We start from the raw sequence: 72,089 nt of genomic DNA, 5'->3' as shown, positions 1-72,089 counted from the left end.
TCATTTACTTCCTTCCTCTTTAGATAGTCACTCATCCCATTTTGACCTCTGTGACATTTTGAGAAGCTTTGCTGCCTACACATAGAGCAGGGGGAGTAGCCAATTTTTGCATAAGTCGTTTGGGTAGAAATGCACCCGTGCCCTTTACGAAGCAGGATAAATCAATGCACTTCCAGTTCTAAGAAAGGACGGGAAAGAAATGCTCCAATAATCGCTGGAAGCTCTGCAGTTTACAGTAATACTAAGTAATTGACACAAAAAGGCCTCTGATAGATCCTGTGGGTTGCTTAGCACACTCTTCCACAATACTAATAAGTACCTATGAAAACTCCAAAAGTGGAAATATGCTTAATTGCTTAAGTGACTTAGGTGTGGGCTGAAGGGAATTTAATATTTGTCATCTATTCCCCTGGCAACAGCTGCTGTTTAAAGTGCTACTTTATTAGCCTCTGATTGCTAATGATTATTTTCCAAGCATCTGTAAGCTTTATTCTTATGTTTAGTCTTTCTCTGCGAGGCCTCTGTTGATTTGGATAATTCCTACTTTCTGTCAGCGGTTTGTGGCTGCATTCATTTGATGGAATGGGAGCTGGGAGAGCGAGGGACAACTCACCTGACAAACATCTTTTGCTAAGCTTCTGTGCCCAGGGATCATTTGTTTGGACTGAACATCATGTATAAAAGGGATAGGTGGGAGGAAAGAAAGGGAAGAAAAAGATTAGGTAGCAAAATAACACAAAATAAATCTTCTCCGCAAGTTTGCCATTAATGAAGGCAAATAGAATATCTGTAACAAGGAGTGAGAAATGTTTTCAAATCCTCTTTTAATTTGTCTCCTTGGCTTCCCAAGGTCATTTTGATGTGCTTATTTTGCAACACAATTAATAATACAAATACCTATCTGAAAAATTGCTCCGGTGAAAATGGCTTTACCTGCCTCGCTGCATCAACAGACAGACACCAAGAAAACAAATGGCAAGGTGTTGTGACTTCATGTGGGTCCATGGCTTCATTCCTTGTACTGTGTAACTCATTTCAGATGATAACTGAGAGAGAATGCATGCATAGACCCAGAGGGGTCAGAATGCTGGATGCAGGCTCCCCCCTGTAATAAGTCATCTAAAGCTGTTGCATTCCTGATCAGTAGGCCGCCATTGTTGATCCCCTGGACATCATGCCACCCTTGAGGTCTTCTGCTGGCACTCTCAAAGCCTCTCAGCATCTCCCTGTCACTGCCTCCTTGGTCATGAGGTGGTGACTGTTTGCACTTTTCATGAGAGAAAAAGGTGACTGGAGCTAAAGCAGGAAGTTAGAAGAGTGGTGATCTTTTCCACTTCATTCAGCTCTATGTGCTTTCCAAGGCTCATGTTAATACTACTGGATCTGACCTTTACACAGATCCCTTGGAAAAGGGCGTGTGTTCCTTCTCTCACACTATGGGGGCTGATCCAGGAGAGGGGGCAGGATGTGACCCCAAGGGGTGGTGCCTGTACCTCAAGAATCCAAATGGGTCCTTGAGCCTAAAAGGGTCAGTAACCCTGATACATGGTTTGTTCACAGTTTGCAATGAATACAGAGATTGAGGAAAGAGACATGGCCAGAAGCATAGCTGTCAACCATCCCTTATTTGGCGGGAAAGTCCCTTATCCCAGTGCTGTGTCCTGCTGCTGTCCCTTATTGTTGATGTCCCTTAAATTTCCCGGGTTTCAAAGGAAGCAGCTCCTCTCCCTCCCTCCCTGCCGGCCAAGAACGACTGGGGGGTGGAGCTTGTATGCCTTTGGCCAGGGCACAGCCTGACTCCCTCCTTCGGCAATCTTCGCGGAGCTCTGGCCCAATGGTTGCCGTTGGTTTGATTTGAATTAATTTTATAATGAATGATTTTAGAGTGTTGTGTTGTACTGTTGTACTGTTTTATTGTTGTTAGCCGCCCTGAGCCCGGCTTCGGCTGGGGAGGGTGGGAAATTTTTATTATTATTATTATTATTATTATTATTATTATTATTATGCCAATCAAATCGGCCGCGTTGCCTGGGACTCGCCTTTGCTCAGCGCTTCCCAGCGGAGAGGTGACAGTGGTTTTCCTTGCTGCATCCCCTTTGCCGGGTTGCTGCGCTGTGGGAACCACCGCTTGAGGCTTCGTTTGGGTGCTGGCTGGGCTTTCTGCCTTTGGCCTGGAGGGGCTCAGAAGCTGAACATACCTGTGCTTGGAAAATCCCTTATTTTGGCTGCTAATCCCTTATTTTTGAGGCTGCTGGTCCCTTATTTTCAAATCTGTAAGTTGACAGCTATGGCCAGAAGCCAAATACTCTGCATCCAGAGGAACAGGGAAAGTGACAAAAATTAGTCACCGTGAAGAAAGTAGGAGCATCTCCAACCAGCAAGAGCAATTGCGTTATGAATTGGCAGCAAGAACTTGGACAGTGCCAGCTGAAGATTAATAAAAGATAGTTAGCTGCAGTTGTGGCTAAAGTAACAAGACCAGTCCCTAGGAGGAAAGCAGCAGCATCTTCAATCAAATCAGCAAAAGCAATTGAGTCATGGCTTAGCAACATGAACTGGGACAGTACCAGCTTTCTCTTTAGGGTGGTGGAGCGATGGTATCCCACTTGATATTTTTCAACCTCACATTCAGCAACGTTTCCAGCTGCATAGTCTAGAATCATATCTCTTGGAAAGGCCTGCCATTCTTGTACGGAAAGGAAGGAATAGCTCATTTGGAAGGCAGTGTTTTATTTAGAAACCAGGAAAATCCATGGAAATGGCCCACCACCAACTTATTATTACTAGCTCACTAGGTTTCTCCTTGCTGGTTTTTACAGCAAGGCAGCAAATGTCCATGGTGGTACAGCGGTTCAAGTTTGAAAACACTTTGCTGGAAAAAGACAAATAAAAAAATAATGCTTTATGTCAAAATTTACAATCCAAAATTAGGCATGTGCAAGAAAGTCCTGATCTAGGGGTGTGTACACACACACACAAAACACACACACACACACACACACACAGTGTATGGTTTGATATTTTACTGTTGTAAACTGCCCTGATATTTCTTTCTGAATAGCGGTACATGCATATTTTTACAAATAACTAAGTGGTTATTAGATTTTAAATGTGATTGTCTGAGCCCCTGACAGTGATGTTTTTTATTATATGGTTTTATGTTTTACACTTGTAAACTGCTCTGGTTTTTTCTTAATGAACAGTGGTATATAAATATTTTTATAAGTAAATAAATGAATAAAGGTAGCTCTAGTTCCCAGCCAGGGAAAGGCTCTTTTTATACATCTGAGAGTGAGTTTGAAGGCACAGAGAAGAACAGTCCTAGTAAATGCATGATATAGGACAATCAGGTTTTAGGTAGCATGTGGAAGCCCTTGGGGCATGCCATCTGTCACACACTGAGCATCTTGTAAAGCAACATTAGCAGTGTGAAATAATAGGCTGAGACAACTAGGCAACCACCAGCAGGAAAAAGTCACTTAAGTCAGTTCCAGGTGGTTTTATTTTCCTGCTGGTCGGTGAGGTTAAACACAGGGACAACACAGATCTGACTTCCCCTCTTTACACTCTAAACATCCACAGCTGGCAAATAGGTGCTATGTGCTAGACAGCAAAGTTGTATCCTCTTCTTCTGCATTTCCTTTTGGAGGCATTGCCTGGGGGCATGTTGTGGATCTTTGGCAGATCTTCCATTTCAGTGCTTGAGCATGCAAGACATAACGTTCACAGCACATTTGAAAGCTTCTGAAATGTCACTTTCAGAGTGCAGCTCTTAAAAACAAAGATCTGGTCTACCAGCTACCCAAACAGGTCTCTGTGTGAATGTATATAGTTAATACAAATCATGTAAAACACACACATATGCAACATAAATATATATTTCAAAACGTGGCATTGACTTAACCATTGTGGGGGGAGAGTATTTCCTGAAATCCTATCAAACAGCTTCCTTGGTAAATCAGGCTTCTGAAGGCACCGTATTTTTCACTCTATAAGATGCACTTTTCCCCTCCTAAAAAGTAAGAGGAAATGTGTGTGCGTCTTATGGAGCGAATGCAGGCGCGTGGCTCTGCTCAGCACTCCCTTTAAAGAGCCGTGTGGAGCATGTGTGCGGCTCTTGGGGGCTTTTCCCCAAGGAGGGAGATGGGCTGCCTAACACGCAGTGATCCTGCTTGCTGTCCTGGCTCCTGCCTTCATCCCACTGCCCGGGAGAGGCTGTGCATGGCTATCCCATAAGCCAGGACATCAAGAGGCTATCCCAGAAGCCAGATCCCTCTTGCTGTTCTGGCTTCTGGGATTCAGAATATTTTTTTTCTTGTTTTCCTCCTCCGAAAACTAGGTACGTCCTATGGTCTGGTGCGTCTTATAGAGCGAAAAATATGGTAAGTGCCCTTTTCTCATAGCTGAAACTCTGGAAAGAAAATGGTGGTCTCAATCGCTTCAGTGGAGGTGACCTTTAAAATATGCTGGCCTAAAATCATACACAGCTTTATAACTTAAATTGAATCACTCCTGAAAACAATCAGGAAGCTGCCTTATACCAAGTCAGATCATTAGACCATTTAGGTTACACTGTCAGCAGTTCTTTGGGCAGAATCTGTTAGCCCCCTGTCATTTCAGTTGCCCCCAACACCAGTTGGGTTACAGAATAATACTTTGCATTTGCAATAGGTTTGGCCATTCAAAGTGTATCACATCAATTTTGTTATTAACCCATCCAACACTCAGTCCTACATAAGCCACAGACCCAATAATACTATCTAGTAAGTTACAGATTTCTGTGTGTTGGTGGATCAAAACCCACACTCTCCGTCACTATGATTCACTGTCACAGCAACAGTGCTGCCTCTGAGTTTGAGATATAGTCATGCACATAAAAATGCAAACGAAGAAAAACATAACGACATGGTCAGCAAACTCCCATTTCGGAAACAGTAGGGTGAGAAAGTGCATGGAAACACTATGGGTTATTAACCTTTAACAGTGTTTCAGCAAGACCAGGAAAAAAAAACAACGGTGTTCGATAAAACACAATCTAAAAATAAAAGGGAGGGAGAGGAAAGAAATCAGTAAGAACTTCAGAAACTTACAAGATGTTGAGTAAGTGTACTCTCTTCTCAGTTAAGCCACTGGGAGATAGAATGCGAAGTTCATATATCTAGTCAGATTTTAAAAATAAAATAAAAATCATTCAACCACATCTTTAGATTCTCATGCTACAGGGAATAGCCTGAGATCAACAGGGAACTAGCCTCCAAGACTGAACTATGCAGTCTCACGTTGCTTCCCGTTCTGTTTTTGTAATGCTCGCAGATGTCTCTGAATACATCCAGATTACCGCTGATTTATATTCACTCTGTATTTTGTAAATGGTCTACTGACAATGAGTGACTCGTCACAGAAGGCTAGGCTGGGTGTTTGCAAATAAGACCTGCATTCCCTGCTCAGACATTAGAACGAGAAGCAAAGGCTTCAAGAACAAGACAGATCACACTGAAAGTTCCATGACTTGCTGAGGAAATGTGCTGAAAGTTAGAGCAGGAATCAGAAAGCATTACCAGCCAGCTCTAAACTAATTCTCAACGCTTCAATGAAAAACAAGAAAACAGGCAGAAAGATATCTCAGTAAATTTGAGGGGATGCTTTCCCTAATATCTTCCTAAGTAAGAGTTACCTTTCAGCTAAGAGTGGGATTACTTTGGATGAAACTTCTAGGGAAAGGAAATCTGATTGATTGATTAAATGGATGTCTCTCTAATTTATCTCAGTAAAATGAGAAGATAATAAAGTTGAGCCCTGTCTTTAATTCCATAGGGGCGTTACTTTAATCATTCCTCAGTGATGAATGAAGATGTGGGATAATAGGTTGTCCTTTAAAAAAAGAAAAAGCACTGTGTGCGTCTTACGGATCCACATATTAGTTTTGGTAATGAAATCACAGGTGGAAAGTTTATCTAACTTTAGGTGGAATAGCAATATTTGTTCTATTGATCTGCTAGATTAAATTTCTGAGAGGTGAGTCTGGGGATGTCAGAGAATTCCTATGGAAATGGGGGCAACAGTGGAAATTGCCAGTGTTCACTTATTCATTCCGTGTCTGAAACGGAAATTAATCCAGCAAATACAATCAGCACCCACTGTTTAGCACACATATTTTGCTAGTTAGTATATGAAGGGGTTAAGGACCATAGAGCAGGCTTAGTGAGGTCACATCCCCTCTTTCCTGTTCTTTTCACTTTCCCTCTCTTTTCGCTCTGCAAGCCATGGAGGTGGATGTGCCTAAAAACACCTTTTAGCTTCAGACACATGCCTGAATCTATCTTTCTGTGATTGCTACCCAATAATATTTCGCCTGCAATAGTTATTCTGGTGGCATTGAATAATGCACGAATAAGACCTTGGATTATGTAAGTAAAAGTTTTAAAATTACTTGTTTGGTCTGTTTGTTGTAGAAGGGGTGTAAAGAGGGCCAGTTGCTTCATGCAGCTAAATTAGGATCAAATAAAGTTTATTAGCTCATATTATTGATGCTATACTGCTGCATAATTTTGAGATTAAAACTCTGCTAAATTCAATCAGACCTGTGTTTTTGAATACAGGTGGTAAGCTGATTTCTTTGTTTGCTAACCACTACATGTGGGTCTCTAGGATTAATAATTAGCATCCTTTCACATACCTATATTGTTTTCATTCTGCAAATGATATGTAATGGATGATGCCGACCCCCACTTTGAATTGGGTTTCCTTTGCATTTAAATAAATTACCTTTGTATTGAAATGAATGGTGTGGAATAATGTAATGATAATATCATTAAAACTTTACTACAGCAGACAGTGAAATGAATAACATCATTTTTTTTTACAGAAGCAAAACAGCAGCAGAATGGAAACAGTACCGCATGCAATGAATACAGGGTAGAATGGAAATTAATGCATTCTTACATACTAATGTATGTCCATAAGTTGTGTAATTCAGTAGGGCCTAACATGAGGTACCAAGCTGAATGTAACCCAATAAGTCATGCCTGAAAAGTCTTCTTTCCCAGTTCCAAGCAGGTTGCAGAAACACCTTTATTGGACTGTTCTATTACCAGTGAATAGGGACGCGGGTGGCGCTGTGGGTAAAAGCCTCAGCGCCTAGGGCTTGCCGATCAAAAGGTCGGCGGTTCGAATCCCCGCGGCGGGGTGCGCTCCCATTGCTCGGTCCCAGCGCCTGCCAACCTAGCAGTGCGAAAGCACCCTTGGGTGCAAGTAGATAAATAGGGACCGCTTACTAGCGGGAAGGTAAACGGCGTTTCCGTGTGCAGCTCTGGCTCGCCAGAGCAGCGATGTCACGCTGGCCACATGACTCGGAAGTGTCTCCGGACAGCGCTGGCCCCCGGCCTCTTGAGTGAGATGGGCGCACAACCCTAGAGTCTGTCAAGACTGGCCCGTACGGGCAGGGGTACCTTTACCTTTACCTTATTACCAGTGAGGAATGCTGCTGGTCTGTGGATTATTGTAGTTCTTCCACTATTTAAATCAATGGCAAAACTGATTTTCAGTAAAAGAAAACTGAAATCCCCTGCTTCCTCAGCCAACATAACAACCTCACATATCTACCCAGCAGGTATTAGAATTTATCCCACCCTTCCCAATGTCTCTGCACACTTAGATGGGAATTAGTTCCACTGAAGTCAAAGTTGACAGGCATAGGATTGCACAGTAAAACTGCTCTCCTATAGACTTCTGGGTAGGCACACATAGGATTGCACCAGGGAGAAGTGGGTGGAACAAAGAATGTAGAGCAGCCTAGTTTATACAATAATAGATTATTATTATTATTATTATTATTATTATTATTATTATTATTACACACACTCACCCTCTGTTCTCTATCCTCTAGCCAGGCAGTGACATATTCAAGCCAGACAAAAACACTCAAGGAGGGTGCAAAGCAGGGCTGGGCAGAGGTGTGGCCTGGGGAGAGACCACGTGGTTGAGGGCTAGACAGAAAAGCTTGGAGGGCTGCATCGGAACCCTGAGCTGGAAGTTCTTTACCCCCAGCTTTATACCACAACACAAAATAGGGAACTACACTTCATAGAGGAACAACCTGGAATAGGTACCATCAGAAAAGGAACAATTCAAACTACATCTGGAAATTATTGGCAATATCAATCTGAGCATGATCATTTTAAAACTTTTTATTATTATTTAAATCATTGTGTAATCAGACAGCTTGGTGAAGTCGTGTTCTTTCATATCACACTGAAGATTTAGGCTGGATTTTGCTTTTTGTTAATTTGATTCTTAGAGCTTCAACAAATGTAACGACAACAAAAAATACTAAATTGCCAAGGGCTGTGATCATGTCAGATTTTGTAAGCAAAGCAGCACTGGTCCTGCTCAGTATTTTGCTGGAAGCACTTCAAGGAGAAAATGAATCTGCAGAGTATGTTAATATCTATCCACAAAACTGCTACCGCTATTTCTTCATCTTTGGTACACCCCACCCCCCTGATTTCTATATATTTTTACTTTACGGGAAAAGGACAAGGAAGTATGTAATAAAAAACATGAAGACTGATATTTTATTCACAGCAGCTTTAGAGAAAATACAAGCTATGGTACACATTTGTGTGCATATGTATCATTCTGTATGTTCATTTGTCATGCAGTGTGGAATGCCCTGGTAAATAATGCAAAACCTTATATAAACAAGGCTGTGAATGTGTTTTATATAAGAAACAGAAACCATGTCCCAGAATGCTTCACTCTCTCATCACTCTTGACGTAGCTGTCCAGGGGAGGATAGTGGACTTGCTTTCTACAGTGGTTCCATTCCAAATATTTCTTTCTCCCTCACCCCCAGTCTCCCACACAGATAAAACTTTAATCATTAAACGAAAAACTGAAGCATATTTTAACTAGGCTTTTGACTGCACACTTAAGAGTATGGAGATATTTTTAACACCACCACTACCACCACCAATATTATTAAAATGATTAACTGCTCTTCAAAGATCTCAGGGTGATTCAGAAGATAAAAATACAGGATAGAAACACAAAATAAATAGTTAAAATGAAAACAAAACAAACAATACAATACAATACAATACACCCCCAATATTTTTTAAAGGCCATAAAATAATAAATTTGGGGTGGGGGATACAGACTGATCTAATAATGGAAACAACACTGTGTCAATACCACCCACTCACCCACCCACACACATGAATGTATGCATGAGGTGCACCCACCCAAAGTACCCATCTGGAAACCCTGTCAATCTAAGGAATAAAATACATTTCTTTCTTATGTGAATAGATTTTTTTCCTGTGCTTTCTCCCCTCCTGCACATATACATAGACATAGGAAAGCATATTGTGAGATAGAATCTGCAAACAATAGGTGATTCATTCTGTTTTCTCCTGCTCTGCAATATGATAGCCAATTAAACTCTTTCTGGTCTCACTGGCTAAACCAGCAGAAGTCAACAATTGGTTTGACAACAGGCCTCCTTAGGTTACACTGCATCTTCTGTTAGCCTGTTGAGCAAGACGGAAGACTAACTGGAAAGGATTTGTGAAATGAGACCCGGTTAGCTTCAGAATTTCCCCCTTCCCTGCTTGTCACAAACTGCCAATTTAAGGGAGAAAGGAGGTCTGGCTCCTTAACACCTCAAGATAAAAATCTTTGTCTCAACTTTCACAGTTTATGATATAGATCTCTGCTTGAATATCAAAAGAACATCACTAGCTCGGAAAATGACCTCCAAGCTCCTGGCCACTAAGAAGCCAGAATAATAGGTAGCAGGGTCAGCTTGATTGTGAAATAATGCACACTTCATCCTTGGCGTAATTCAGTAGCCTTAAACAGGGCGAACCTGTCGGATTAAGAAATGCTGATCTTGGCTTGTAAAATGTGCATAATTATGTCTTGGATTTACACAATATATTTCAAATATACTACATTGCACATTAACAGCTTCTGCCAAATGAGCATGAAGTCTTGCTATTTGAGAACTTCTGACTGCTTTCCTCACATGATGAGGACAGTGCTCTTTTCAAAAGTTGGTTTCCCATTCATTTCAACAGAAGGAGCAGGTTTCTCTTTGCAAGTGTGGAATGCTTCTGTCCACTGGAGTGAATGGAGAAGTCATTTTATATATATATGGCAAGAAGCTGCAGACATGTTTTGCAGTTCCTTCAGCCAATATGAATGTCTAGATTAGAATATAATTAAGTGCTTACTTAAACCACAGAGCCTAGGACTTGCTGATCAGAAGGTCGGCGGTTCGAATCCCTGTGATGGGGTGAGCACCCGTGTTCCCATTTTATAGAGAGGTAATTGAGGTTTAGAACCAATCTAGAAGTTTGAAAGGGACGCGGCTGGCACTGTGGGTTAAACCACAGAGCCTAGGGCTTGCTGATCAGAACGTCGGCAGTTCGAATCCGCGCGATGGGGTGAGCTCCCGTTGCTTGGTCCCTGCTCCTGCCAACCTAGCAGTTCGAAAGCACGTCAAAGTGCAAGTAGATAAATAGATACCGCTCCGGTGGGAAGGTAAATGGTGTTTCCGTGCGCTGCTCTTGTTCGCCACAACTGGACCTAATGGTCAGGGGTCCCTTTACCTTTATTAGTAATAAAAGAAACTACCAGATCCACAAGCTTTAAAAACTGGAAACTGAAAGATAAACTAATTCACAGAACGTTGTGAGGCACAGGTTGGTTGGTTGGTTGGTTTAAAAATAATAATAGCCTAGATTAAAACAAAGGTTGATTGAGATCTGTAGGAAGGCCTGCCAATCTCCGTGATCTTCAGGAATCAGAAACACATAGCATACCTGAGATGGTACATCCCTTAAATTACTTCAAACATGCCTTAGTGAATTTTTGAATTAGATCTCTGTTTTCATTTCCTTAGAGTTCACTGTTTAATTTTCAAAAAGCATTTTAACCTGAAAAGCATTCTAGAGGATTGATTATATGTCAGATGTATATCCAGCTTTAATGTATTGCATATATGGCTTGAACAACAAATATTATGCAAATGCATTTTTTCTTCTTTTAACCATCAAAGTTATAAGTTAAGTACAGCCTTACATTTGGGACGTGTTATTTATGTTGTCATTTCCATTGTTATTATTTATTATATGCAGCAACAGTGTACATGGCACTTTGCAAAGTAACTTGTGTCATTGCTTGGCGCTGCTGTCCTCCCTTGCAGTCAAGGGCATACACAACTTTGGCTGATAGGTGCTAATGCCTTGGGATGGGGGCTGGATCTCAAGGCTCTTGCAAGGGGGTGAGCAGGTTGGCCTCAGAATTACCGTATAGCCCCAGCTCTATATCCTGGTTTGACAGCAAAGCAGCTTAAAGATCAGGCCAGAGGGTTATCAGGCTGGACCTATCAATTTAGTTTCAAATATATCACTGTATGTATTTGGTACAAATATGGCAAAATTTTCTAATGCAAAGCCCATGGGAGTCAATGAATGCTGTAGGCCCACTCATCAAACTGAATATGTGTAGGGAACATTTTTCCTTTTACTTTTTTAATTGCTCATTGCTGGAGGCACCAGAATTTAGTAGGTTGCCTGGGTTCTGGGATTGCACCCACTCAGACTGGCTTTGTGTCATTCTACATTACCACACAATTACATAGTCACACAATTGCTGGTTTGAAACTACAAGCTGCGAATGGAGGACGTTTGCTATAAAATCAAACAGTTAAATCCGTATGGAAAAGTCTCATTGTCAGATTTATGATTTCTGAACACTATCGCTATTCAAACCTCAAACAATCTCACCAAGTGAATCATATTAAACCTTTGCATTATTTAAATGTATTTCAAGAAATGTAACATCTTGCTTAGAATCTGGCGTAATTAAGATTAAATGGAAGGGGAATAACATAAAGCAACATTCAATATAATTCCCAGTGCTTTTTTCTGGGGGGGAGGCAGGGGTATGCATACCCCTAAACATTTTGTGAATCTAAGTTTGGCCTCACTGAGGAGCAGTATTTCAATATGAGTAGAAAATTGAGAGTACCCCTAAGCATTATTTTTTTTAAGAAAAAAAAAACACTGATAATACCTATATGTAAAAGACAGGCAGTTGGATGGGAACTTCTCATTCTTTGTGGGTGATAAACAATCTTAGCTATACCCAGAGGAGACTCACTGAAATCTTCACTTGTTGGCATAGTGCCAATAACCTTTGCGCATGACACACCCCAGGGGAGAGGTCATTGCATAAACCTCAGAATATGTATCAGTGCACATAAGAACACTGCAAACAGGTATAATGCTTAAAATCCAAGATTAAGGTAGGAGAATAGAAAGGTGAAGAAGGGTCTGCCTCACTTGCCACTGAAAAGTTCCCTGACTTTAAGAACCTTTTGGTTCCTTTTGGAACCTTTTGGCAGTGTAACACTGGGCATTTAGTATTAGCTGCCCCATTTCTTCCTGTGTTTATTTGAAACCTGCCCTCTACAAATCTATCTTGCAAAGCACATTAACATTCGGGAGGCTAAAGGGAATTACTCTCAGAGGATGTGAGTGTGGAACCCTTTGTCATGGACACTGGCGGAGGAAGAGGAGTGTGGGGGGAGTGCACCGCCCCCAGCAGTGCAGTCCCGGTGGGGTGCCATTGCAGCTGCCCCCCTGCCCGCGCTGGGCGCCACGCCCCCACAGGCAGCGTGTCATGCCCCCAGGATGCGCACCTTCCCCTGCGGGAGGCGCGCCACACCCCTGGGACGCGTACCAGCCCTGCCCCCGCCTGCTCTCCGCCCTCTGGTGCTGGAGCATGAAGCTCCACCACTGGTCATGGATGGCTCCGAATCCAGCCTAGGGAGTGCACAGTGAAGGCTCATTCCATTCATGCAGCATTGGGGCATGTGGAGGAAGACCTGAGCGCGCTTAGGCTGTGTACACATTACAATATTAAAACACAGCTAGATTGTTTTCCTCAGTTTGAATCAAAGCTGGATTGGGGACAAATGTATCAAAATGTATTATTTCATAAGAAACAACAGGATAGATGCAGACAGATATGGATTGTGGCTAACATAATGTGTACAGCTCTAACACTTCTCAAATTAACAGGAGGAGCACGCTGGATGCAGTGTAAATGAGAGAGTGTACACTTACTTGGGAGTAACCTCTGCTGAAAAAACACAGGACTTCCATATAATGACATTGTGGAATCTCAACAATTGTTATAGCATTTCTTTATCAGGGTAGCAGATTCACACATTCTTGCCTTTACAGTATTGACCTAAACAGCTGTTCTGTGTTTGGGAACAGTCTACCAACATTCAATTTTAAACCTGTCTTCTGTTTTGAAACTCTCTTGTTTTTAGCTGGGTTTTTTTAATCTTTTGTACATTGGCTTGGGACTTGCACGGAAGGTGATTAATTAAGAAGAAAAACATTGTATGTTTCCGTGTTTAGCATCCGTATCTCATTTCAGATAATCTGCTGATGGAAGGCACTTTGAACCAGTAGAGGTTTTCATTAGCTGGTGGGGGAAGGAATCCAGTTTTTGCCAGCTCCCTCTGCACTGCAAGTCCCCCTTGTCACTTCTCACATTGAATGGTCCCCCAAGACTCTGGAACCACTTTGGTTGTATACAGGGGACAACACTGGATACAGCCCTCTCATATTCTACAAGATACTGTCAAATGCAGAAATATTGTGCTAAAAACATTAAAGAACTTTAGGGGTGGCTACAGAACGGTGGGGAAAAAAAGTTTGTTCCATGTAAACATTTATATCATTTATAAAGCCAGCTTTTGATATATTATTTATTTTTGTTTTCATTATGGCTTTATGTTCTTTTTGTGCTTGGCAGAGAAGCATATTTTAAATATAATGGCAAACATATGCTAATCAACATACAGAATGGAACACAGCCCATGCTGAAAGTATAGTGTGCATACCAGGTTAGGATACTGTGTATAATTAATTCAACTTCTCCCCTCACTCCCCCAAATCCTGCTAAAAGTTTTATTTCATTCTTTTGGTGCGGCAGTAATAGTAGCTACATGATGCAGTACATGATTTATTTATGGGCTGCTAATGAAGACATAGCTAATCATCATAATTAATTGGTATTTTTTGCTTTAGGGCTTAATTGCCGGTTTCCCCCCCTTTTTTTTACATGCTGGCTTTGGCTCGGTCTAGCTGTGGGGCACAAATTGCACAGAGAAACTTTGTGCCTCTCCCTTTGAGCTCGCTCTTCTGCCTGAGCTGAACCTGCTTGTATGCTTATTGCAGCTTAACCCACAAATCGCCGCCTTAACGTGGAAGTGCCTGGATTCAACTGAGTGAGCCCAGTCAGGAAGTGAAAAGATTTGTGAGTCATTAGTGTGGCTTTGAGTGTGAAAGGCATGCAGCCAGTAAGATAACCCAGGGCTGGCATGAAAGAGAAGAGGAACCAGGACAGAAAGGAGCGTGGGACTCTCGTAAAGGATGGGGGAGGAGGAGAAAGACCAACCTTAAGCAGAGAAAGGTTTTAACGAGCACATCTGATGCTCTCCTATTATTGCCCATTATATTATCTCATTTTCCACATGCTTTTCCTTCTGTCTGTTCCGCCGTGCCTCGCCTTTCCTTTATGGTATTTATTGTGATATAGAATAATGCACTGACTTCCCAGGTGCTGAAATAAGGCAGCGTTTAAATCATATTTCTACACTATCAATGAACTGTGAGCTTTCTCATTAGGTCTGCCAATGTACTAAAGATTTTGTTGGTGGTGTTGATGAACCACCTACCTTTTTAGCCAATTAATTCGGTAATTAGCCAATCAAATTTAAATATATTTGCACATTATGAGAAGCTCAATACAGGCCCCTTTTGCAGTTATTGGTGATGGTCGGGCATGATTTACTACAATAAACAAGCAATAAGTTGCCTTTTGGTGCATCTTTCTGCCCCTTTTATTAGGTCCCGTTTCATTTCCTCTTGTGGTTAGCACAAGGCTAAATGGCTTCAAAATAAGTATACCCTTCAGTCTTAAGCCACACCAATTAAAATTGTCACCATTGATTAAAATTCACTCCCACTGATTAATAAATTTAACCGCTGCTTGATTAATCAATTAAATTTATTGTTTAATCCATTAAAGCCTTTTCAGCTGTATTTGTTATAAATAGTCACCTGCCACCACGGAGTGGGAACTTGGTAAGAAACTGCAATGAGCACAATCCAGTCAACATTAAGCACTTTCTGGTCCTATTGATTTTAGTGGGAGAGTTGTAGGGCAATCCTGTACATGACAAGGAAGCCCTACTGAGTTCAAGTTAACCTGCTGCTAAGTATATGTGTGCTGGATTTTAGCCTTAAACACTTTCAGTGGTACCTTGGTACTCGAATGGCTTGGATCCCAAACAAATCGGCTCCCGAATGCCACAAACCCGGAAGTAAGTGTTCTGGTTTGCGAACGTTTGTCAGAAGCCGAACGTCCGATGCAGTTTACATGGCTTCCAGTTTAGTGCAGGAAGCTCCTGCAACCAATTGGAAACTGCAGCTTGGTTTTCGAACGGTTTTGAGAGTCGAACGGACTCCCAGAATAGATAAAGTTTGAAAACCAAAGTACCACTGTACTTACTTCTTTCCAATGAAAACCAATGGAACTTAAGAATCTTTTCCTTTGACTTAACACTATGAATTATGGGTACTGATATTTGCTGAGAACTTTCTAGAAGTGTCTCAAAACATTTTTTTTTTTGGGGGGGCAATTTAATAATACTTCATATGGATCCCCAAATCCTGTAACACCAAGGCCATCCCTACAGGTGCTGGGATGTACGTGAGCCAGCAGCAACTCCCAAGTGTTCCACGTGAGTCCTACAGTCATTCTACTCCCTAGTGACCTCTGTTCTACACCAGCATTGCCCATTTCAGAGGAGAGATGACGTTGGTATGAAAAGTGCTGCATGAGATACAGATCTCCACATTAAGGAAGTGGTGGAAAGATAATTCCAGAAGGAGGCCATTTCAGTTGGCATTTGATAATTAAATTGACATGTGGAGTGACCTAAATAGAACATTCTAAATGATAAAAAAATCCTATTATTTCCCAGCAATGTTCAGTCAACCTGGAGTGGACATTACTCAATTTAGCAATTGTTTACATATATAATTTTTGTGAGTAAATTTAAATTGCCCCAACTTTATATTGGGCACCTGGAAAACTGGAATAAACTAGTAGAACTTGATGTCATCATTTCCACTGAAAGTACCACTTGTACAATGGCTGTTTATTGTAGACTCAGTTAAATGGCCAGTGCTTCCCACCTTTAATTATCTTTGCCATAACTTGAAAATGAGGATTTGTGTTTGCTTTGATCACCATTCTCAAACTCCTGTATAGTACTGCTTCTGAGTTTCACGCTCTTGAATAGGTGAGAGCTGTGAATATCCCTGGGCAGTAAATGATATTTTCTCAAGGATTTGTGATTGGCATGAATTGTCTAACAGCAGACACTTAGAAACAATCTCTTTTGTTGTCACTTTTAAGAGCTCATGAATACTTTAAGGCACATGCCATGTTATGTGAGGAATCTGGCTCTTCCGCTTGCTGAACTGAAGACCCCTTGGAGCCAAAAGGAGTGACTTCATCAAACGAAGGAAAGTAGAAACTCCATTAGCTGTAGCAGCAAGGCTTATAAATTATTTCTGAGCCTCCCGATGAAGGACAGGCCATAAAATACTTCGAGCAAAGTGCTTGATTCCAAACGAGCACATACAAAGATGTTTCAGTGTGATGCATACTGTTTCAGCAGATGTGCATTTAGCTGCACCATTATCTTCAAAGCGCATGTTTGTGGGGTGGTGGTGGGTTATGCTGAAGAGCTATGTAGGTGACAACTTGATTGAGAAATGCCAGCTGTGTGGCTTGGACAGGGACTCTTTATATACAAAATAAGCTACTTAGACTGTTTGGCTTATTTTGTTGTGCTGAAAGGAAAAACTCCTCGAGCTGCCAAAATTATCTGATGAAAATACTTGGTAGGGGAAATTCATGCGGGAAAATCTTCTTTTTCCTACAAAAGCATTTTATATATATATAAAAGTGCTAAGGCTACACAGCTGGAGTGAGATTTTTGTCAAAAAATAGTCTGCACTTTCTTCTCGGAGTCTGCATACTGGCAGATATTGCTGATCGTCAGGTATTACTCTCCCTAACTAGAAGTTTAATTTTGTCACTATAGTTTTAACTTGGTTTCATGGCTGACATGCCAGTTATTCTTGCTGTTGTGATTTCAAATGAGGAAAGCAAGTACCAGTGGGAAAGGTATAATATTTTTCCCCCTGTCATGATTCTGCTTGTCGGGTCAACTATCAGCTAGAGCAACAACTTTTTTTTTTAATGAGGCTTGTTCATGTGGCTTTAAGAATGGACAGAAACCCCAAAATGAAGCAGGTGAAGTTTTCACCACCATACCAGGAAACCTATGTCCATGATGACAGCGGTGCATGGCTGCGGCTGGGCAGGGGCCTGACCATCACCTGCTAAATGTTTGCCTAGCAGGATGTTGTTAAAACCACAGTAGAAAAGGCCAGGAAGCAAAGGTACAGCAGGGGAAGTTTGTTTAAAAAAAGATTTTAATGCTAAGTATTTTTTTTAAATTAAAAAATGCTATTTTGCTCTCATCTAACAAGAACAACAAGCTCAGAGCTCTTCAGAACTCCTTGGACAGCATTCTAGACATCCAGAGATTGGCCTAGCACTAGAAAGACTCAGATGTCAAGCTGCAAAGTTTCAAACAACATACAAGCAAGAATATACACCACTTAGCCACTTCTTAATTATTTTGATGTAAGAAAGAGCAACACACATGCTCTTCCCTTCTCAAACATCCCTGGACCTATTTGCCTGAAACTTGGCAGATTTAGTCCACTCTGGAGTGGGTGGGCATGGCTTCCCAGATATGGGTGGGTTCTTCGTTTACATAGTTAGTAGACTGCAATGCTATGCTCATTTACTTGGGAGTAAGACAGTTGAACCCAGTGTATGTCAGTCTCCTTAGCACCACTTCTCTGGCCAGATTTATGTGTTTATAGCTTGCGATTGTGCCCACTTCCTTTGTATTTATTATGCAATTTATCATCATGGCAATTCTGGCCTCATCTAGTGAATTTCCCTAGATGTTCATTATAAGCAGCTTAAACTCACTTTAGCTATTTAAGCATTATTAAAATAATGGACAGAGATACTAATACACAACACAGTAAATAGCAGTAGATACTAATGGGAAGAAATCATTGAAATAATTACATTGGTGTGTAACCGATTAAGTTCAAAACGTTCACACTGTATCTGAAATTAAATAGAACAGAATTATATTGAAAAGTGGGGTAGGGAGTTTAAACTGATTTGCTTTAACAGCACCACCAAAAGATTGTGCTTTTGTGCAGGTGCCTTCATGTGGAAGTCAGGTGTTACGAAACATTTTCTGCAGGTTTTCCCTATGATGAGATAGCATCATATCCAATGGCAGAAGGCAGAGCTGATGTGGCAGTCTTGTTTCAGTCATTTCCCTAATCTCATGTGACAAGGAAAGCTTGGAGAATGTTGGGGGAATACCATACCAGCTCTTTAGCAACACAAGGATCATTTAAGGAGAATACACAACTTGGCCTCTCCTGGGGGGGGGGGAGGGGGATGGAGACTGAGTCTCAAGTGGGCAGGTGTGCCCAGTCACAGGCAGGCATTTGGGTGGTTTTCTAAGACTGTGAAGTCTTCTTCAGCACCCTTCCTCTCTTATTAATGCCTGCCCACTTACCCTACAGAGTAGGTTTTGACCAGTCACCTTTTCTTTGTGTGGGGTGTGTGTGGCTATATAGGAATTAGGGGAATCTCCTGATTGGCCTTAGAGATTGGCCTCTTTTTCACCTACGTCACGCTGTGTTATTTTGTTATTGTTCTGATGATTTGTCCTGTTTGCAATACAGTGCGGGTAGGTGAGGAAATTAAGACCTTTATCACAGGTAAATTTAGGCGGCATTGGGTTAAAAGGTGATATTGAGTCACTTTTCATAGCCTTCAGCTTAGGGGACATTATGAGTGCCCCTTATGCCTGGCGTGCATGACTTGGTGAATGCTGGACAGTGGGACCTGGGTGCGGATGTCAGGTTCACATACGCAAGGAGGAGGGATAATTTTCTTTCATTTCTTGGCTGGGGAGCCACATCATCTGGCTGTGTTAACATGCCTACAGGACATATTAATTCAACCCACCTGTCCATACTCGCACCATCTCATTATTCTTTGGCAGATCAACTAGTTATATTGTAAATAATTATAACCTTTCCACCAATTACTCTGTCTCTTGAGTCTTCTTCCTGGGTGGGATGGGGAACAGCTGCGAATGGGTTAATGAGAGGACAGTGGTGCATTCACATGACTTGTAAAAAAGAGGGGAGAAACTTAGCATGCAGTGGTATTTTTCATAGGGGAACAGTTAGGGTTAGTTGCCCACCTTCCCAAAGCCTGCCCGGGTTTAGAAAGGAGGCAGCAGGACTCCTGGATCCTGTCAGAGTCTGGGAACCCCCTTCCCAAGGCCTGGGAAGCTTGTGCCCAGCTTATGGGGGAAGGCACAATGCTCTGAGGGAGTCAGAGCACCCTCCCACCACAGGCCCGATGGTGCAGGAAAAGGAAGAGGACAACTAAGGACCATTGAAATAAATGCTGACAAACTCTCTGGCTGTGTTTTCCTGGAACTGCTGGAGGTAGTTAGGAAGAGAAGTGCTTTCTCAACCCCTAAGAAGCTGCAAAACTTCTTCCCTTGCCTAATTCCTTTGGCTGCTTTCAGGAATAACCCCACCCCCCACCCCCTGCAGTGCTTCAGTCCTCATTCCCCTGCCTATATGACATCTAAGTCAATCTGTACAACCTGAAGACCATGCAGTACAGGTATTTCTCAACTGCATCAGTTCAGCATGGAAGTGCAGAATTGGATATTTGAGGTCCCTTAGAAAAACAGGCAAGTGGCATTCTAGGGACCACAGTATTCTTAGAAACCTTTTCTCTGCCGTAACAAGGAGTTATGTGGAAAGTGTTCCTCTATTATCCTGTCTCCCACTTGAAGCCTGAAATGGTATATCCTAGCTAGAGTTTTGCTCGTGTTACTTGTCTCACAGAAGGTTCTCAGGTCAAAAAGACCTAGGATGAGATAGACTCTCATCACCTCACTGGGACTGATGGTGACATAACAAGTTCACTTTGGAGGCCTAGCCTATCACATCTGAGTGTGATGTGTTGGCAGAATATCATTGTTTAAGAATTCTAACATATTGTGTGCATGACTTGCTCAAGTGTCAGTGACCAGATTTAATTTAGAAGAGTAGGGGCCTAAGTAGAAAATGAAGGCCTTGGCTTAAGATTTCTGTGTGCCACTCATCTTGAAAAATACTGTGATCGATCACATACTTTTTTCTAGTAATAAAAAGCAGCCATCCTTCCAATAGCAAACTCAGGTGGTGAATGACAACAGTACTGAAACCAAAAAAAGGGCCAGTGAGAAATAAGATGGTGATATCAATATGCTCAGGAAACTGTACATAAATATATTTTATGTCACAACATGCATTAAAAAACTTAAGGGTGTACCTTCATCCAAAAAGGAAGCTTAATGAGGATTGAGCATATTCAACAGAAGAATATTGATTGATGGTTGTTAAAGAAGAACGGAAAGGAAGGATAGAACGGAGTAGCTTGGAGAAAGCACTGCTTGGGAAGGAGCACTTCTGTTAGGAGGTGAGGTCGCACTGCAACATTTGGTTGTAGCTCCCTCTTGGTTTTCCTAAACCAGGCATAGGCAAACTTGGTCCTCCAGATGTTTTGGGACTACAACTCCCATCATCCCTAACTAACAGGACCAGTGGTCAGGGATGATGGGAATTGTAGTCCCAAAACATCTGGAGGGCCAAGTTTGCCTATGCCTGTCCTAAACTGCACGTAGCGTGATGAATCTCATCACAAAGAGCTGGGATACTTTGTATAATAGAAGCAAAATGGCTTAACACAGTGTGCAGTTTACAAGGATGCTACGTGACTTTACATATCAGTTCATCTTGTGTGACTATCTAAAACATGATTGATTCCAATACATTCTGTACTGATGAGGATTTGATGACAGAATACCAAACCAAGAGTTATTTACTGGGTTATACATCAAAATACTTGTAAGAGGCATAGTTCATGCCTGTCAAAGGGCTTGTGAGCATATAAAAATGAGAACAAAAAGCTTTCTCTCATCAGAAACAAGATTAATGTTGTGCTGATAATAATAATAATAATAATAATAATAATAATAATAATAATAATAATAATACTTATCTCAGTGCATTAAGGACAGGTATTCATTATACATATATAGTAGACTGATATGATTTTCAAAGGTGCCCATAATTAAACACTTAGTGGCCTAACTTATTCTGAAGATACTTTTCCTCAAGGGCCCTATAAATAAAAATCATTTGCGGATATTAATGTGCTGTAAAATATCTATGAAAAATAATGTACATTGTTTCTGGAACGCTTTATTTCTAGTCAAAGAAAAAAATGACATATTTAGATATATTGCTGAACCAGGCCCGAGGCCCTTTTTTTCTGTCTCCCACAACAGTGTGGCGTTCAGAAGCCTAGCAGGTGAATGCCACCCTGTCATGAAAAGGGACTGCTCTGTTCACAAGAATGTAGCTGCCACTTGAGATCAGCTTCGCAGATCCTTCTCTGTGTGCCTTGCCTTTTCATGTGAAACTACCTCTCCAGACATCTGCCCTGGCCATCTTCCTGCTCCTCCTTCAGGCACCAGGTGAAATCGGTCCTGTTCACACCTGAAATGCTTTTTAATGTTTTTTAAAGGGCCCTTTTAATTGCCTTTCCATTTTTTTAAAAAAATTGATAAAAAGAGCCCTGCTCGATTAAAACAACTATTGTGTCATCACCCTGGCCAGTTAGATGCCTATGGGAAGCTAACAAGCAGGACACAGATGCAATAGCACTTTCTCACTCCTTTCCCCCAGCAACTGATACTAAGAGCTGTGTATCCTCTGATAGTGGTTGTAAATGTAGGCATTGTGCCTAGTTGCCATTGATAGGCAAATTCAGGAAGGATAAGGCTAACTCCCCCTTTAAAGCCATCCAAGTTGGTGGCCACCAGTATTTCTTGTGGTAGTAATGCTTTATCCTGGATGTTATGGGATGTCATTATTGCCTTATCTGCTATTTATCTGTTTTTTTCAGCGGACTTTTAAAAGTTGTTATTTGCATTTTTTACTGAAAGGCACCTTGAGGCCAGTTGGCAATAAGCTATTCGTAGTAAGCTACTGGGTTCTCTAGAGGAATTTTTCCACTGCATCCATCTCAGAAGTGTGGCAGAAATTATCGTCTTATAGCATATCACACTGTGGGAGTCATTGCTTCCACAATCTCTTCAGATCCATCTCAGAACTATTGACCTAATACAACTTCTAGTGAAGACACCAGAGACCAAATTGCTACTGAATTTCTCCTAAAGAGAAATTTTGAAGTGAATTGGGTCCGGTGAAATATCCAAAGAATTCTGAGGGAATTAAAAATCATTCTGACTTGACATACATTTGTCAGAGAAGACTGCACTGGAGCTAGTGGTGGATGGATGTTTTCTAAGATTCCTCATGTGGGGTGGCAATTTCTGCTTTTCTCCCAATCCCAGCCTTCCAATAATGCTAAAATTGCACCATCATAATGGTGTGGTGTTGGGACACTCATACAACCACGACCAGACTTTAAGACACTCTTCCAAATCTTTTCAGGTACTACCCACTGAGTTTATGTGCAACTATGAACTGAAGTATGTTGGTGGCAAATGGACCTGGGACAGCTTGATTCTATGGATCCAATTTTGTTTTAGCTGCCACTGTGCAACTGTTGGACCAATACACAGTGCACGTCAAATCACATAAGAGAATCACTAGTATTTGCTTTGTTTAGTGCCACCCTATACTGAACAGGACCCTTGTATCTCCCAGCTATCCATTCCTATGCCTCTACCCTTATCCAACACCAGTTCTGACCTTCATAGAATCTATGTAAATGGAACCATCTGACACACTTGTACCACAGTTCTTGATGCATCCTAAGGAAAAGGTGTGTGGCAAATGGTAATGCATTTGTATGTGGTCTAATACCAATGGAAGGACTTTAAATTTGATTCTGTTTGCTCCAGAAGCAGAGCACTGGATAATGAACAGGGCTATAATATATATCGTCTAACTTAAAAGCTCTGTAATCTTTGTGTTTCCCCAGTGCATTTTATTGAAGTTTATTATTCTGATAAATGCCATGGGTAAGTTTTTATTTTTTTTATTTTTAGGGAAATAGTTGGGGACATGGGAAAAGAAAATACCTAGTTTGAAGATAATTCAGAACCATGCAAAGAAAGGCTTTGCAGAAAGCTAGGTAATCACCAGCCTTATGGGTTACTGCTATGGCAGCAAACAGAAATAATCAACATAAATGAAGCACACAGAGAGAACTTCATTACCATAAAAAGTCTTGATTAAGTAGAAGCAACTATTCCAGTAACTATATCAAATGAATTAACACACAGTTTCATGCATATGATCTCATTCCCCGGCTATATGTCTCCTTGCATTAAAGATCCAAGTGCTAGAAATTGTAAAGACCGAGGAGCAGGTTCAACTAATGAGTGCAAAGTATTGTTATGAGTTTGGGGGGTGGGTAGGCTGAATGCACGGGCCCCTTTCTAGTTCTTGGAACAGCCAGGCTGGCTTCAAGGGGAAGCCATCAAGGGGAACAAGGGGAAGAGGCTCTGTGCAAGACAGCCAGTGGGTGGGGCCCGCTCGCTCAACTTGTAAAGAGTTAGGACAGTGCCAGAGTTGAGAGCAGAGTGTGAAGTGATGTGAACTAGGAGAAAAGCAGCAAGCTGAGAAGACCGAGAGATCAAGCGATGTTTGATTTCTGTTTGAATACAAGGCTGCAACCAAAGGGGAAGCAACAACCTCTTGTGGTGTTAATGGTGTGAACCCCTCCTTCGTAGGCTCAGTTATGTGTGTATAAACCATATATCATAAAGTTACCACAATCTCTGCTGTGCCTCAATCTAAAAAGGAAACATGAACCTCGGGTAAGTGCTTGGAACCCCTGGAATCTCGGATTTTGGATTCGTGTTCCTTCGTGCAACTTCTGTTTACTAAAAAAAGAGTGTAAACACTGTTCATATTCACTTGTGTACCGTAATTTCCATTCCTGACCTGAGGTGTACCTGCAAATTGCAGCAATTTCTGTTTCTGATGGAATTCTCTAACATGTCAATTTTTAGATGACCAGTGCATGTCGTGTGTGTGTGTGTGTGTGTGTGTGTTTTGAGCTGGCCTGCAATTTCACATGGTGGCGGTGGCAGCTCTTTTTGTGTGAATCAAAAGCAGTGTGAAAAGCCTGTAATGTTGCAGTTCTTGTTGGAACTTTTTCTTGAACTGTGATGGTGCCTCTTACTTACCTGGGTGGAGAATGGTGAGATGCATGTAGAAATCTCTGGGTTTTGTGTGGCTAGAATTTGGTCTGCTAAAGAATGTCACCAACCAATTTGTTTCTAGTCTTGCCCACTCTTGGTATGTGGCCTCTGTAAGGTTGTCCATTAGGAAAAGTGGCCCTCAGACTGAAAAAGGTTCTTCACCACTAGCTTGGAATAAATTGTCTGTAACCAATCTGTTTTGTTAACAGACAGGAATTCAACGAATAGCACTGCCACATAAGCCCTATTTACAGGTCTCTGGGAGAAGACCCATGGAAGGCAATGCCATACAGCTCTAGTGGCTGGTGGTTCGTTCATTCCCAAAGACCTTGGGTAGGTCATGTTTGGTCACTAGATATCAGAGATATTAATGCATCAGAAGAAAGCCATGGACAGAAGCCATGATGAATAAAGCAACCATCAATTTGAGGCTTAACAAAAAAGAAAAAAGAAGAGAGAGAGAGAGAGAGAGAGAGAGAGAGAGAAATAAAAATAGCTTAAGCACCACAGTAGCAATCAAATTCTAACCTAGTATAGAAAGCATAATTAAGCGTAGAGGCAAAATTCAGTTCCCTAAATAGCTCTCCATAATGATATACAATTGGTATGTCATTATTCCCTATTACAAACAGAATGAACAGAATGGGAACAGAAAGCAATATTAGTCTTTATAGTGCTGGGTTCCTAATTAAGACCTCTTCCAAATCAGCTCCCTCTTCGCATTTCCTCTTCTTCACTCATTTCTGAAGCCCAACAACATTTTGACAAAGCCATATTCAAAGCAGACATATTTTCCCCTTCCCTGAAAATATGAATCTTGGCAGAGTATGGAGTGGCTACCTCCCAATTTCAGGAAAGCTCTTCAATAGTTTTGTGCAAAGTCAGACAAAATAATGCACCCTCCTTCCCTAGAATTGCTTATATCTTTTTCTTTATTCACCACTGAGAAACAGCCAATTCTTCTCCTTCTCAGGTGTCCTAAGAGAGATCACCAGAATCTGAATGACACAATAATTTACTAATAAATGCATTCCTGAAGGGCTTAAAGTAAAAGAAATGCAGACTATTAGCATCACCTGGGAAAGACAAAGTCAAACTGGTCTTCTTGAGATTCAAGAAGTTCAGGTATTTTCCCTCTAAGTCATTCTATTATTACTATAGAGGAAGAATTGTTTTCAGAACCAAATGTTGTATAAGAGACTGGAGGCCCCTTAATCTCTTCCTCTCTCTCTTTCTGAGCACATCCGGATGGTTGCTACTTTTGGTCACATCCTGGAAAAACTCATGTTGCACAAATGCAGAGGCTTGGACTAAATCCTTTACACCAACCCCGCTCTCACCCAAATATATGACTTTTTGTGAAAAGGAAAGTGATGGGGAAATGGGCTTTCTGGAAGGTGCGGAATAACATTTAATTTCCATGAAATAATCTCCATGCAAAACCATCAGGATGATTGGTCAATGAACAGGACATCTGGATGCAACCTCCCCCCCCCTTTACTCACTCACTCACTCACTCACTCATTCTCACATGCATACACACCATGTGTGGAACCAGCTTCCCTACAGGTACCATCTCTCAGCAGCTTCCAAGACATAAGAGACACTAGCTCTATGCAAGTCCTACTTAATATTCTGCACCCACACCCCAAACCATAACTCCATAAGTTAAATAAAGGAATGATAGAAAGGGCTTGTGGCAAGTACTGCGGTAGGAATAGGAACGACTCTGAACCTAATTTTGATGCTGTGTTATTTCCCGAGTTTCTGTCAGATGCTTGGCCAAATGATCAGAATTTCCTGAATTACTTACGGAGTAGGCTAAGAATGGAGAAAAAGGTATTTGTTATATGTTAAATAGAAAACAGAAGTTTTCCAGTGCATCTTTCTTAGATTTTCTTGGTGTGCTTGCATTGCAATATGAATGTCTGGCAAACTTGTCTTAGCTATTTAAAGGTTGTTGAAAACCAGTGCACATGGAAAGATGCATCTTTCTTTCTTAAAGTTAATTTCTTCAATACATAAATATATAGATAAATACTAATAGCTAGGAACTGTTTTGTTATTGGCCTGCATCACCAGGAAGCTCCCTGCCCTGTATTCCAAATCAGTCCACACAAATTTATATTTCTTTTCTTGACTTTGGCATATAGAAAACAAATTCGGAAATGTATTTATTTTCATATTTCCTCAAGGCCAGGGATATGATGATGCATCATTTTGGAGCTGCATCTGTCACATTTGTGCTGCATAAAATGACATGATGCAGTGTGGCATGTTGATGAGGAGTGTGACATAGGACACAGATTTCAATATAGTCCAAGGGAATAAAAACAAAAAAACCGCCCTATATAACTGGGAAATCCTAGATAGAAAAGAATCAATATCTACACATCATTCTTATATAGTATATAATATATGCTATGTTTGCTGAAGAAGAAAAACTAGTTTGACTTGACAATCCATTTATAAATTTTTGATAAATTAGTAACTAGTATAAGGGATGGGGAGAGAGTTTGAAATGCCATAACTCAGGGTAGAACATCTGCTTTGCATGCAGAGGTTCCTCAATTCAATTCATGGAATCTTGTGGTAGGACTGGGACCGTGTCTCGTCCGAAACCATGGAGAGCCATTGCACGGAAGTGTAGAAAATGCTGAGACAGATAGACCAAAGGCATGACACAATACAAGATAGATGCAGCCTACTGTGGGTTCCAGCCCCCTGCCTTCCACTGGGTGGAGACTTAGCTAGTCTTCCACTTAGCTAGTCTTCCACTGCCTTCCACTGGGTGGAGACTTAGCTAGTCTCCTTCTCCAAGGAGAAGAGAAAAACAGACAGAGGGGGATTCTCTTGAAGAAAATGGAGACCTGGCACCCTTATCTTGACTGGAAAAATATGTACATAGAAATGAGTGTGTGTGAACTAAATAAAAATAACAATCCTAATTATGGCTCAACAAAGCCATTTCTGGAATTTATCAGGGCAAACGAGCTCTAGCTGATGCATTTTATACTGTAGCATAGAGTTGGATGACCAGGTTTCCCTTCTGGGAAGTGAAATAGTGAGAGAAAGAAAAAGGTCTTCAGAAAGCTGAGTTATGCAAAGAGATGAAGGGAAAGTGGCAGGGGGTGGCTTAGTAATAACCTGTTCCAGTGATGCAGTGGACCTGGTCAGAGAGGAATGACAGTTTTTTTTGCCCTTTTCAGAGAGTTAGGCAGCTGAGGGCTAAGGAGTAGTATAATAGAATTGTAGAGTTGGATGGAACCCTGAGGATCTAGTCTAACCCCTGCAGTGCAGGAGTGTCAGCTAAAGCATCCATGACAGATGGCCATCCAACGTCTGTTTAAAAATCTCCAAGCAAGAAGAGTCCACCACCTTCTGAGGGAGTCTGTTCTGCTGTCAAACAGCTCTTTCCATCAGAAAGCTTTTCCTGATGTTAAGTCAGAACCTCAGAGACGATTGATTTTGAATTGTTAGATTAACTAACAACTCCAATTCATTTAAAGTATGTCTTCGTTGTCCGCATGGCATGTGCTTTCAAATGGCACCTTCTTGACATGAAACAGCGGATATATTTTGGAGCCCTTTGACAGAGGCAGAAGATATTTTCTGCCTACAGTGTGTGATAATTGCAGCTGTGTCTTGTGGATTTGTGTAAAGTTGTATTGCATGTGCATTTTTGGGCTTCCTTTCTCTTTTCTTCCTCTCTCTCCCTCTTTCTCTCTCTTTTTTTGCAAGGTTCTCTCCCATGCAGAGAGATGCATACATGAAAGGGAATGCCACGGCTATATTTAGAAGCACACCTCTGCATAACACACCCCATGGCCACTTTTCGCAGTCATGTTATGCAGAGGCTCATGCTGTGTAGCCGCCCTAAGACTGTATACCTCGCCCTGCAATTTAGTTAGTTAAGACGTAGAGAATATGTGTCAATAGCTTCGGTCAATATTTGAAAGCATCCCACTCTTTTCCACCCTCACCCCTTTATCTCAAGTGAATTGCTGGGTGTGCTGCATTTTAATAGATATTCACGATACTGACATTTAAGAAACAACAAGGAATAGCAGCGGGGAGGGGGGAGTTTAGAGCAAAAATAACATGATAGAACAATTCACAGCTAGCATCAGGGAAAAATGAAATTTCAACATTTGCTGCCAATCTCCCAATTGAGTCAAAAACGGTGGTGGGGGTATGTGGGCTTCCTCATGTTGTGTGATTAGTCTGCCGGCCAAGATTTGTCCTTTCATGGCAAGGACCCCCTCTAATGGTTCAGGGGAAGCAGTTATCTGCTGACTTGTAGGTGTTTACATTCATTTCATTATAAAGAAATGCTTCATTTGACCATGACAGATTCACATGCACCTTCATTTAATCAAGAGACTTTGCGATGCACTTGTCACATGATTACAATTGGCTGCCACAGCTGTCCCAATGATGGTGTAGGATTGTGAAATTACATAACCACAGACTCTGTGGATGGAAATGATAACAAACAAAGCATGCAAACAGTCCACACTTTCATAATTCACACAATGCCAAAATAATTTACGCCAGAAAGAGGATTCAATGGCTGGTTTTACCTATTTAGCTTCTCCTATAAGAATAACAGTCAGTTTATCTTGAAGACAGCAGTGTAAATTTATGAGAACATGTGACACTGTGCAAGAACTGGAGACATATTGGCTCCTTTTTAGAAGCAGCTCCTCCTTCCTCCCTTTACTCTGACCAGCTGCATCTTGTGCAAAGGCTACTGCCATTCCTTGACTGGGAGAGCTTGACTGCAGGACTTCAGGCATTGCTGACTTCAAGGTTGGATCACTGCAGTGCACTCTTTGCAAGAGCTTTCAGCAAGAATAACCAGGGATGAAAATCCACACTCACACTTTTCTCCTTTTAAATATACATATTCCTACCAAACCCATTTTTTAAAGCAAGAGTGATGCATCTGTCCAATGTATGTACCATCCGCTGAAAGCATGGAGTATCTTAGACATTGAGAACAGACTGCTTATGGGGCAACTGCACCAACACCAGTTTATAAACAACTCAGAAGGCAGTGGTGTGATTCAATCAGTGACAGAGGCTCCACTTGACATGTGTTCAGTAAATGTCTGAGCAAGGAGTGAGATTGTACACTCTGATGTCAACATTCACATTGGGCATTCTTCTAGTAGCAGCACATTTACTGGCCACGATGCTGCAGGGATTTGTGGTGGATGGGTAAATAAAGATGGCCTCACTGTGAAGATCAGGCTTCCTCAAACTCGGCCCTCCAGACGTTTTGAGACTACAATTCCCATCATCCCTGACCCACTGGTCCTGCTAGCTAGGGATCATGGGAGTTGTAGGCCAAAAACATCTGGAGGGCTGAGTTTGAGGAAGCCTGGTGAAGATCTTTGGACTTTTCCTCAGTTTTAGACCATAGTGGTCTCCTGAGGTGTTTGCGCAGTCAGTGTAATATCATTCACAATTCACAAGCAATCTTGAGAGTGGGGGCAGAATGCCAGGGAAAAGCGGAAAAAAAGGAGGTAGCTTTGTCACAGCATCTTTTTGTTTTGTTTTGTTAAGCAGGCCTGTTATTAAATTAAGCATTTTCATAGGTGTGATGTGACAGCTCCTTGACATACAATGCACATTTTTATATTGATTTATATTTCTATGTAAAGACATGAGCAGAAACAAAAAAGAGCCCATCAAAGGACTGAGAAGGAATAATTTTACTGTATAGATGGGTACTTGCAGCTTAATAGACATTGAACACGGGATATTTTACTAGTGTTCACTGTTCGTTAATGTCATACCTGCTGTACAGTTATTCAATCACTGCTATTGTTGCAGGCTTTCAACTTCTTCAGTTGCTATTATCAATTTTATGTAGTAGCAGGATATCCCAGTTCCTTTTTCATTTTCTGTTCTCCACTGTGGCTTTGTTTGATACCACTGTTAAAAGCATTTTTAAAATTAGGAAGCAACAACCTGAAATCCCTTGCATGGTGCAACAGGATACTGATAACAAGAAAACTGACAACGCAGGAAGCAAAGTCCATGAAAACGAAGGACTACAACCAAAGATTTTGCTGGCAATGTCATAGCACAGTAGTGGAGCAACCGCTTTGCACCCAAAAGGTCCCAGATTCAAGCTCTGACACTTGATGGCCATCAACCTGGATGGCTTTAAAAGTGGATTGTAAAAATTCATGAAGGATAAGGCTAGCATTGGCTACTAGCGCCTGCTAGGAGGGACCCCCCATTTCAAATCTCAGAGAGCCTATGCTGTGCAGTGTCGACAATACTGAGCTAGGTGGACCAGTGGTCTGAATCAGCATAAGGCAGCTTCCAATGTTTCAAAGTAACAGGTGAGCTTCAGCTTTCCTTACCTACCCTCTCCCAGTTAGCCTTACCTCAGATTTCCCCTTCTGAACTTTTCCATTTCCTCTCATTCTTCTGGACCACACCTTGCCTTCTTTATTATATTTCCCTACTACCTTGCCCAGCACCACCTCCATTTCCCCTAGGTTCCTCTTTTTTATCATGGCTCCTCCATCTTTGAGCTCTTCTGCCTACTCTACTCCTCAGTATAACCTCAGAGTCTTCTGCCTACAGGCCATCTTGGGTGTTAAGAATGGCAGACGCTGCCCTCTTGGATGTCCCATTGCCTTCAGAAGCTGAGCGAATTGTGGCCTGGGAGAGGGTATCATCTGTGGCAGCCCCTAAATTGTGGAGATCCCTTCCTACAGAGGTGCATTTGGTATCTTCCTTATATAGCTTTCAGCAAATGCTGAAGATGTACCACTTTGCCCCAGCTTTTAACATGTAAGATGTATACAGTGGTACCTCGGTTGTCGAATGTAATCCATTCGACTTCTGAAATGTTTGACAACCGAGGCGCAAAGGGCGGTCAGCAAAGTCAATGGGGGAAATTGAAAAAAATTTGCAATGGAAGCTGTTTGACTTCCGAAAAGTGTTCGAAAACGGAAGCAATTATTTCCGGCTTTTTGGCGTTTGAAAACCGAAACATTCAGCTTCCAAGACGCTCAAAAACTGAGGCACCACTGTATTTTGTTAGGACCCACATTTTTTCTGTAATGTCAAATTGTTTAAAACTATTTTTAATATTGTGCAATATTATGTTCTAATTGTTGTAACCTACCCTGGGACCTTAGGATGAAATATATCATTGCGATGGGTAAGGATTATTATTATTATTATTATTATTATTATTATTATTATTATTATTTGTCACAGAAACAAAAAGAAAGTGAATTGTGGAAAATCTGGCTGGGGAATTAATCTGGGATTAACTGAGCAGGAATTAATTTGGCTCAGGGTGTGGGCAGGAAATTGATTTGGGATGAACAATGAACGAGGAATTGAGGTATTATTTTCAATGCCAGTTGCTGGCAATCACAGGTAGGCAGAGCGCTGTTGTGCTCATGTCTATCTTGCAGGATTTCCACAGGCATCTGGCCACTGTGAGAACAGGACACTGGAGTAGGTGGGCCACTGGCCTGATCCAGCAGGTCCATCTTATGTTCTTATGCCTTCTGGCCAACATAACTGTAGTCTAGATTCTGTGATTTCTGTAAGCCTGATATCACATGTGAATGGCATTGCTTGGTGGCAAGGGATCTGTAAATGTATGCATTTACTGAACACCTTAGATGCACATGCTGTTTTCTATTGGGTATGCCTCTTGCTCCTCTGGACTCTACTTTTTGGCTCACAAGGCCCTCCCTCCTGGTTCTTGACTTTCGAGGCCCTTCCCTTTGATTCATCATGTTCCACCTCTTGTTCATTGACCTTTTCAGACAAAACCTGAATAGGCCAGGTTGGGTGTGTGTGGAATCTATTTAGCTTTTGACTCTGGGATTTCTTCATAAAACCCTGAGTATTGTATTTATCATTATTCACCATGATTCCTAGAACAGAGATGCATATTGTGATTTTCTTATCTGTTAGTTTCAGCATTCAGTTCAGTGCATTCACAGTCTTTTGTATATGTTTCTTAAAGCAGCTGTGAGTTTTAGTACCCAGAGTCCTCTGCTGCATAATTTCTCTGTTGCTTTCCTTTCAAATCGATATCACCAACTGCAAAGTATTCTCTGCCTGCAGAGATTCATATTATAGTACCTGTGTGTTCAGACCATGAATCACCATGTATCTAGACAAAACCACTACTTTATACAATGAAACTTTATTTGTGGGTGTAAATGTGAGAAGCATATGGCTGTGAATTGTGAAACGCATATCGTGACTATAAAAGGGGCACATTGAAATACAGAATTGAATATAACCAAGACTGTTATCTTTATTGTTCATTATTTGTATTATTGTTGCAATGTTCCATTTCTGTTATTGCTTCAGGTATCCTTTTCACACAAGTCAAATCATAAGTTTTAATGCTAGCTAAATAAAATAAGTTCCTGAAGGAAGAAATATCATGAATCGGAACATACTATGCAATTCTAGGGTCATTTCAACCAAACGCAGGTTCTCATGTATGTGGGATACATGAAGAAAGAATACTATGAACTACAGTGGTACCTCGGGTTACAGACGCTTCAGGTTATAGACTCCACTAACCCAGAAATAGTACCTTGGGTTAAGAACTTTGTTTCAGGATGAGAACAGAAATCATGCGGCGGCGGTGGCGGGAGGCCCCATGAGCTAAAGTGGTACCTCAGGTTAAGAACAGTTTCAGGTTAAGAACGGACCTCCAGAACGAATTAAGTTCTTAACCCGAGGTACCACTGTATGTGATAGAGAGGTAGACTGCTTAATGAGCATAGCTGCTAGTAGTTTGCAGTCTCAGATATGGTTACCAATTCATCAAATATATGGCATGGTCCACACTACCTATCCCATGCATGTGTACTTCACGACTGATGCAATAGGGTGCATACAGGTCCCAATATTAGTATTCTGTTTGTATGTGCTTTTTTAAAAGAAGAAGAAGAAGAAGAAGAAGAAGAAGAAGAAGAAGAAGAAGAAGAAGAAATAAAGAACTGTTTCTAAGCCTCCCTGTGCTCTCTCATGTTCCAATCTGTCTCTGGGTTTCCAAGCCAGTCTGTATAAAATGAAATTTTGTGTTCCCCATAATGGGGAATGTAAAATCAGCTATAACATTTTCCCCTGTTGCCAAAGTGGGTGAAATTTAGAGGCATATAAGTTAGGAATCTGTGTAATTTGTAGGTTGGCTGTATGCCTCTGCTATTCGAACTGGTCTTGAGTGCCTGGGAGTGCATTCCTGTATCTTAAATATTTCAAACTTGTTGAAGAAAGTGCCTGTCCTCCAGTCCGAAATAATTTAAAAAATAACTACTTGAGTCAGGAATACAACTGTTCAAAGCAGTGTAGAAAAGCCAGGCTTTGTGCCTTATACATTGTATGCAGGGCTTTAATTTCCTTATAAAATGGCCTAATGGCCCATTACTGTTTCAAATGCCACCTTACTGAGCTCTTTGAGCAAATTTGCTGTCATATTACCTTTTAGCCTTCATCTATTGCATTTGTATTGACCCTAGGCCCTTTTGGAATGCTATGTTTGAGAAAGACTGAAGTATTCCACACACACAAAAATATTTTCAAATCCATTTTGCCTCTTTCCTGTAAGTAGGCAATTAGATTGCTGTCCATTAGAGAGATTTATATAAATAATATTTTAAATGCATGCCATGCTTCTCTGGTGAAAATCTATCCAAACCAACTCTGTTCTCCAGGGCTGCTTATTTTAGCAGTCCTCATGCTCTGTGTGAGGCCTGCGTATGTAAAATGGCTTTCCAAAAGGTGGATGTCACACCATAGAAGTCATTTGTAGGAGATTCGGGCTCAGCAACTACCGTTATGTCAGTTTCAGTTTTTATCAGTTTCTCATTTTTCCAGCCTTAACTTATGTAGGTTAGGTGAAATTTTATACGAAATTGTACTTATTAGGGAAATTTTGCGCTAAAATGCTGATGATTACCATGAGAAGTTCTTTTAAAGATAAGAAATCTCAAATTGATATGAAAATGTAGAGAAGCATTCCCCCCCAAAACAAATTCCTCAAATATTATGTCCTTTTGTATGTTCTTTTCAACTTGATATGCATTAATATGCACACTTTATCCTGCAAAAATTAAGAGAAGTGCAAATTTCACAGGTCTGTTTTTCAGTTCACATCTTGTTTTGAAAAGTGCAAATTAGGTAAGTTTGAATGGAATGGAATTTCTCCCCATACCTACATGTGATTGCTTGCCATGAGGTTCCATGCATTTTCTTTATACTACCCAAAACTGTAGAGCAATCCTATGCATGGCTACACAAAAGTAAATGGGACTTGTTCCAAGCAGAAGAGTATAGGATGGCACTGTAGGCATGCATCCAGTGGTCCATGTATTAAGTCATATATGAATGGCTTGGTATACAGGATGATTGCCATGCAGAGAAATTGAAAGCTCCAGCAGGTAGTCAACTGAGTGCTCCATTAGGTAGCCAAGCCTACAATTTTATTAAGTTGAATAAATATTCACACTTCTTTAAATAAGTTATGTTGGAAATTTGCATGACTCAAACATTTCCTCTGAAGACATCCATGTACAATGGATGTGAGTCGGGACCAGGGAGTGGTGTGACGTTGGAAACAGGCCCACTTCAACCCTTCTGTGCATGAAATCAGGTTGATGTGGATAACACATGAAGGGGGCTTGTTCTCTCTTGCAATTTTATGGCCATTTGTTCTCACTGTTCACAGCTTTTATGTATGTATGTATGTATCTATGCATGCATGCATGTGGATGCAGATGAATATACGGCTTTAAAAGAGGGTCAGACAAGTTCATGGAGGAAATGGCTATCAATGGCTACTAACCCTGATGGTTATGTGCCACATTCACTGTCAGAGGCAGGATGAGTGCTGTTACGCTCAGATCCTGCTTTTGGTCTTCCCACAGACATCAGGTTAGCCACTGTGAGAACAGGGTGGGCCAGCTGCTCTTATGTGTGTTTTTACACCCACAGACACCCACACACCAATGAACAATACAACTTCACACCAGATAAAGTAAGCTCTGTTCTGTTAAAACTTATGAAAAGCCATTCTGTGTTAAGATGCCACAAGACTATTTTTGCAAATTCAAAGAGCACGCGGGCAACATTGCCTGTATAATAAAGCTGCAAGTTTTAATCAATTTAATCAGGAGTTCTATATGAAATTAAAGCCTTCATGACATACCAAAATTTTCTGGATCCTTTGTGGGTGGGAGTCAGATTGAAGGACTCAGTGACATACCAGAAGCAGTCTGTCTTTCCTGCAGTAAGATTTGACACACGCACAGAAAAGCAGAGATGGTTTCCGTCTCACTTTTATTGCAATTAGATAATTTACTTTCCTTCTAGAAGTAAAAAAATGCACACAAGGCAACAGAAGCTGACAGTCTGAAAGCAGCTTGTTGCATAGGGAAAAGGTTTAAGCATTTAAAAAAGCAACAGGACAAAGACACAAATTCTTCTGGGAGCACAGGGTAGATATTCAAGAAGTCACAAGTAAAGAAAGGTACTTATGGAATCACAACAGCTTTTATGACTGGAAAGTAATTATGATTTTACATCCTGGATTTCATTAATTCTTAAATTGTTCTTAGTCTTCAGAGGCATTTGAATTACTATTCCCCAATTCTACATCTGCAAAATATTTTTCAAATTTCATTTGCCCTTTCATACCTTTTGTTCTTCATAAAATGACAGCCTAATGCATTGAATGTTTCCATCTTTCCCATGGTTCCTTAATTTCAAGTCCTAATTACCAGCCAGGTAGAGAGTTTTCTCTGAATCTTTATGTAGGAAAAATACCAAGGAATTCATTTTAAAAATGCCAATAAGTTTTGCAATGTGTTATTCGGTTGAGAAAATGTTAGCAGTTCCCAAGTGCAGAGCTATTAACTGGGTGATCCTTGATCCTTGACATCGTTCGGTTGTTGTCCACAGCCCAGTGGCTGGCTGCTCATCACCCTGTGGGAACTGCACTCTTAAGAAGATTACACTACCCCAAAAACAATCAAGTCAGACAGAGGGTAAATCAGGAAAGAGTCTTTTAAACCTTTCACTTCATTACTGACCTCATTGTTTTGCAGATGAGGAGCACAGAGTAGAACGTGAGCACAAGGCCTCTTGCTGACTCTCTGGATAGTGGGGATTTCAGCCCCCTTGATTACTGGTAAATGGACAACCTGGAGGCTAATCCATTCTTTGGTCAAGAGATTTGGGCTGCTTAAATCACAGGCTCAAGATTATTTTGTAGTCAAGACACAATCCTCTTTTTGTTAAGCATTGAAATGTTTCATTTCGTCAATCCCTGTGTGTCATCTTGCTCCTAAATAGCTAAGTTTGGTATTACGGAGGGAATTGATGTTGCTTAATAGACTTTCCCTTGCTGAAAGGACATTTTGTTTGGGGAATATTGAAGTTCTGAAGTTTCCACAGCAAGAGAAGAATTGCCGTGTTGGATCTGACCGAGGGTCATACGGTCCAGCATCCTGCTTGGGGGAAAAAGGGCATAACATTGCTAGCTATCATCTGCTTATCTCAAGATTCTAGAACTTGAAATATGCTGCCTCTAAACATATTGGCTTAATAGACACTGATGAACAAGGAAGTTGCATTATGTGATTCTTCTTTCTAGTCCAGTTTACTGTGTTTGGAAATGGTTCTCCAATATATTTGCAGAGGTTTTTCTTAGCCCAACTATTTGTACTGAACATGAGACTCCTCACAGACATGAATGCATTCTATCACTCAGCTATGGCATGGTCGAAAAAAAGATTCAGAAGCAGCAGGCTAGCAGACTCCAGATATATCTACTGGCTGAAATAGCCACTGCCAACTTGGTGACTTCCAGATGTTCTGGACTACAACCCTCATCAGCTCTAGCTGGTGTCTGGTCTTGTGGCTCTATCTTGGATTGTTAGCCATGGCTCCATACACCCAACAGGTGATTCCATGACCTGGATGGCTATGTGTGAAAGAGCATTAACAGATAAAAGTGTACATGTGTGTTGGTCAACTTTGCTGTCCTGTGACAATGGCCCAGGACAACATGGCTTCTATCACAATGCCCTAGTGTAATGACCCATTGAGGTTTCGAATTGTGCTGAAATTAAATAATCTGAAACTCCAACCAACAGTGTTATCTTGGTCGCATGCCTTTTCCATGGCTATTATTCATTTTCTCTAGTATGTTAACGAGGTTGATCATATTTCTTCTATGCATATTTAATATCCATTTTCTTGTAGTGATTTTTCAGTAATATTTTTCTCAAATGTCACTATGCTGACCTGTTTATTTGATATGAGTTATGACTGTAATAATAAGGAGTTCTTATTATAGCTTTTATACAATAGTGGCTCACATGTCTTCCAGGCAAGCCATCATTTTTCATGAGAAGGTGCATAGAAGCTGCTATAGCAAGCAGGGTGAAGACAATAATGCAAGTTATTGTATGTAATGTAAGTTAGCATGTAAAGCAGACATTACATCCTGCAGAAACATATAGAAACTGCTTAATCCACCAATGCACCCATCAGTGCAAGGATTTACATTTGTGTAATAGAATTTCCCCTCCCTCCTCCCCGCTGTGTACACCCAAAATCTGCTAATGGGATTTCCTCAACCTTCTAGCGCAGATTTGGGAAGAGTGTGGGGTGTGCACAGGGTGATAAGAAAGGGGAAAGGTCCACTGCATAAGTGTAAATCCTTGTGCTTATGGGACACATTTGTTAGATGCTGCCCATTGTGTACACACACACACTTGCAATGCAGAATGCTGCTGTTCAGGATTCCAGCTATTCCATTCTATTGCCCCTCTCTTCTGGTACTCCAGCACCCCTAGGCTGCATCAACAGAAATATAGTGTCCTGATCAAGGGAAGTAATAGTACTGCTCTGTTCTGCCTTGGTCAGACCACACTTGGAGTACTGTGTCAAGTTCTGGGCACCACAATTTAAGAAGGATGTTGACAAGATAGACGAAAGCAACCATGAGGGTCTGAACGGGAAGCTTCATGGGGAATGGTTGAGGGAGTTGGGTATGTTTAGCATGGTTAAGAGGAGACTGAGATATAGATTGTCATCTTCAAATATCCAAAGGTTTGTCACATGGAAAATAGATCAAGCTTGTTTCTTCTGCTCTGGAGGCTAGAACCTTGACCAAAGGCTTCAAATTAGAAGAAAGAAGACTCTGACTAAATATCAAGAAGAACTTTCTGACAATAAGAGTTGTTCCACAGTAGAACTGTCTCCTTCCGGAGGTTGTGGACTTTCCTTTCTTGGAGGTTTTTAAGCAGAGGTTGGATGGCCACCTGTCACGTATGCTTTAGTTGAGATACCTGTGTTGCATGCAGTTGGACTAGATGACCGTCTCCAATTCTACAATTCTGTGGCTACTCAGCACATACCATCCTCATTGGGTTTTTCCAGTTTTTCTTACCCTTTAGAGGTTTCCCCCCTGAAGATTGATTGTGTATTTTTGAAACCTTGCGATTCCTCCAATCCTGCTGATATCTCTCTCTTGTGTGGGTGGTGCCCTTTGGCTATATAAGCACCAGCATTTGCAGTCTAAGAACTAGAAATAGAGGGAATGATATACTACTACTTTCATCTCTCTTACAAGCTACATATAAATAGCTACTTGCTGTCAGGAAGTGGAAGAAGAAGAGAATGATATACCTGTATTCAATTTGAATGGTCATTGAAGTTTAAACTTGGATAGTTCTAGTTCTTTTGCAGATAAGAATGGAAAGCTTCTGAGAAACCAGACTTAAAAATAATAGCTTATATATTTATTTGATTTCTTACCCACCCTTCACCATAAGGTCCCAGGTTATAATAGAAAAAATATATTAAAATTACTTAAAACAAAGCAATGAGGACAACAAAGAGAAGCTTCCTGACATTCCAGTGGATTAAAAACAAAAACAAAACATTTCACACTGGATATTTTTCAGTCTAGGAATGACATAAAGACTCTCATTCTCCCAATTTGTAAAAAAAAACCCAGAGTGTTATCCCAAATTGATGTATCCTCCACCATCCATTTTTGGGAAAAATAGATAATGGAGGATGCATTGATTTGGGGTAGTGGCTTGGATCCAGAGCTGCATACATGAGGTTGGAATATTTACATGAATTGACTAAAACTGGACAGAGGCATCTTACACAATGCTCTGTCCATTTTTTGTTGATTCCCAAGTTCCAATTCAACCCCCTGGCAATGCTACATCTCAAGTCCTTTGTGAAGGTCCCTGATCCTCTAGAGTGGCCTTTTAGTGGATTTAGGAAGATATGTTCAGAAGAGGATTTAGGAAGCTATGTTCAGACGAGGGAAAGGAAATTCCCACCATGAGCTTATGCCATGTGTAATCCAGTGTTTCTTTCAAAGAAGATTTCCCTCCAAAATTGAATTCTATTGCTCTCAACCTTCAGCTGAGGGTGAATTTGCTCTACCCCAATGAGGAATGATTGTTTGAGTTGCTTTCTCTGGGGGGTGGGGTGGGAATTGCTCCCTTATATTGGACAATGGGCTCTGGGCAGAGGCTTGCCTATAAAAGGTTGCCACTGCCCTAAATCTTTACTTTCTCCACTGTAGCATCCTGCCCTGAGTCCTGTGAGCTATATGGGCTTTGCCAGTTGTCCATTCAAGGCCTAATAGGAATTGTTTGCTGATCCACCTTGTTTGAAGAGTGTTGTCCCCCCCCCCCCGCTCCATACTGAATAGCTGGGCGGTGGCACTAGATAGTCTGCTATGTTGTTTACACCTTTAGGCTCCTTTCAGAGTGATGTGCTGGCCTTGAAGCTTACTTTCAGGGTCCTGGAGTAGGTTAGGGGCATGAGGCCAAAGTGCTTCATCAGCCTGGAGCTATGAGACTTCAGGGTGGTGTTGGTGGAACAGCAAAGGCCTTACAACTCACCTTCACAATGTGGCCTGGGAGTGGGGTGCAGGATGAACAGTTGTGCCTCCGGTTCCTGTGGTTCAAGTTTTTCTCCCACACCAATAGTGTTTCCCTCTGCAGGGTGTTTTTATGGGTTTAAATGTTAAATAAAGTGGCCCTAGTTCAATCCAGCCTCTGTGTCTGTCTCTTTATCTGGCCACCAAGTCACAACCATTTTTTCATTGGCCTGCAGGCCATGTTCTTCATTTCCTCACTGAGCACAAGCCTTTTGACATCTCATTATTCCTTATGAAAGAACCATGGGAAGTGACAGGAGGTGACCCATTTTTTTGTATAAGAATTTAGGAAATAGTTTGTGAGATAAAAACAAGTAACTGAAAATTTTATCATTCTCCTGACAGGTTTCTGAGTAGCATCAGGTACAGAAATTAAGTTGGAAGAATCTGAATTATTTTGTGCTAACATTTCTCAGAGGGTAAAAATAAAAATAAACAACAGCATCTCTCCAATTTAATACAGGTCTAGCAGCTTTAACTACCTTGAGGTAGTAATATCTAAAAATATTCTTCGTAAAAGGAGTCTGGAACAAAACAACTAAAGAACGCACTTGTAGGTAGTGTGTGTGTGTATGTAGGGGGAAATCAAGGTTGAGGAAGAATATACTGAACAGATATGCTAAAGAGGGAGGTTTCAGCTTTCAGTAGTTGGAATCATATTTTCACTCTTTCCACTTAGTCCAAAGTGATCACAATATTCCATGAGTCATGATGAAACTGATATCCCATAAGCCAGCACTGAGAGCACTCATTTCAAATCTTCAACACTTGTTGGAATCAATAATCTATTTGCAGATACCACTTTAGGAAAATGGAAGTTCTGGGTCAAATTCCTGGAACCACCTATGTCACCCCCTCCTGCCATTTCTTCAGCAACCCCTGTTCCAAGATCAGGACAAGTATAAGCAATGGAAAGGATGGCAAAAAGGAGGCATCTACAGGCTATGAGTCTTATTTGAAAAATCCAAGTTACATATCAGAATCCAGAATAACTGAACTCATGTAAAGAAATACATAGGTCACTAACAGTTTTTTGTGAATCTCTGTGGTAAGCAACTGGCCATAGGAACAAAAGGTCTAGTGTCCACTGCTATAAACTCTTGAAGCTTTGGGTGGTAAAAATTGTTCGTTGGCATTCATTTTTGTCCATGCTGCACTCGGCATGGAAGTCTAATAATTTTGTATCAAGCCTTTTGTACTATGTACTGCAGTGTAGGCCATTTGTATTGGCTCTAATAGAAATGTGATTAATTTAGCTGAGAGGCATCTGAATAAATTAGAGCAGGATGCTTGGCTATGTGAGATCTACCAACCTCACTTTCATTATGCTGAGATCCAATTCACTAAACCAAAATAAACAAAAAAAAGTAACACTATGGTGATGCCTGTTTTTTAGTCCCCAAGTGTTGTGTGTGTGAATATGTAATTGTTAAACAAGGTCATGGAGGAAAAATGGATTTTGTTTGCATTTTCCTGAGAACCTACCTAATTTGCACTTCTCAAACCAATATACAAACACAGCAGTCCTTCAAAATTAGCACTTCTCTGAATTTTGCGATGCCGTACTCCGACCAGACAATTTTCTACAAAAATGCACTGTATTAGGCGGAAATGTTCATAAAACACATATATTAGTGGAAATAGCATACCAAGATGCATTGTATTACAGAAAACTGCAAGCACAGATGTTCATAATAGTCAAAACTGCATATAGGAGATTAGGAGAAATTTTCACTAAATTTCCAATGAATTTTCATGAGAATTTTTTTTTTTAAAAAAAAACAAGTAAATGGAAACTGCTGCAGAAAGGTAGAGAACTAAATTTAAGATGGGGAAAAATGAGAAATCGAGCTTGATGGTGTTGCCCATCCATAGCAATAGAAGTGCAAAACAACCACAGTGCTGGATCCTATGCAGCATAATTTCCCATAATTTCCCACAATCACCTCTCAGCACAAATAGCAATTGTATATCTCCTCCAAGTGTTCAAACCAAACTGCTAGCAAGTGTTTCCATCCATACCCTTGGGGAATATGAGAGCGACATCCACATACATTTTAGGTGGTCTGGCTATTGGATTCCTTGCTGTAGCTAACTGCCCATTAAACCGCTTCCCTTGTCCATCCCATTAGTTTATACTGTGCCAAAGGAAGCAATGGCTTTGCTTTAAAGTGCAGGGGGGAATGTAATATTGGATCAGCTGATCATTATAGAAAGCAATTTCACATTTATCACAATGCATGCATGGAGAAGATCCTTTGGTTAGAGGTATGTGAGCTATCCATCTTCTACAGCAACAAGCACATTATGTGCTTTATTAATGCCTTCCAGGGAATCTGGGGCATAAGAACAAAAGGAGGTGGAACTGGAGGACTCTGATAACCATATGAATGAGATGGTGATCCTGTGAATCCAAAGCAACATTTTCAGAAAAGGTGCATGCATTATATGAAACCTTATGTTTATTTTTAAAAGTCAATTTAATTATGTTAATGGCCATAATATCTATTTTCTAAATATACACAAAGGCTAATATCTGTTTCAAAACAGGAATTGACAGAGAGAATAGCTAAACATTCCTCCTGCTTCCCACTGAAACAAAGAACCCCATGATCCAAAAATATCTAGTATTGCAGTGGTATACAGTATGTACCTAATGCTACGGAATTGCCAGTCATTCGTCATCACTGGCTAAGTAATCCATGTGCTGTTGGATGGGAGGGAAGGCAGTGGCTGGACTTGGATCATATTTCAACCCCCTCCCTAATAGAGAAAAATAATTTCGACCCATGTACTGAAAATAAAGAAGAGAGGTCCAAATCAGTACAGGATAGGGCTAACCTTTGCAAATCTAAGGACAGGCTTCTGCCATGATTTCTATAATTCTTGGCCATATATCATGGCCAACGTTACCACTAGGTGGCATGTGGTGGCCCACGTCTGGCTTCAGATTTTGGCCATCATTAAAGGTTAGCAAAAGTCATGTTATTTATTATTATACTTTTATCGTTATGAAGAATACCATTTGGACTTTCTAAGAAAAATGTCTTATGAATGACTGTGGATCAGTGGTAGAGCTTTGCCTTTGCATGCAGAAGGTCCCAGGTTCAATCCCTGCATCTCCAAATATATTCCTTAAGAGCCACTGCTAGGCAGCGTAGACAATACTGAGCTTAATGGACCAATATAGGACAACTTCCTGTGTTTCTATATTCTATGCTTCTTCTTTCCAAAAGGTGGCTGAGAACACGACCAGTAGACTTACCCACTGCCACTTACTCGATGCACCACTGAGTGGTAGTAAACAAACTGGGAAGAGCTTGCAACACATGGAATACGCATAATGACTACTATGATCATGGTAGCCTGATGAAATCTATCCTGCTGAATGCATGAACAAGTACCTGTGCAGGTAACTGTGGGCTTTTGCAGATGTTTGCCATTGCAGCAGCTGTGTGATCAGATCCTCCCTTCCTTCATCAGTCATCTGTCAACAAATGATGACAAACAGAAAAGCACATGGACCCATCACCCTTTGCTTGCTATGTATAATCCTTTCCGGGAGGCACAATTTAAAGGCTTAGATTTCAGGGCTTCTGAGTCCTTTGGGGAATGGCCATAGCTCAGAGGCAGAGCGGTTGCTTTACATATTGAAGGTCCTGGGTTCAGTCCCCAGCATTTCTAGAAAGGGCTGGGAATTTCCCCTGTCCAAAGCCCTAGAGGACTGCTGCCATTCAGTGTAGACAATACTGTACTAGATGGACCATTATATAAGGCAGCTTCCTATACGTACTATGTCAGTATGAAACATGCAGTTTTGTGGGTAATAAATCAAATTTTAAAAATCTGTAACACAATCAGACACCTCCTCATTCAAGTCATCTGCACTTGCAATCCTGGTTAGAGATGTGAAATGTCTTAGTATTGATGCACAAATTCATTGTGCTGACACAGCCACATTGAGAGTAGCAGAAGGCAGCTTGGTGTCCTGTTGGCATCTAGTGGCCTTCAACAGAGCAGTGGGAGAAGACATTTGTTCATTGGCACAAGTGATAATCAGTCACTGTCACTCAGCTTCATACAATCAAGTTGTACCCTTTGTCATATTAACAAACCCATTTATCATTTGCGATATGACATTTCCATCGTGGGTAATAACTTCGTTCAGCTCCTGCAGGCTGCATTCCAACATTTGCCTGGCAGGTATCTTCCTGCTTCCCTTGTGCTCCTGGATTCTGTTCCTAGCAACAGCAGCAAGCTGCCTTCTGCCCACACTGTCTGGAAAGGAGGCTGTGCGTGATCTCACAATGCAATCACACACGTCAGGTCCTCTGGTGGTCTTCCAGGTGCTTTTCATTTCGACCCTTGGGCAGTGTGGCTTCCAACTGCATCTACACTCAGGTGAAAGAATGGACAGGATGCTGTATTCTTCTATTTGTAATCATCCCAGGAAGGGGAAAAGTCATCAGTTGCAGGGTTTGTGACTAGATATTCAGGCACTGACTGATCACCATTTTTGGAAGGAACCCACCACCCACGCACCAAATTTGTTAGGAACACATGTGAGTGACTCAGCTCATTAACTTAAGTCCCCTGGGGGTATTTGCTTTCTAGGCAATTCCACTCTGTGACACATTGCCGTCTGGATTGTGTAGGTCAGGGTTGTCTAACTGTAATTACTACTTTCAGTAATCAGTGGATCTAGAAGTGGGGATCTTCAGATCACTGGTGTTTCAAAAGACAGAATAGACTTCACAAACATGTCACAGAAGACTACAGATGGTTCCAAGGGATTCAGGGGGTTGTATAAGACTTCTCTAAATAATGTTCCAGACATCCCTCTGTGGATGGAATATTTCACGCAATAATGAAAAGTATTATTTTTTTCTGCCAACACCACCATGGAACAAGGTCTCAAATGGACCTGTCCCTCTCAAATTTTCAGCAATCTGCAACTGATCAGCATTCCTCCCCAAAGAGGGGAAAGAGTTTTATCAGATATTGTTTCCTTGAAAGTGGAAGTTACCAGGTTACAGGTTTTTTTTAAAAAAAAGTTCCTGTGTTCCAGAAAAGATAATCAAATCATGGTATGGTGTCGGCAAGATCACAATATATGTCAAGTGCTTAGGAAATACGTTTATAGAACAGAGAACCAACCAAAATTATATAGAGTAAGAAAATAATGAATTCATGAATGAGTCATCAGAAATAAGTTGCAGCAGAAAATAAAATTATCCTGAGGATAAAAACATGATCTTAGTACAAAATAAATTAATTCTCTGCCAAAATCTGTTGCACAACAATGTTTCCCCTGAACATGATTTTGAGCCCATCATATATCAAAGTATAACCAGTTGCAGCATTTTTCATCGAGATGCAATTCATTAAATCTGTATCAGATACTGGTGAATCTAGGAATAAAATATAATGTCTGTAGATTTTATGTGAACTGTTACAACTGTCACTCAGTGTAGATTATGTAGTACAGGACATGAAAATTCTTGCATATTTACATATTGAGTCTCGCCTCCCCCCTCCACTGTCAGATGCTGGTTGGAGGAGGAGAAGGAAAGGCAGCCTCAGCTTTTGCCAATATTAATGGTAGACCTGTAGCATGTGGTGCTGTGCCACTCACCTGGCCTTCCTCAGACTGGCCTGCTGATGCATACCTGGATGGAAGGTGTGTGAGAGAGAGGTGATGGCAAGGTTAGCTTGCTGCAGGCACACTGGCACATTTGGACTGCACCACCTTCACAGCTGCCTTGGGCCTCTTGCTCTCTATTCTACTATGCAGCAGTAATTCTGCCAGAGAGAGGGAGGTGATTAGTGCAACACACTGTCCACTACTGAATCAAATTAATTTAGAGAACACTCGGCAAAACAGGTATATTTTTGGCCCATCAAAATATCAAAATTGCAAATGCCCGTCTGATTTCAACAGGAGACCCTTTGTTTGCACAGAAGCTAAAGGTGTATTCTCAGCACTTTCAGAAAACTACAGTTCCCATCAGGGATGCCAACCTGAATAAAATATTGAGTGGCCCAGGTAAGCCCCGCCCTTATAATCGATCACAAGGAACAGCACACACACACCATTTGAATGGCAATATCCATCAACTTTGGGGTCCCTGATCCCCTCAAATATTTTATTGGGGGCCCCACAGGTACCTCGGCCCCTAGGAGTTGGCTCCTATGGTTCCCATTATTCTTTTGGGGGAAAATATAACACTTAAAATGACACAGAGCCATGTACATTTGCAGGATAGAGATACGTTACCAGTGATCCTCCTGAGGGATTTTTTTTACAGGCATCATTAGCAATGTTCTTTCAGTGGTCTGAGATTTGTGCCATTTTCAGAGTCCTGAAGAAAATGTAGTGTTCATGTAAATAAAGCCTTATTTAGTGACAAAGGCCACAATCCATTGGGATAGTCTCCTTCTCAAGCCCCACATAAATGAATAAAATTGTGCAAGAGAACTACTGTTCTTAGCTCCCTTTTCAATCAATGTGCCAAAGAAAACTTCCCAGTGGATCATACCCAAAGACATTTGCATTCTTTAATGAAACCAGCCTGAATATTAGTTCAGAATCTATTTGAAATTACTGGCTCCTTCATCTTTTCATTCTTTCTAAAGCTTGATGTCATACTTCTGTTCTTAAATTTCTGCCAGCCAAAGTTCATCCAATAAAAGACAGAAACTTACTTACTTTTTCTTTCTTCTCATCTGGGACCAACAGGCTTTCTATACCAACCTTTAAGTCTAAAGTAATAATAAGCACTCCATTACAAAAGACTTATGTTACTCAGTTAGAAAGCTGAGCTGCATAAAATTTTAGCCTTCTGGATTTACAGTTATAGCCTGGACAAATTAAACTGCTTGCATATCCTGACCTTTAGAGATTGAGATTGAGTAATATGTGACAAAGGACCTCAGTGGCCTAATCTAAATGCAACTGCTAGATGTAGCATGGGCTGTAAAATTGTGTGGTTTTAATGCTCAGACAGCATCCAAGCTTTTTATACCTGGATATTCATGTGGGTATCCCACAAATGTCCCTACACTGAGGCCATAATTTTAATTAAAGCAAAAGACTGCAGCAGCATGATATAGAGCACAGCAACTCTTCCTTCTGAAAGATTGGAAAATCAGAATAGTTATCCTCACAGAGGACTTGTTTGTCTACAACACAGGGACCAAAAGCAGAAAAACACACAACACTGCTTCAGATTTTAGGAATGATGTACAGCACATGATAAACAGAGAGGCTTGATGAATTTGATCTTTACATACTCTGGTACAAACTGTCATGATCTACACCTCCCAACTTAATGTGTGGATCAGAACCTGGCAGGGCTTGGTGGGTTGGTGGACTCACCAGTTCATCCTTGGCCTGGCTGCCAATGGCGGAAGTTGGACATGATCCTTGTGCCAGCTGAAGGTTGGCACAGCAATTAGGTTCTGATTGGTCTTAACCTGTTGCATGACATCATTGATATTGGCACAGGATTCAGTGGATTACAGGCCAGCTCCGCCCCTTGCCCATACTCAGAATATCAGATTTCAGAGCTTTCGACTTGGCTCTGCCAGCTGTAATCCACTAGCTTGCCATCATCCTGCACGTTGGCTTGGTGAAGGGAAGGAGGTTGGCACTGATGGAAAGGCAACTCAGCTGGCAGAACTGAGTCAAGAGACACCTGCTATCAATCCCTCCCCAAGCCCGCCTTAAGGTGCATTTGACTTGATCTGCTCTGCTCCATACTTCCAGCTTCCATACTTCCTAATATTTTGGATCAAGTTCTTGGCTTAAAAAGATATTGCTATACATTTGAAAATGTGTTTTTTCTGAAGGGGAAAAAGTATATTTTAGAAATGCATATTTTGAGAAAAATATGTAAATTAAGTATTTAAATAAGTATTGAACCAGGAAAACTTGTAAGGATTTTTTTTTAAGATAAAGAAATTAACAGAGTAACACAGAAATAGGATAGGACAGACCTATGGGTGAACACATGCAAAAGTATACAAGGGGTGATATCAAGCTAAACAGTTACACTAGCACAAGGAGCTTTAGCTGCACATTGGAATTTTTTCTCCATTCTTTATTCTCCCTGCGCACCACCCCCTCCGCTCATGACCCCTAAATCTGTTCTGCAGAAGTTCTATTGAACAACTAAATCTCATTTTGCTAGCAGAACTATTTAGTTGGCTACTGTCCAAGGTCCAGAAACCAATGTCTGTCCTTAATGATTAGCTCTATTAAGGGGGCATATGCCCATCTAGTATCACATGAAGCTCAGTCAGATTTCTTACTTTCTTCTTGTGCTTGGTGTGTTACTCTTTTGCTGTGGGGTCTGTAGTACATAGCCCGCAGAACAGGACACATACCCAGAAAAGGCAGAAGGCTTCCATCTATGCAGAATACATTGATCCCTCCTACCACATGCGTACTGACTATGTCCGACTGATAAAATAGTCAAGCACTATGCAGACATGTCCATAAACAGAAGGAAAAGAGGAACCTATGACAGAGCAGAAAATCATGGCATTTGTTGATCCTCTGCCAGTTTTATAAAAATTATAAAATCATTTTCTTCTTAAGGATCTAAAGAAATGATTAACTGGGAAAGGGGTATACTCAGGAAGAAGTCTGTTTTTGCTTAAACTATCCATTTTTCTTCTTTATCTCTTGAAGATGTAAAGCACATTCATATTTGACTCCACTAATTTAAAAAAATTGAGAGCCCTCCAGTGGCCAAACGAATACTTCCATATCTCCATTGACCTGTGGGATCTTGCTGCCTTGCATTTGCAAATGTGTGCGACAATTCAAACCAATAGCTTTTTCACTTTTTAAACAAATGATGTATTACTCTGAAGGCTTTAGCCAATGATAGTTTTTTGTAGAATAAATGCAGCCATTGCTGCCATCTGGTTACCCAGGTTCCTACAGCTTGTGATTCAGGTGTAAGGATATAACATGTTTCCAGCAGTAAATGCGCTATATTTTGTACCAGGGAAAATACAAACCTTCCCATTGCCAGTTTACCTTTTGCTATGCTGATTGGCATTATGGTTAGGAATGAGCAGATCTTTCAGATTTGGTTTCTCATTTGTTCACTCCATTTCCATACATGTTTGCAATTTCTTTTTTAAAAAGCACATGTGTTTTCATACTAATTTTTGTGTGCGAATATTCCCAAATAAAGACACTTTTGTATGCAGTTTTGTCTATTCTGCTGGCAATTGTCTTGTGAACATTTTTTCTGCAATTTTCACTAATATGCACATTTTTATACATTTTTCGCTTGGAGAACTGCATTGCAAAATCTGAAGTTACAAAACTGAGCTGTATTTTGGTTCACATATTGTTTTGGAAAGCATGAATATGACTAGTTTGCATAAAAATTAAAATCTTCTGCCTCATTGTTACCTATGGTAGTTGTTGGTAATATAATTAATGACACTGGTACAAGCCACCTGTTTCCCCTCCATGCTATTTTTGACCTTTTATTTTTAAGTTTTCTTTCCCGCTCTTCCTCTTCCTCATGGACTACTAGAAATACAATAACAACAGAGGTTACTCTCCCTTTCCCCCAGTGCTTCCCAAAACCCGTGAAGATCACTGGAGTACTAAATGATATGCTCCTATACTTATGCTTTCAGTGCAACCGTACACATTCTGTGTGTGAGGATTCTCACTTTCCCCTTTCTCTTCCCTTCTAGACACATGATTATCCAGACTGCTGTGGACAGTGAGAAAAGAGGTTCATTGAATCAATACCTCTCCCTTGGTATATCTCCACCATGAAAGCTGCTTCATGGTCATTTTTGTACAGTGTACAACAGTTTACTTGTCCACTTTAAAACATTAGATGGACACTGTTGAACAAAAGCATTGTTCATGTGACAGGAAGTTGAGTACATTTCCACTTCTTTGGCACATTTATGCTTATGGGAAGTTATTGGAAAATGGCGTGTTCGAGACCAATCATACTGTTATGAGTTGTTGTTGGTTTTTTTTTGCAGGGGGGGGGGGGAGTAAGCTGTATGCCGAGACCCGCCCAACCCCTGGATCTAGCAAGTGTCAAAATGTAAGCCAGGATTCAAATTCATGGAATAGCCAGGCTAGCTTCTTTGTGAAGTGATCGCTTAGGGAATGGGCCATGAAGGGAATAAAGGAAATGGATCTGCACCAGACGGCAAATGTGTCGTGCTCCCTCCCTCAACTGGCTAGTAGTTAAAAAGTCCAGAGTGGAGAGTTGAGTGATGTGAGCTAGAAGCTGGAGAGCAAAGCATCATGTGGGGAAGCCATAGAGTCTGTTTGATTTCAAGGCTGCGGCTATGGGGCAAAGCCCTCTGGAGCTGTTAATGCCGTGGGACCCTCCATCATAGGCTGGAGTTCTATAAATAGGTTGTGTAAATAAGCCATATGCCATAAAAACACCACAGTCTCTGCTGTGCCTCATTCCAAATGAAACACGAATCATGGGTAAGCGCCTGGAACCCCTGGAATCTTGCTCTGCTTGAAAATTGGGATGGCATGCAGCAATACGAACAATTGAGCCTCCACTTGATTCCAGTCAGGTGTGTGTACAAGCCATGGTCTAGCATGGGCTCAGGGACCTTGCCGCATCTGGCTTTGAGGATTAGAAGTGGTGAAACAGTTCACCCAATTGCAGAAAGCAGAGCCTTCTGATCCTGCCCTCCACTCAACCCCTGATTCAGGCAAGTAAGCTCCCATGCAGCTCTCAACACTGTGAGTCTGTGTGAAATGACAACCAGCTCTCTGTGGGGTGATGGGCATATTAAAATATAAATGCCTTGGGAAAAAACCCCAGCCAACTTTTCAGACAGCACTGCTCAGACAGTGGGAACAACGGCAGGTTGGCAGAGGAGGTGAAAAGGATTAGAAGGCCTTCTACTTTCTCGTTCTTTTAACAAGGATAACATTTGTTAACAAAACGTGCTGATAAGTGCACCCAGTTTCCAAGGATATTTCTTTGAACCTTTTAGCATCTGAGATATTCATATGCAGCCAACAGAAATGCTATACAGTCAGAGCCCACTGCAGACCTATTATGTGAAACACAATTATCACACACATAGGTGGGTTCAGCCAAAGAACAGGAAGGGGAAAAAAACGTTAATCTCATTGTTACACTTTGGAAATACAGATCTCAGGCTTTGCCTCTCGGGCTATTTAGGCAGGGGAATATTGCTGGTTTTTTATTTTATTTTTTTGGTTGCTTCATTTCTCATTGAAAAATGGGCAGTGTCTGTGTGTCTGTCTGTCTGTCTGTCTGTCTGTCCATTTGTCTATCTGTCTGTTTAGCTACCGTCGTCTGTCTTAAGATGTAGGTCAAACCACTGAAAGCTCAAGCTGCCTATATTCTAAATATTCAGCTTCTGGTGATTTGGTTGAGCCATATTTAATGTTTGCAGCAGCTGGAATCCAAGTTGTCGTTGCCATAAGGCGAGAGAGAGAGGAGAAGAGACAGAGACAGAGAGAGAGTCCTACTGAACTGCTAGTGGAGTTATGGAGCATGATGTGTGATTGTGAGTCTGAGGCGTCTGTTCTTTATGTCAGAGACTTGCTCTAGTCACTGACAAGCATCTCTAGGTCTCCTACTAAGCTATGCATGAGCAGTTGGCCAGGTCATTCCCAGCAGCTGTCTTCCCAAAAAGGGGGAAAGGGGCCAAAAACATTTGTTTATAGAGCATGGACTAAATGACAAGGCAAAGGAAGACAGCTTTGGCAGATGTGGCTGAAAAATCACAACATTAGCATGCAACTGTTTAACCACCGGAAGGCACAGAATAATATACTGTCAGAGCACTAAGAACAATCTCAGTCGCTGAGTGCCAGTTCTTACGAAACCAAAATGGCACACTCAAAATAGAGATATTGACAGGCTTGAGAGAACACCAAGGTTTGCAGAAGTACAAATAATACTGGGGGAGGGGGACTCAGGGTGGAAATCCCCCCCCAACTCCCAACCTAAAACTGAGTGATTGTTGAGTAAGAGGGAAATGGAAAACAAGTGGAAAGGGGAATGGAATTGAGTGCCTGGAATTGTGAACAAAAACACTCCACACTCCTCCCACCTCCCCCACAAAATTATGTGGGACCAGAAAAGCTTTTTTATCACTAGGTCACCAAATATGCAGTGTATCTCAGCACAGTTGAGCATGAAGCTTCATCATTAGAAACATGATTGCCTTGCTATAAAACAAATCTGACAGTCAACACATTGTCCCTGCTACAATGATGTGCTTTCCTCTTGGAATATTACTATACAGATATTTGCACTGTTGGAAAATATAGCCCAGAAGCTTCATTTGCTCTGAAGCACCTGCTCCTTTTTGTTCTGCCAGACCTCCTGCAACCTTTACAACCCCCCAGGCTGCAACTGCCTATGATTAGACAAGGATGTTAGTCTTCAGAAGCTAAACTGGCCCACCATTATATGTGCCACCCTAGCATGGCCAAGCCAAAAGCATTTCCCTTGATGTTTCACAATACCAGATTTCATGGTCTAGGAAATGGCCATCTTCATGTGTATGTGGTGTAGTAGAATGGGAAAATGAATTATAGAAATGCTTAATTCTTGAAAAAATAAAATAAAGTTCTATCCCATTGACATTAAAATTAAAAGGTGTTTTACTCCTTGTATTTTCACTGAGGGGTAATATGAAAAGATCATGGAATGTGCCTTTTTCACAGCTGCCTGCCACATACTGGGTTGACATTTTCATTGAACTATCCACCATGACCCCAATAACTCAATGCAGGTTACTTACCGCCAGATCAGATCCCATCGGTATACCTGTGAAGGTAGGATGTTTTTTGTCTCAGTGAGCATTTCCCCCAGCCATTTAAATCTTTCAAAGGAAAAGAAAAGCACTTCTCCTGACCAAAGTGTGAGAGGAGAGAACTTCGATTATCATTTCTGTAATATGACTTATCAACCTCAACTCGGGGAGTTCTACAAATAATGTTTTGCTTATTGCTTCAGGTGGATGGTGCTGGTTGTCCGCTAAGGCTGTGTACACACCATCCATCTAAAACACTTTTAAAGCACATGACTTCTCCCAGCTTGAGAACTGTAGCTCTGTGAGGGATAAATACAGTTCCCAGGATTCTTTGGGAGGAAGCTGTGTGCTTTAAATGTATGGTGTGTATGGAAGTGGTAGACAATTTTGTCTACCTTGGTTCCACCATAACCAGCAGACTCTCCATTGATGCTGAGTTGGACAAGTGTATTGCCAAGGCAGCTACATCAATGGCTCACCTCTCCAAAAGTGTATGGGAAAATGTGATGGTAATGTCCAATACCAAGATGAAGGTCAACGTATTGAGCATGCTGCTTTATGGAAGTGAGTCTTGGACAACTTACAATCATCAGGAGTGGCGCCTTCCACATGCACTGACTCAGGAAGATTTTGGGTATCACATTTGGAACTTGGAGTCCATACTTATAAGTTGCTGCTTCCCCATGGCACAGCTCTTTCACCAGTGAGCTATTGTGCTCTCCTGAAGAAAGAAGGGATAGACAGAACCTGAGATAACAGGAACTACTAAAATGTAAATTACTAACAAATGAAAGTAAGAGAGAAGATAAGACATCTGTTTAATCTATTTTTTTATTTAACAAAAACTAGTATACCACTTAACTTTAACTATAACCTCCAACTGGTTTACAAAGAATATAAAATATACATTAAATTGTCAGTAAAAATCAATGTTAAAAACAAGTTTATACAAAGAAAAATGAATAATATCAACAGTTCAAAATATAAATCATAAGCTAAAATTACAATTGAAAATACACACCTACTTTACGTCTGTCCATCCATCCATCCATCCATCCATCCATCTCCTTGGTATCTACAACCACAAAACAAAGAGAAAATATTACAAAAATTGTAAGTGTGGGAAGGCAGATTGTTATATTTGAAGATACCTCTATTGATATTTCTCTGTGTTCTCCGAAATAAATAAAGTATATGATAGTTCAGATGAGTATCTGTAATTTAAGTTATTACAGATACACATCTGAACCAACATATACTTTATTTATTTCAGTTTTTCAAGTTTACTTTTCTAAGTCCTTTGTAAAGAAATCAAATGATGATTTTTCAATTTTATTTCCTCCACCTCATGACTGTTAATTCACCATAATGTGTTCTCCAACTGGAAACTTTATCCCTGCTGTTAATCTTCACCAGGGCCCTTCCAGATTCCCTACCAACTGCCATAAATGTTAGTGTATATTCTTTTATGCCATTTATTGCACTTTCCATTTGTGCTCTGATTTATTTTCAACATGCACCAGACAGATTCTGCCATGACAGCATCAGGCAACACCTTGCAGCAGTTAAAACGTGGCAATTTCTTAGGATAGATTTTGTTTTATAGGAAGGATTTTCATGAGAACCTTTCTACCTGTGATGCAAGAGCACACAAATTCCATGATACAATGGAATAAAATATTATCTACCACAACACCTTATTATTATATTTCTGCCCCCCCCCCGTCCTCGGTCCAAGAAATCACGTAGTCTATTTTCAGTTATTGGTAGTGAGGCACGGACTACCCCCAGCCTCAATGTAGTCTCCAACTAAGCATCACCTCTCTATTAAAGCTTGTGTTGATCGCCATTAGAAGAAGATTGGTTGCAATGTCTAGGGATTCAAATGAGTGTTTATTCATTGTTCTAGCAGTTGGAATTGCTCACTTCCTTCGTCTGCTCCTGTGCCACCACTACCAGCCACTTAAATGCTCAAGTGATGAAGGTGGGAGGCGGCGGCAAAATTCTTAGGGTGTTTATGGCAAAGGTGCTAGTAGAGGAATGATTGACTGGAGGGGAGGGGAGTGTAGTGGAATGCTGGGTGGAGTTAGAGTGAGCTGCAGGTACAGAGCGTTGCTTGAGGAATGGCAGCTGAAGTGGGGAAGGAGATTCTGTGAATGAGAAAGAGATTGAGAGGGAATTAGAGGAGAAGGATAATGAGCGTATGAGTTAGGAGAGCTGTTATGAGAGCTCATGATAATCAGTTATGCTAGGTTAGGAAACCATCTAGTTAGGAAACCAGAACTATAAAAATGCTGCATATAATTACTACTTGTTCTGGATATTATGCTCCATAATGAAATATGTTTAGCATTCTTTGTTCTGATCTGGGTGGATTATAAGAAGAACAATTCTTACCCCACATGACTGGTAGTGATGTACTTGAGTAATAATAAAGTGAGATTCCCAAGGCTCTTTTTGCCAGTAGATGGTGAGAGCAGGTGTTTAAAGCGAAGTCTGAACACGGTGAAGTGGTTGAATGACTGACCTTAGTGACCGCCCTGAGAAAGACTCTTGAGAAGCATCTTAGTTTTCACAGGAAGCATCTTAGTTTTCTCCTTTCATTAACAGAATAGTGTGTGAATTGGTTTTCAGTGTCTTCACACACAAACAGCAGAAGATGGCTTTGTATCAAAATATCCCTTTAACTTACATCATTAAGATTTATTTATTATTTACCAGCCTCCTCCCATCCCCAAGAATGAATTCAAAATGACTTAGAAAAACAAAGATTCAAAACAGATATAAAACAACCTATAATACTCAAAATAATACACATAAAAGAGGAAATCTAGCTCAACCCCACCTTGATGAAATCAAACATCATTTTGTTCTAATTATGAAGGAAATCTGACCATAGTGGTGAGCAAACCCCATTTCTTTTGGGAATCAACCCATAAAATAAGTAGATTACTTTTTATATTTCAGTGTGTTCCTCTAAAGAGGAGTCCCAATCTTTACACATAAGGACTTAACGGGGATCTGAAATGATTGCCTTTTTGTGTGTGTTGCCCATGCAAATTCATCAAAATTCCACTGTGAATCATCTGGCATTGAAAACAGCATAAACCCTGAGATTCCCATTAGGAAATAAGCGCATTTAAATAAAGCATATACATTTATACAAGTGTTTGTGATGAATTGGACATTCAGGTTTGGCTCCAGTTTGCTATAATATCAGACTGCTTCTGATTCTCTGGTTTTGCACTCAGCAAGCAGCTTGATGCAATTTCTAAATGGGATAGCCAAGAGCACATCTCTATAAAATACCTGGGAACACGATCAGTAGTAAAACTAATTCTTTAAGGACATGTATTTTACCACATGTTATTGATTATTCTATTTTATTGGTAATTCTTGTGCCCGCTCCCACAAGCTGGAGAACACCAGCTGGTAGTCACACATTTCAGTGTCCACTAAATGGCTAGTTTTGTTTTCATAATGCAGTGCACCTTATTTGATATAAGATTTATTTGCAGGTAGGCAGCATGCACACACACACGTACGCACGCACACAGCTATTATAGCCTGTAGGAAACAAAACCTTTAACTTTCTGACAACAACTACTGACATTTATAGTAGAACTCCAGAGGGCCCTAATGACCATAATGTCAAGCCAAATCTACTATTAATATACTTCACTGGCAAGGAGTGAGTATTATGGTTTCTATCCATGGTGTGAAGGGTCCATAATTCATAAAGGCCATGATCCCAGCTAGTTTGTTAAAGGGGCTCCCTTAAGTAAAAGAAAAATGTCATTCTTACTTTGCAAGAACTGAAACTTTCTCTTCTTAAAGTGGCATGATCTGAAAGTAAGAGTCTTTCTTCTTCAGCATCTCACATCCATTCTTTGGATCCCACCTCTTCAAAATCTCTCCATCATTTTCTATTCACATAGATAGCCGTAGGTTCTTCACCTTTGCACCCTCTCTCCTTGGAGCTTGACAGCAAGTACTGTTATCAGGACCTGTAGGAGTGATGCAGACTGGAGCAGGATCATGTCTGGGGTGAGGCTAGTTGGGTGATTGATTTTCTCCTCGCATCTGCCCAAATCTTTTTTTTTTTAATTAACATTTTTGAATCCATTGTAGTGGTAGGTTGGTAGGGCTTCACTTCCCCCCTCACTGATATTCTAGACCCGCCTCTCAACTTTTCAGCTTTCATTTAAAAAGTAAGGGCACAATTGAGCCAAAGGGGTAATAAATTTCAATGATAAAGCTAATGCTAATTGTGTCCCATTGCTTATAATTGTCTTGATAATGCCCATATATATTTAACTGTGTTAAAAGAAGAAAAACTACAGATATAAAAATAATCCTGCTTCTGCTTGTGAAATTTTGAGCAATCATTGTAAAGACATCAGGAAGATCCATAAGCATTTGATTGTTTTCTTTAAAAAGTTACATTTTAATAGTTAAAGACTGGAATTTTTAAATTCTCAACTGAAATTGTTAGCAAGCTAAGGACTCCTGGGGCTTTCTGAGGCTACTGCACCAGCTTTGTCTTGTACCTTTTCCTAGCAATAGATCACCCACTGCCTAGATCCAGTAGTACAGGACCAGGTACTGACTAGATCATATCCTTCTGAAGTGGACACGAAGAAGGTGGTAGCTCTGTAAATTACTGTGTGTGCTTTGTAAGCTTCCAGAATAGTTGCTTTACCAGGCACATGTCTTTAGCACTTGCATGTCTGTTTATATTATTAAGCACTGTCATTTGGGCCCTGCTGTGCTCCCGTGTTTCTTTAGTATCTGCTGGGTAAAGAACAAAATGCACAATGCTGACCAACTGTGCCGAGAAACCCCCTTGATACACCCAGCCACAGGCTAAGAGAACAAAGAAACAGTGTTGTCATCTGTTCCAGACCACTGGCTGAGTCGGGAGACTTCATGGGGAAGAAGGGAAGGTCATAAAACTTGTGGCAGTGACAGAACACTTTGCATCGGAAGCTGTTATCATTGAGACTCAGTCTACCAAAAGAAAAAGAGAGAGAAAAGATCCCATATCTATACCTTTCTATTGCTACAGAATAAATTCATGGCAAGGAAAAGAGATTGTTGTTCTTCCTGCTACATTTCTTTCTGCTGCTGTGCTTGACGTACCTTCCTTTATTAGCTGCCTACTTATTGTCTCACTATGTGTGCCATTTACTAGTGTGTAGTAAATTTGGACCTCATACCTGAGCACAGCATATCATCAAACTAGACCTAGTTTGCTGGTTATAATCTCAGTGTTCTTGCTTTGGTACCAAATATAACAATCTTTGCTATAGAGTCTATGCTCTCCCCCCCACACACCTGCTATCCACCACATACACAAAGCCCATCAATTTATAAGCTCTGTGAATCTTCCATTCTTCCAGTTTTTTTGGCCTTGAAAGGTAGATTAACATTGTTCATAAAAGTTATGAGAATACATAAATGCTATACTTAAGAACTATCAATATAAAAAGACTATACCAATTAAAACATATCAAATCTCTCCAAGTAAACCTTACTGTTGAAGGGCATCCTGTAGTTCTGCTTTCTAATGTATTATAAACAAATGCCTGAACAAATTTATCATCTCTATGCCTTCCTTCTCTTACCTTGACAATATGAGTCAACAGAATCTAGATTCACAACAGCCTATCCGTCACAGATGGCAGATTCTTTTCCCCAACCCCCTAGGACACCTAATGGTCATCCCCGCCCCCAGCAAATTTACTATCTCCAGTGCTATTTTTATAGAAGAAGAGGGGCCAGAACTCACCATGATGACCACTGTTGTTCTCTTAGAATGGCGTCCACCTGAGAGGTGCTGGAACTGAGTTCTGATGAGTTTCAGCTGAAAAAAAAGCCCTGACTGTCTCCATATTTTCTTATAACAGATTGGCATGTTCAACACAAAACAATATCACCTAAAGTGTTCATGACAATTTGTATCCCACTGTTTATTCTATCTGACTAAGAATCAACTTCCAGCAATTAGACATGGAGAATGATTCTGTGGAATTTGGTAATTCTGACCTACTCAAGCTTTTCCTGCATCAGACTCATAAGACGACTCATAAGTGAGCCCTACTTAGGTCAAGGGGGCTTTCTCCCTAGTAAATGGATGTATGATTGCAGTCTTAATCTGAATCTAACTCAATGTTTCCATTGTTTGTTTTCTAGCCATTAGATTGCCTTCAGTTCCACAATATGAAAAACAGCTCTCTCTCATAGAAGGCAGCAAATATGACATCTGATAAATATGACGGCATGAGTTGTTAGAGGCAGTGAGTGGCCTATGTTTCTTTGACATTCTGGACTGTTAGCATTTAGATGATTAACATTAAACAAACAAACAAGGAGAGCAATTCTACTCGTTTCAACTGGAGCTAAGCATTGCTTGTTATTTTACATATACAGTGAACAATCTTTCCATCCTTTGTGTTCTTCGCTCTGTGTCTGTTTCATCTGAAAATATGAAAACAATGAACTACAATTCTGAGTTTACAGCTAATTTTTAATTTGGCTGTTCTTAAGAAGTTATTTGTTGAGCATGGGATAGATTCATTCATTTCATTAGCACAGGAAAACATTGGTCATCTCTGGAAATTTGACTGCTAAGGATAATAATTGTTGACAATATTTCTAACAAATAACCAAAAGGCTCAGGAGATTTCATCACATGGACTTTTTGAAAACAGATTTTTGATTCCATGTGTGTTTTAAGAAAGAGCCTACAAAAAAAGCAATAAACCCCTCTTTTGTATCAACATTCCTCATTTAGAAATACTGATCCACATTCTACGTGCTGATTATAATAATGCAAGGTTCTCAATCAGTATGTGAGCCTAACATTCTGGCTGTCCTTTGAATATGAACGTCCTGTTACAGATCTCTGTAGTGCCATGTGCAGAACTGCAGATGCTTCATTTTAACTTCCATGGTATCTCATGCTGTGATGTTTTCCTTGTTTCTTATGTGCAGGTCATTCCGCATATTTCCCACAGAATTCCCGCAGAGGACCTTTGACACGTTCATGAAGTTACAAAAACATTTGGATGAGACAGCCTTAGGAAGAAAGGGGGGTGAAAAAAGGATAAACATTCCAAAACCTTACTGAGTAAAATAATATGAAAAGAAACACCCCACCATCGCCACCACAAAAAGTTGATTACCTTCATAAGAATGTGCCTTTTCAGTCTCCCTATTGAAAGTCATTTTCTTGTGGTGTCCTGATGTGTACCAGTGACAACTTTGAATGGCATTTTGAAAAGCAAATGTTGCTGTGCTAGTGTGGCACCCGTGAGCTCCAAAGATAATATACAGGGCACTAACACATGTTTTTCCAGTCTGATCTGGTGGCTTGGTAACAGTGCAATGGGAGCCCTAGCTTCAGCAGCTGGCTGTGTTCTCTGAATGACAAGGAATGGCGAGGGTTGCCCTGGGGAGCATGTTCAGTCTCTGAGAGAACACAAAAGGAGGAAGCACCCTATACTGTATATTTGTAAAGCATGAAATGGAATCTGGAGCTGGTTGTATAAATGGGATCACTCCCTCCTGCATTTACCCTCCTATGAGAAATGTCAGCTGTCCACTGAAGATATGTCTTCTTATTTCTTTCACAAATAAGTTTGCTGATTTGCCCTTGTTCATTTTACTCCTCTCTCCCCCAATATGTTTGCCAGTTGAGTTCTCAGTGGCAAGCCTATATTTCCACTGACAAAAGAAAGCTCTGACAAGTGATGAAAATTGGATAAGTTTGAGTGGTTGATATTTTGATATATCATAGATCTGGATTTATTTTCAATCTGGGTTGAATATCTCTCCACACTTTCTTGGGGGGCAAATTTTAAAAAATAAATAAATTGGGGGTATTGGCTTAGCATTGCAGATAAGGTGACTGAGGCCACCCACCTACCCAGAATGAGAATGAACATTTTCCTAGTCTTTTTAAATCAGGGGTGGGAATTCTGTGGCCCTTCAGATGTTGCTGGGCTCCAGCTCCCATAATTCCTGATCATGTTGGCCTTGCTGGCGGGTGTTGATGGGAGTTGGAGTCCATCCTTCTGCAATGCAGGAATCTTTTTCGCCCAGCATGGGGCTCGAACGTACGATCCTGAGATTAAGAGTCCAACAACGACTGGAGGGCTGCTGGTTCCCCAGACCTGCTTTAAATTATAAAGCCTTTCAGAAACATCCATGCTTGTTATCCGTGCTCATTTCACTCCAAACTGTTCAATAAAGAACTTTATTCTGGAATCGTAATATAAAAAGTTTGTGATCCCCGGTTGGTTTCAACTGGTATGAATATCTGCAGTGACATTGATTAGATAATAAAGCTCTAGTGCCCCAAGCATGTATGCTGACAGGAGCTCTGTTGACTTCAATGAGTCCCCTGCTGGAATAAGTGGTTTCAGGATCGAGCTTCACAAAGGACTTCTCAAAGGTCAAAGCATATGGCCAGAGGCATTGGTTGGAATATTATTAATAATACCACCCTAGATTCAGAAAAATAAATAAAAAAATATTTCAGATTTCTGCTTTAATAAGCTGGAGAGCTACAAGGGTAGGTTTGAGTTACACGTTCATTTCCTGGACTCAGCCGACAAGACAATATGCAGCAGGATGGCGAAAGCATTAGCATGCTCTTAGGTGTCACTCTTTGTGAATTTCCGAACCTCCCAGCCCCTCTATTCTTTAAGGCGTTATGACACATACGGTTGCCAAAAAATGCTGCATGGACCGTCTGCTATACCAAAGTCACTTCAATGCCTTCATTTGCAGCTCATGAAATGAGTGACCGCGTGTCACGCTGCTGAGTGAGAGCAGAGAAACCATTTTGGCACCTCCAAATAGAACTCAACCCTAAGGGCATGATTTCAGCTCCTGGTGCCATCTCGGTGATATGTATAAACACCCAGCGATGCAGCTCGTTTCAAGACTCAGCAAAAGGGACGTGGGGATTTGAGAATGCGCCTCAAGGCACATTGCAGAAACTGCCTGTGGTTCAGGCAGGCACGCCTAAAGCAAATAAACATGATAAAATGACAGCCATATCCCAGATGAAATAATACAGTGGGGGGTGGGAAAGACATGTTCTGGTCAAGGCAATGCACTTTAAACAAATACGCTGATTAAAAGTTGCATCCACCTTGGAATTGCAGTCTGATTAAAAGAGAGAGAGAGAGAGAAACAAAGCAACTCTGAAGCAATGGCATAGCTAAAGGATATTCAAATAAATGACACACAAGGGGCAAAAAGAATAGGATGGATTTGACTGCTAAAAACACACACCACACATACAGAAAATGGAATATTGTCTTTTTTCTTCTGCAGCAATGGCTCAGTTCTGAACAGATGAAGAGACCTACTGGGTCAGACCAATAGCCCACCCATCTAAGTCCAGTACAAGGTGCCATGCAGAAAGCTCACAAATAGGGCTTGAAGGTAATAGACCACTTGTTGTTGCTCCCTAGGAACTGGTATTCTGTGGCATTCTGTCTCATTCTGGAAGCTGTGATGCCTAATTGCAGCCTTACGTATCCAATATTAGTGTGCCTACTCCTCTTTCATCATCTAAGCAAATGGCCCTTTTAGGGCTCCTCATGGACCCCCTGATCTGCTCTGATCTGTGGCCCCTGGATCAGGTTGATATGCCCTGTGCTGCCCTGGAGGGCACCTGCCTGTCTTGCCCCAGATTTCACCCCAAAGCAATCTGGATGTTGGTCTAAGAGCTGTTAAAATCCTATTTTAACATAACAGTATAGTTAAAGTAGGGTTTAAAAATATGGCTGTGTGGGGGTGCCCCAGCCCCATGCAGGATCAGATCCTCCTGCTTAGCAGGAGAATATGATCCTGTGTAGTGCAAATTGCTCACCCTTCACGATCAGCTTCCTGGCTTGCAAGGGAAGTGCTCACATGCAGGAAATCCACTTGTGAAAGAGCCATGGCCAGTACTGTGCAGGATTGGATCCTCCACTTAATAGCTAAATGGAAGGGAAGCTGCTCACAAAGGAAAAGCAACACACAAAAATCAGATGAACTAGATCCGCAGTTGTTCAGCTGGAAGATTCAATCCTATACAGTACATTGCTGCTTCTGGGGAACAGAATGAGGAGAGATCTGGTGGAATGAAGAATCCAGTAGGTCCTGCCTTGAGTCTCCCATAGCTTGAGCTGTGCAACCCCACCTGCAGCTATCTGTATGACAGCTATCTCAACCTGACTCCAATGAAGCCTGGATTCCTCTGAATAGGTAGGCCTGGGTTGTTGTTGTTTTGTCCAAATTGGGGTGGGGTGGGGAATGCAGGCATGATAGCCTCTGAAAATCCTGGCAATTTCCAGAAAGATAGCTGCAGTGGTTTTTCTTCAAGGGCAGCATTTATAGTTTGGGACTGCTTAAAAAAGGATTCACTTAAACTATAATTTTGTTTTATAAGTAATTTGTAAGACACACAAGATGTACCACTAGGTAAGAAACTTGCCATATTACCAACAAATAGGTTTATACTAGGAACTAGGCAATTTTAAATGTGATTTTGGTGGCACAGAACTAAATGTCATTTGCACCCCTCCCTGGGATTTTGTGGTCAACATTTAAGAAAGAAAGGAAGGAAGGAAGGAAGGAAGGAAGGAAGGAAGGAAGGAAGGAAGGGAAAAAATGGTACACACTGTAGAGGTGCCCCAGGAAGGAACCTGAAAAATTCAGGGCTAGGGGCTAGGGCATTCTGATAAATGAAAGGAAAAAAAGCTTTGAGCTTGTTTCTGTTCAATTGGCATCAAAAGTTGCAGAAAGAAAATGCAAACCTGATTTGACAGGACGTGTGGGCATGTGGCACAGAGGTTGAAGGACTTGCTTGGGGAAACATTTTTGCAGAAACACTGTCTGCACAGTTGTTGTAATATCCATATCACCAGGAAGTGATATGCCTAACCACAAAATTAATATCACTTTGCCAGCCGCAGTAGCTGCATCTCTTTGCCCAGGTTCTTAGGGAGGGGCCAGATATGCTAGCGCTTGAATTTTTGTTGCAGCTGCTTTTATTTGTAACTTAATCTTGCTATTTTGTTTTATGCTGCTTTAATTTTATTTTTCATTTTAGGTTTCAACTATGTATAGTTCTGCCCTTTGAGTGAAGGACACATTATAAATACTTTCATTAAGTAAAATATAATACTTCTCAGCAGAGTTTAATCAGAGGAGTAGACTACTTTTCTTTTCATTTATCTTAAGTACATTTTTTACCTTGGTTATAGCTGCACTTAATTCTTGACTTTATTTGAGAGCAATGGTCATTTAATACATTTCATTTACTTTCCAGGGCCCTGTCATCATTATTTTTTAAAGTTTGGGGGGGAGAAGGGTTGAAATGTTTCTTTTTTCCTTTCTTAAAGTCCAAATTCTTAAGAATCTTTTCATCCACCTGCCAATGTACTTCTAAGAGAGGCTCAAAGTTTTCCAAAAATTACTGCTGAACTCTTTCTTCAGAGAGCTCCTGACTTTAGCCAAGCTAATGGCATTGCATACGAGATGGAACACATTTTGACATTGTGTTGAAATTTGATCACGTGGTGACAGTTTTCCAAGTCATTATTACAAAAATAGGGTCTTGTGCCATTTCCAGTAACATGGAAAATTAATAGCAACTGTCATCTAATTAGCTAGATTCTTACTGGAATCTCATTACACATTTGTAACTCTGCCATTTTTGCGTGTGCACATGATCTATGGTTATCCCTGCATTCCTTTCCGTTGACAGTATCGGGGTTAGAATGCTCTGTGCCTAAGTGTTCTTTGACAGCCAGAAATCCAATAGATGGAGCTTCCTTCTCACCATTCTTCAATACAGAGAAAGCTTGATATGCCACTCAATTGTAAAAGGCACAGAAAAAGTGGCAAACTTGCTAATTATTCAGGTACAGTGGTGACTCGCAAGACGAAATTAATCCGTTCCGCGAGTCTCTTTGTCTTGCGGTTTTTTTGTCTTGCGAAGCACGGCTATTAGCGGCTTAGCGGCTTAGCGGCTTAGCGGCTATTAACGGCTTAGCGGCTATTAATGGCTTAGCGGCTTAGCGGCTTTAAGAAAAAGGAAACAAACTCGGAAGAACTCGCAAGACGTTTTGTCTTGCGAAGCAAGCCCATAGGGAAATTCGTCTTGCGAACGACTCAAAAAACGGAAAACCCTTTCGTCTAGCGAGTTTTTCGTCTTGCGAGGCATTCGTCTTGCGGGGCACCACTGTAGTGGTTTCCTTCAGACTTCCTTTAGTCTGGAGTTATATACAACTCTAAAATCAAGCTCAAATCTGAGATTCATCATTGTCTTTGGTAGTTTCTCTTTTTAAGTGTCCTGACCCTAGAAAACGTGGGCCAATTACCTTCCAAACAGATACTTAAGTAGATACTTTTGGAAAGTTTTCACAATAAACCAAAGAACACTCTGTCTCAGTGTACTTCTGGATAGCTCTAACATTCCCACTGAAACTATTCTCCGGTGTAACTCCTTAGCTACCTTCAGCTCACAAAGTGGTGCCACTTAGATTCCAGGTGCGAGTTATTCATTTTCAGGCATTTGAAAAAGCCAACCTGACCTTCTCAGGTCAAAATAGACCTTTTAAGCACTGATGAAAAGCACACCCCCTCTGTACAGTTAATGATCTTGCCATGTACCAGGACTTGCCACATACCAGAACATTCTTCTAAGCACCAAGACTCTGTAGTTTAGAGGTTCCGATTCTCCTTTGTGTGTGTCAGTTAAGTGACTGGCAGAAGAAGAAGAAAAAACTTTAGCATGTTCTCTTTTCAGGTGTTAACAGGGCTATATTTGAGTCAGCTTTTTTCACTGGATATTTTGAGTCAACTCTATATTGATTTCAGAGGATCTTATGCATTGTTGAAGGGGCTTCCTTCAAAAATCTCATATTTTGTTAACAGAAACATATGCATCACTCCTCAACTTGTCCTAAAACAATCAAGTAATTATGTGAAAAATAGAGCATGCAGTGTGATTTAAGCTAGTAGGATACGAGAGCTGGGGGGGAAATCACATCTGACAACCAATTTGCCCCTTTGATTTCAGATAGTATAAGGGTAGATGAGTCTAATAAGTCCCGGACACAAATTTTCGTGGCCCTCTAGAGGTTTTGGTGGCTCACGTACCAGAAGTAATGTTATTTAGCATTCTGTATACTCGATTCTGACCAAACTAAGCCTCCTAGAGCAAAATATACACCAGTGAGGGATGTGGCCTGGGGAGGGTGAGTGGCCTGAGCAGAGTCCTGAAGGTGAGATATAGAGACCAGGGGAGCAGCATATGGCTCCAGGGCCTGAGGTTTCTCAGTCTTGATTTAAGGAAAACCAGCCGAGATAGAAGATACATAATTTGGAGCCACATCATATTTACGTTCCTGGTTCCTAATCCATCAAGTGCTATATGTGCAGAAGCCCATTAATGTGCAAAGGTCTGCTTTGCTAGGCTGAGACCTAAGCATTGTGTGACTGTAGAGAGAAGGGTGTAGCTCTGGGGCCTCAGAACTATTATCTTCGGCATTAAGTTCCTCCACACAGATTATCCCTAGGAAATGCTGGGCTTCAATAGGAAAAAAAGTTCCCCACCCCTGATTTAAGGAATGAAAGATTTTGATGAATTCCTGCCACCATATCTCTTCCCAAAGGTCTCCCAACCCACAGGAGCAGACTTTAAGGGACACAGAGGGAGGTCCAGGAATATAGAAATCCTGTTCCATGAACGTGAACTTTGTTTCATTAAGAAAAGTAAGGTTAGGACGATCCTTGCCTTTGCTTTTACTCATATACAACTCAATACATGCCGATTTAACTGCTAGATTAATTGACTGAAATGTAAGCCTATGCATGTGTACTCAGGATAAGACCCACTAAGTCCATTGGGCTTGACTCCCAGATAAGTATGTACAGAACTGCAGCCTAGAATTCATACAGTTGACCTATTTAATCAGGTTACAGTTGCACTTAAAGTTATTCTGTCTCTCCTTTAATATTGGTACATGCATGTGTATGTGCATCCTCTAATGGTGATTCCCTCTCCCACCCTGCCAACATACCAATGCAGGGGTGCATTTAAGAGCTGTGGAGTACTGTATGTGAGTACCTGGATCAGCTATATATCAACTCTTTAAAGCAGACAAATTGCTATAATTGCTTTGGCAAGTTAATTACAGCCACCAAAAACACCTGCCAGCTTGTGGGTATGTTAGCAGAAGCTGAGGCCAGCGATCTCATAAAAGGCGTATATATCTGTCTATATGTTGCACATATTGCAGAGTGATTCAGAACGTGGAAGACAGCGAGAAGAATCCATAGAAGTAATATAATTTTAACAATGTTTGGCTTTCTCTGTGGGTCATGTAACAAGTAACAGATGGTGGAAGAAAAACCTAACATTTGTTTTTCTAATTTCAAGTTTAAAGGATGTCATGCATGAGTAAAGCATAAAAACTAATGGGTTGAAACAGTTTCAGTACAGGTCTAGAAAAACCTCAGCTCTTAAGTTGTTTTCCAAGAGGACATCAAAGTACGTAGCTTTAACAATGCATTTAAAAGTGGGTCTAAAATTCTATTATCAATGTAAAAGATTAATAACTCCATAAAGGCCAATGGAATAAAACCTGGATTTTGTACTTGCAATGGAAAACCAAATATTGTTTCTGTTCTTTTCCATTAAAGTAATAGATGTTACTGGTGTAGGCTTACTAGGACTGAGGATGCACAACACAACGAGTGCCAGCTACTTGATATGACTATCGCCATTTTATAGGGGCTGAAGTCAAATTTGGGAGCTGGCAAATCATTCAGTTCTACAGAACAGGCATGCAAGTTGTATTTCCTCTGCTTGTTATACCTTTTCCTTGACTAGGCCCTTTCTCAGTAGCACGCTGTTTAGAAGAAAACTTTTCCTGCAAAAAAAGAAGAGGGTATCAGTTCTTAATGTTAGCAAGTTTGGTTATGCAGCTGTAGTGCTTGATGTCTTCTCTTGCCCAGACGTAATTAGCCCAGGAGACTTGGAGATCTGATCTGCTGAGCAAAGTATAATTTTGTAAAAAGATTCCCACTCATGTACTTACATATGTTCAGGTCATTGAATAAAGGTTGGGGATAAAGCTTGCGGCAACTCAAAAACTGGAAGCAGGATGGTACCTGTAGTTCATCTCCCCTCCATTTGTGGAATTCTATAACTCCTGCATAGAGCTAGTTAGACATGTAAATCAGCTGGCCTACATCCACAGTAGACCTAGCAGATGGCAGAAGACAAAAGTGAAGCTGTCGGACAAACCTCCTATGGAAGAGAGTTCTGGAAATGGGGTGCAGCCACTGAAAGGCCCTCTCAGTCAATAAGTCAGTCAGTTTTATTGCACATAGCCAAAGGCTGCTGCAATGTACACAGAACCATTCAACAATTAAAAGAAAATATGCTAGACTAATACAAAAAACTTAAAACAGTTATATTATCAAGACATTACCTATTCTAAACAGAGCTATAAAATACCTTAATATACAGGTTAAGACATTAAACAATAAAATTTATAGGCTATAATGGCCACTAATATATTAAAAAATAATGTTAATTAATACAATGTGCAATTATATTTGGAGTTTGGTGATAAAGACAGAATATAGCTTGATGTAGATAGGGTCAAATAAAATCATCTCCTTTACAGATGGTGGCTATCTTGGCTATATAATTTGCTCTAATTTTCCTAGCGGCAGTTGCAAAGAGTGCTACACGCCAGGTCACATACTTATCTATGTCTGTGAGGAGATATAAAATCATGTCAGAGGGGTTCTGGCCAGAGGACCTTGTCATTATAGGTGCTAAAAATCGTTCTCTTGCTTCATTATATAAGGGGCAGTGCAAGATATAATGCATAAGGTCCTCTACTTCAGGACATCCCCTAATGCAAACACGTTCGTTTGTGAAAGGCCCTCTCAAACTATCTGTTTGAAATAGTTATATTTTCCCTCCAAGCTGATCATAAAAGGCAACAGGTAGGTGGGAGGGGGGCCTGGGAGGGAGAGGAGAAGTGTAGTGTTGTGAGTGACAGTTTTCGCTTTTAACCAGCGAATGACTTTACCAAGGCTTTCCTTTTAGATTCTCATCACAGTGTAGAAGGAAGAACTGATTAGTGGAGCAGAAATTAAAACAAACTCTAAAACTGTCTTTGATTCATCATGACTTTCTAACCCCTGCACCTACTCTTACAATATGTTGCAAGGTATTTGCCTAGCAGCATCTGTGATATGTGTTATTTTTGTACAAAAACCACAGGTGATGCAAATCTCTTATTCCAAACTTTAAAGATTTGCCTTGCAAAAGCCCCTTCTGATCCTATCCTCCTGAAATTCGGCAAAAGGGGTAAGTATCCCTGTGAATCTTATCTGGCGCTGGAAGATAAAACAAACTTCTAAGTGTTCCCTAACACAGAAGCCCCTGCACCTATTTGTCTGAATCGTGGCAGGCGTCATATATCCAGAATGAGTTACCATATCTGAAAATTTCTTCCAATTCTGACCATTCTTTCCCAATTCAGATGGAACAGCTGGATGTCATCTGTTTTCAGTCATTCCATTAAGCCACATCTGGGGCAGTGACTGCTGCAGGCACAATAGGATCTATTAGTGTAGCTGCATCAAGGAAACATCTTATTTTTGTTGCTGTAGCAATACCATAACTTTTTGCATAGGAAATTGTTTCAATTGTTTTTAGATATGCAACTCTTTATAAAAGTTTTTTTTCAATTGTATTCCAATTGTATTGTAATATCTCTTTGAGATACTTCATAGGGAGTGATTCATGAATGAAAGATATAGTAACAATAACAAATTAGGGGACTTTTAAACTGCCCTATGCATTTCCCTCCAGTGCATAAGCCAATGGAGATGGATCATAGATAGATCTAGCTGCAACATCGTTTTGGGAAAGCAGCAGCTTAAAAATCATACAGTCCACTAGTGAACTGGAAGATGTTTATAGTTATCCTAAGACCAAGCCGCAGGAGCAAATATAGGTGAACTATGAATTAACTAATATTTATTATGCAAGGCAGTGTGTGTGTGTGTTTGTCAAGTTCTTACCACTTACAAAATAACATCCTTTTCTAATATAAACTTCCAGGCTTATATTATGTGGTCAATTTGCATCTAAAATGCAAAATAGGCACCAAAAAAATGACCCCTGGAACATCAACACAGCTCAGCAACTAAGCACACCTGCTTACCTTGCAAGTTGCCTCTGAATCTGAGGTTATTAGCATCCAGGGATAGTGTGTTTGTGAGGGAAAGAAGGGGGAGACATAATGCATCATGACCAATGTGTAGCCATTAGTGAGGACACATTTTTGCACTGCACTCTGCTATTCAGCAGAGGCAAGCCTACAACCCACTTTATGAGCTGGAAGAAAACTCTCAAAACAATCTCCTCTCCCCAAATATCTATAAATATAAAAGTGATTTCAGATCATGCTTATGTGAATTTGCCAGTCACTAGTTTTGACCAAACTGCAGGAGGCAGTAGAAGACAGAAGTGCCTGGCGTGCTGTGGTCCATGGGGTCACGGAGAGTCAGACACGACTAAACGACTAAACAACAACAACAAAGTTTTAGCCTTCTCTGTATAATGCTAATAGGTAATGGTAATGTACCAAACTGAAGTAGCTTATATTTACATAGTCGTGCAAGGGAGTTCCTCTCCTAGTGATTTTAATTTCTAGGTAAACTGGGCGAGGGCAATTCAGGTAGACAATTTGCAATTTGAACAAGGAATGTTTTCAAAAAGCGTTCTGCAATTTAAAAATATCTCCAAAATACAAAATAGGGACAAAGATTGACCAGGGACAGGAGGCAGAAAATAAGGGTTGTGCCTGGAAAATCCTAGTGATAATCAAAAGTCCTATCCAGGCATTCACCTGAAATGGTGATGAGGGTGGAACAGGGCTACACATGTCAATCCTGCACCCAAGACCCTAGTCTTCACTGATTGGAGCCTCAGACATCTGCTTATTGGGTAGAAGAACTAAAGAATGGTTGTTGGGTTTTTTTGCACATTTGGCTGAATGTGCTCAGCATGCTCCCCATAGCACATTGATAGAACTGGGAAGTCATGGGTAGAATCATAAGTGCACTAAGCCAAAGGATCTTCTCCCTCAGTGAGGGGGAACTTGGGTGGTAGTGAGGGTATGTATGTGCATGAGGGGATGCTGGAAAAAAGGCTGGCATGCACCCACACACTCGCCACATGCTTTAACCCTCCTATGTTTAATATCTGAACAGGGCTAGATTATGTAGACCTTTGGCCTGCTTGCTCAAAATGGCAGTGGACCCAGATGTGCTAGGATGTTTGATCGGTAGCTTGGGCTGAGATGACCACAAGACACTTTACTCCGGGGGAAAGAGTTGGTATATCCACTGGCCTTGCTGATTTACCTGCCCTGTGACTAGGACGTTTCATCGCTTTTTTATTATTAATAAGAATATTCTGTTGGGAGCCGCTCAGAGTGGCTGGGGAAACCCAGCCAGATGGGTGGGGTATAAATAATAAATTATTATTATTACTCACAAAACACAGTGACTTGCTGGGAATATAAAGGGTCAGATGGTCTCTCAAGTAACCTGGTTCTGAACTGTATAGGACTTTTCATGTTTGTACCGAAATTTTGAACCTGACCCAGTAGCAGTCTGGCAGCCAGTGTAAATCCTGCAAAAAGGTGTTTTATGCTGGTGGTGGTTTGCCCC

The sequence above is a fragment of the Podarcis muralis genome, chromosome 3 (genome assembly GCF_964188315.1).
Source record: "Podarcis muralis chromosome 3, rPodMur119.hap1.1, whole genome shotgun sequence".
Classification (NCBI taxonomy): domain Eukaryota; kingdom Metazoa; phylum Chordata; class Lepidosauria; order Squamata; family Lacertidae; genus Podarcis; species Podarcis muralis.
Note: the sequence above shows the minus strand (reverse complement) of the source record.